This window comes from Etheostoma cragini, chromosome 23 (genome assembly GCF_013103735.1).
Source record: "Etheostoma cragini isolate CJK2018 chromosome 23, CSU_Ecrag_1.0, whole genome shotgun sequence".
Taxonomy (NCBI): Eukaryota; Metazoa; Chordata; class Actinopteri; order Perciformes; family Percidae; genus Etheostoma; species Etheostoma cragini.
In genome coordinates, this window is record NC_048429.1 from 7,459,036 (window position 1) to 7,531,124 (window position 72,089).

At 40.0% G+C, this 72,089-nt stretch overlaps 2 protein-coding genes and 1 long non-coding RNA gene across 3 annotated transcripts; 2 read left to right on the plus strand and 1 right to left on the minus strand.

The window, feature by feature from the left end:
• Nucleotides 1-8,536: 8,536 nt before the first annotated feature.
• Nucleotides 8,537-11,155, minus strand: LOC117938945 (troponin I, slow skeletal muscle-like). Its single transcript, XM_034863932.1, has 7 exons — nt 11,116-11,155; nt 10,405-10,446; nt 9,849-9,890; nt 9,469-9,600; nt 9,302-9,391; nt 9,018-9,200; nt 8,537-8,854 (listed from the first exon to the last, which is right to left on the minus strand). The coding sequence occupies exons 2-7, from the start codon at nt 10,423-10,425 to the stop codon at nt 8,759-8,761; spliced, it is 564 nt and encodes a 187-aa protein (XP_034719823.1). The 5' UTR covers nt 10,426-10,446; nt 11,116-11,155; the 3' UTR covers nt 8,537-8,758.
• A 5,629-nt stretch (nt 11,156-16,784) lies between these two features.
• Nucleotides 16,785-31,205, plus strand: st8sia1 (ST8 alpha-N-acetyl-neuraminide alpha-2,8-sialyltransferase 1). The gene is made up of 5 exons (XM_034863621.1): nt 16,785-17,668; nt 19,375-19,519; nt 24,390-24,499; nt 27,168-27,260; nt 28,460-31,205. Exons 1-5 carry the CDS (start codon nt 17,490-17,492, stop codon nt 28,923-28,925), a joined length of 993 nt encoding a protein of 330 aa, XP_034719512.1. The 5' UTR covers nt 16,785-17,489; the 3' UTR covers nt 28,926-31,205.
• A 356-nt stretch (nt 31,206-31,561) lies between these two features.
• On the plus strand, nt 31,562-32,963 carry LOC117938765. Its single transcript, XR_004655479.1, has 2 exons — nt 31,562-32,011; nt 32,458-32,963. It is a non-coding gene; the product is annotated as an uncharacterized LOC117938765 (long non-coding RNA).
• Nucleotides 32,964-72,089: the final 39,126 nt, after the last annotated feature.

The window sequence follows — 72,089 nt, forward strand, 5'->3', positions numbered from 1 at the left end:
AGATAGCAGTATCATTTTTTTGTAATTTGGACCAGGCTGCCTTTCCGTCTGTGCCTCGTTATCACTGACTTTACCAAACGGGAAATAAAAAACAAGTCAACCAGACAGATAGCATGCAAGCAGAGCAAGGAAATGAAATGGGTTTTAGGTTTGCAGAGGCAATCTCTCCTGATGCAGACTGAAGTGATAGCTCACTGAGAGAGTTCTTCTAGTTTGATGCTTCTCAGATTTGCACTTTTCTTCAGTTGTTGCACTGCAAAAGTGTAGGAATCTATAGGCCTGTACTCCTCATTGGCCTCTAGTGAATGATGTTGTTATGGGTAACATGGCTTTGTGTTTGTGTTTGACATAATGCTTTATACGCTGACAAGATGATCTAAAAGGAAAATCTCAAGTGTTTTTTCATGATCCATCTTTTTGAAATCCTAAGGGTACCTGCATTCAGCATGATTAAATTGGTGTTAATTTGGTGTCAAAGTCTAATGAAGCAAGGGACAGTCTGCCAAATTATCCCAAAACAGGAGTGGCATCAACAATATATTGTGATTTATGCTGTTTTTTTATGAGAAAAGAGAATAAGTGTAAATAGATTTTTTATATATAAAGTTTCATAAAGCATCTTTTAGATAACTCAGAGGAAATATTAACTACCTTATGACCTTGACACAGTGGAGTATTACGACCACAGTGTGTGCAGCCAGGTCCCTCCTTCCATATGGTTGCTTTACAAGCTACATGAAGTGAAAAATGGCGTGCGCACCAGACCAGCGACACATGGCTGGGAGGAGGCAAAAATGAGTTTTGCAGGGAGATTGTTAAATGGAACTGGTGCCAGAAGTGACTTTGGTGTTGGGTGACATCTGCAAGGTCCACCTTTTTTTCATTATGGACCTTCTGCTGGAAGAGGTGCAGCCCACCTTTAACAGCAATTACCTTACAGCGGTGTCTGAGGCCTGAGAGGGTCACACAGCCTTGATGTGAAACGACAAGGACGGGGCACAAAGTGTGATACGAATAATCAAGTTTGTCACCTCAGTTACCATGCATCTGCAGAGGAGAAAACTTCCTTCAAATCAGTCTAAAAGTCCACAGCTATGCTAGCAACTTTTTGAGGCTGTACTTAAGCACGGCATTGCCTTGAGCTAAATATTAATGTCAGTCTGCTGTAAGCCGGCTGATGGGAATGTTATTTTGCAGGTATATGGTCCCAAAATAAAGCATTGGACCAATAAAAATGTTGACCTGATGGTGGCGCTAGAGCAAAAGTCAACAAAGTCACATGCAGATATTCATTCATAAAAACCCAAGATGTCAACCTCCTAGTGGGGCTACAGCAAATGGCAGGGATACATCAAGGTACCCTGAATCTCTGTACAAAATGTCATCGCAATCAATCCAATAGTTTTTATTTATATTGTAGTCTGGACCAAAGTGGTCAGACTAAAAATAGACAAACTTCAGGTAAAAACTTTTCATTTCATCTCATGTTGAAATGCCTCACTCCCATAAAACAAAAGTTTCGAAGTTGGCTGGCGGTGTTAAAGTTTTGCCCCATCTTTGGATCCTCCCCCAGAACTTTTAATTTCAAATCTGTGTTATATCAATATAGGCTTACTCCCCTGAGTCCTGCTGTGTCTCGGGTTTGTTGCTCAGTTGAAAGTAGACCAGCTGTATTCTCTCATTATTCAGTGGCGTTTGCCGCATAGACTAACACACACAAACACACACACACACACACACACACACACACACACACACAAACACACCCAAAAAACCCAAAGCAACATTCTGAGAAACAGAAAGTTGCCTTTTGAAACAGTGTCTGAAAACAAACAAGGACTCCTGTGTTTGTTTTAAACAGCCATAGAACTTAGCGCCTACATGCATATTTGAAAAGTTTCCATTTGAAGTGATAGCTCTCATTCATTTTATCACGACGACATTTGGAGTGATTTTTCACTTCACATTTTCAGACCCCACAATAAACAATACTCCAGCTTTTTTTGGGTCAGCCTTTCTCATTAATATTGAAAAATGGCATGTTGCATGCACTCCACTTGACTCTGAATATGAAAGATTTTATGCCCTAAGATGACTCATTGGTTACGGACGTTTTATGTGTCACCACTATCCCTTTGGCAGTGAAAGTGTGTGAACAAAGCACACAACGAAAAAAGGAAAGATTTATCAAAATGAAGCCGTCATTGCCGTCTTTTGCTCATGAATGATGCCGAAGAAGTTAGGCAAGTTCAGGTAATAAAAAGCTGATGGGAGAGAGGAAAGTTAAAACCTGATTGGAAGGAATTTAACATTTTTCCAAGGACTTTGGAGCAGTCATGACATTAAGAGATGCGATAAGAGCAGACGACACGATAAAGCAATTAATGTCAGGTAGAGATTAATTACTTGAAACACTACACTTCATTAGTGAGACTTTGCAGTGATGCCAGTTCAGATGAGCAAGTCAGCAAGTCATTGACATCATGAGCATCTGGTAAAAACTTTAAATGATTCGGGCAAGTGGCAGCAAGAATTGTTTACGCAGCTTTTTCTATATAACATATGGGCTATTAATTCTAACATGAATTGAAGGTCATCTATTAATATTAACGAGCCAAGCTACTCTGTAAGGCTATTTTTGGGCTTAGCAATGCTCAATGTAAAGGTCAGCATACATTTATAAGTACAATGTCAGTGCTAGCATGTTGTTTATCAGGTATAACATTTACAATGTTCCCCATTCGTTTAAGGGGTTGACGTTGACATGCTAACATTTGCCAAGTAGTACTTAACCCACAGTGCAGCTGAGGCTGGTGGGAATGTCATTTGTTTTGCAAATATTGGTCATACATCAATTAGTATTGGACAAACTAAGATTTTGACCTGATGATGGTGGAAAGGTCAAAGGATCCTGAATGTCATGGCAATCCATCCAGTCAAGTCGTTTCACTCATAATCCAAAATGTCAACCTCTTGCTTGTGTTAAAGGAGATGTCATAAGTCATTAGGATTTATCCTCTGTGGCCCATGTGCCAAAATCTGTGCCAATCCTTTAAGTAGATGTTCAGATATTTCACTTGCTAATTGGAAGCTTGTACATGCTGGTGGAGCTAGATGTAAAGTTATTATAATATCCCTTGTTGTTTTTTGTACCAAATGTTAGGGCAATCCATCCAACTGCTGAACAGAAGATTTTTCACTCGCAATGAAAAATGTCAACCTTCTTCTGGTTCTCTATGTAAAGTTGGTCAAGTTAAATCAAAGTTAAATACACTGTCTGGGAAGTCTGTACCAATTTTTTTGGCAATCCATCCAGCAGTTGTCAAGCCATTTGACTCAAAACCACAAATGTTTACCTCCTAGTGGCGTTGGAGGGAACTTCACAGAATGACAACAACAGTTATTATGATAAATCATCAAGACACCATTAATATCTGTTTAAAATGTCAAGAATGTTCAAGATTTCTAATTTAGATTTAAATGTGTAATTCAAAAAGAGAGACAAACAGAGAAAAAAACGGAGAAGGTCCTACTGAATGTTTAAGATACTGCACACACATTTCATGAAGTGCACTGCTGTGGGGAATTCAGGTAAAAGTCATTATTCTTCATTGATTTTCCCTAGTATCTCTAGACCAAGGTGGAGATGGAGATAAAAAAAAGAAGCAGACGAGTAACAGAAGTGGTTTTAGCTGTAATGCAAGTGAGATGTAGGATGTGAAAACGGGGCTGAAACTAAAGATGTCCCTAATGTTGTGTACATTCAGTTTAGTCAACAGTGAGTTAAAACCACAAAAGCTTCTTTAGGATTTAGACAACAATCTGTGTGTGTAAACCTATACCTCTACGGTTACACTTTCCAACATCAACCATGGTGGTTAATTCCAACATCACTATTAATAATTTATTGAGACAGGCTGTTCACACAGTCTCTCCATGGAGACCTGAGGCAAAAACAATCAGCTGAACAAGTTTCTCTCTGTGTTTTGTCTATATATATATATATATATATATATATATATATATATATATATATATATATATATATATATATATACCCCATGTCGATGTGAAAATAGTTCTGACTATGCTATACCAAAGTGGATAAATTTTTTTCATAAATCCATAATGAGAAGAGAGCGAGGCCACTGGCACCTATTGTACATTAACATATACCATTAGAGGTGATGGCTGGAAAGTGTGGATGGTGTAATGCTGGGGTTAAGAGGCACATTGGCAGCTTAAAGTAGTTTATGTTGAGCTTTTCAAACGATGACAAAAAGGATATAACATTTTCTTGAGGGTCTTGATGGAGAATTTCGATGCTTAGTAGTAAGTAAGACATCTTGCTGTCTGCTATTTTTTTCAATTTTAATTCTCCGCGCTCAGTCTGCTGTCCAGCAAAAATACATTTTCTCAACGCATTTACCAAATGCATCCCAAGTTACATTCAGATGTATTCTATATTTCTACATATAACTTCAAAAACCATTATAATTTGGCTATTTATATATGAGGGATACATCACTGCCTAGTATAGATTCATTGATACAGAAAGCTCAGCTTGAACACAAAAAAAGGAAGCGAGTCTGACTTCAGTGTCAGTTCAAGTGAGGCTGAGTTAACCCTCAACATTTGGGTCAAATGGATTAGCTAAGAATAACAAATGTGTGTCTTCATCATTTTGTTTCCAGACATTTCCATCTTCTGCTTGGGAATGTTTCATTGAGGTTGAAAAGAGATTCACCTCTCATTCCGAATCCAATTAACACCTTTTGACTTGAGGGAAGCATATTGCAAATTGTGTGTGTGTGTGTGTGCGTGTGTGTGTGTGTGTGTGTGTGTGTGTGTGTGTGTGTGTCTGTAGGTCTTCATTTCTTTCAGTTTAAACCCTTGAATCCACCAGTCTAATGCTTTTATCAAAGCTTCTTTTCGGTGTCATTACCTCCAAATATAGACTAACATTTAGAAAAGAAAACGGGTTTTGCCTCAAGCTGCTTATTTGGCGCATCACGGAAGAAAGCTGTAAACACACACAGTAGCTAGGTGGTGCTAGGTGTGCACAAGTCCCAAAGTCACAGAGATGGCTTTGAACCAACAGAGGAATGTAAAAGTGGAGAAGAAAATGAATACATGCATCCCCAGCCTTCTTGAAAACAACGTGGTTGAAGCTCTCAAGAAAAAGATGAGAAAGGCAAATGACATGGATTGTTGTTGGCTATGCATAAGGAGAAATGTGCAACAATGTGCAAAAATATGATGTGAACTATGTGAATTTCATCCATATTCATTGGGATAAGTCATGGTGACAGCAGGCCCTTGTCAATCACCTCTACCTGACTGCACACCTGTTCTTCATTTCTTCATTAGCTCAAGTTTATATATACCTCCCCACTTCTTGTTTGCAAAGCATCCACATTGCTCAGAGTCAGTGCTCCAGACTGTTTAACATGAGTTATCTGAGTTTGTTAAGTTGCTATCTTTGACTGGCCTACCCTGTGCTTTTTGGTTGTTTGTCTGATTCTGTCTGCCTCCAAGTTGCTAACTATTGGCTAGTTAAAATGCCTTTATTTCAACCTGCTCTGCTTGAGTTTCTGCATGTGGCTTTTGCTGCCAAGTACCTGAACTGTGACAGGGGTTTGTTAATGACGGAACTTATTTTTGCAGCTGAAATTTACAAGAACATAATTTGTCAATTACAGGTTTAGTTTCACAATTGAAAACGATATCACTTCAGCAACATTGTTTTGATTTTCTTTTGGTTTGGGCCATAGAAACAGGAACAGCATACAAAAAAAAAAAAACTGCCTAAAAGATTTCTCACATTTTTTTTGTACCTTTGTGATTTTGGCTGAGGATCACTAATTCTGACTCTGGCACACTAAACTTGCTGAAGGACATGTTGACAAGACACATGACAACATGTCATTCAGCAGAGACTATGTTGTAGATATGCAAAGATTTATTGTAAGTAAGCATAAAATAAAATAAAATGTGCAGTCTTTGGGGATTGGACTCCATTGTTAAAAATATTTTAAAGGGGTAGAGAAGCCAGACATACCCCCCCCCCCTCCCCCGATGAAGCCTAGCATTGGTGATTTTGGAGAAGAAATCCGGAGACCGAAGTTTGCCTTGGTTGGTGACCAGAAGTGGAAGGGGGGGAGGCCTGAAGACAGCTGATATCAAGAGAGAAGACATTTAAAGCAGGATGTCGTGCCATGATTAGATCATGAATTTCAGGCCAATCTTGGTTGGTTTACTGAAAAGTGAACACCTCTTAACAGCTAAATAGTTTAGAGATAGTGGTAATTGAAGTCATTTAGAAGTCTTCCTGAAAGAATTTGCACTGAGCTCCATTAGCTGCTGCTCGAACTGAGCCTGGAGCTCCCAGTCACAGGGCGACCTGCCTAATCAGCAGGCCCACCCTCTGTTACTGTCAAACATATTCCAATATGGTCAACCCCCCGGTCCCTGCAGCAATAAATACGCTGCTTGGGTTGTATGTTGAAGATTAATGACATCCATCACACTTCATGATCAAGGCACACACACATATACATGCTGCAAACATTGTGATCTGCGTTGGTGTTTTCATCGCAGACTCGTTTTTCTTTTCCTTTGGGTTATTCCATGAGGGAAATGAACTGATGCTGCTTACAACCACAGTGGTGATTATTTATTGTCAGGCTCCACTTCTTCCATCCTACGACTTGTGAAAAATGATGGTGTCTAGTCATCTCCAAGACAGAAGAGTCACAGTTTAACATGAAGGATCAGAGTGACGGAGTTTTGTTAGGTTTAGTCGAGTCAATGTTTTTCAGCTCAAAATCATGAATTAGAGAAGAGGTAAAGCAACTTCCCGGATCTGTATATTGCTCTCAAACAGTTAGTTATGGACTTTCTTCCTACAAACATTTTCTGCTCATAGAATTAAGGTTTTTCTACTGGAAGATAAAGTGTGACACATAGTTCCTCAACATGTTCTACAAAACAAAAATCTATGCATGTATAACCTTTTGAATTGTTTGCTGATATGAACAACAATGGTTTGTCATGATTAAAGGAAAATAAGTTACCAGATGTAAGCTTTATTGTCTAGACAATTGCACATGCAAGCCAGAGAATGAGAATGTGACTTTTAAATCTGAAGACAAGTCGTTGAAGGTATTTCCTCAGCTCAACAAGCTCTTCAACTAAGTTTTTTAATATTTATGGGAGTAGATGGACTGTATTCCTCTGATTGTGGACTGCCACCAAGTGGTCCTGACAATAAAGCACAGTGTGTTGCATACCTTAAGCACATGAATGATACTGACTGTGTTGGTTTGAGTTTTGGCACATCGAGCCACACCTCAAAGTGTTTGTCTTCTCAAGTTTCGGGGAAGACTCCAGCATTGTGACCTTTCTGCATTTCACAGTCACCGCGTGGTGTTGACAGAAATGAACTCTGGATAGCACATCTGGAACATTTGTTCAACGTGAAGGTCGCTCTAATCAGTGCCTATTTAAAGATACTAAGTGTGCATCGAGACTTGGGTTCCTTTTCATTATCAGCTTGCTAAGCCTGAGTGCAAGAAGTTACTAAACACAAACACACACACATAAACACACACACATGCAGTGGAAGTTGATACAGGGACAAGCTAAGAAAGTGACTTTTCATCATCCGGATTTCATTACACATTGTAACTGGACTTCTGGCAAGCGTGAGAGATGTGTGTCAGCTGTCCACAACCAGACCATAAAAGCTGACAACACACCAACTGAAGCTATTGTTGGTGTTGCTGTCATATTTCAAATAACAATGGCTTGGCGACAGCCGGCAGTTGACCCATACAGACCGAAGAAGGACATGCATGCATGCAATGCGTAGGTGAACAACAGCAGTGGGTTTTGCTTTCCAAGGCTAGGTTTTGGAAATCTCCTGTTTGTTTCTTTCATCAAACTACTAAACTCAAAATATAACTTATCAAGAAGTACTGAAGAAGAAACAGACCTTGTTCTAGAATTATTTCTTTTTTTTCGTTATTTCTGAAATGATCTGAAGTCTAAAAAATGAGCACAACATACGGTAATTCTAATGATGGTTGAAACCATTATCAGATTGGAGACCATCTATCTGTGTTTGTTCAAAATATCTTAAAATACGGTAAAAGAAACAGTCTTCATAATTCTTTGTCCCTTGCAATTGTCTTTTCAATTTTAGTTTAAATGTTCTTTCCCTTTTTTATGTGTCCGCAGGATCTATTTAAGCATTATGATGTTGCGTTTAGGTAGGTAACACCTGTTTCACCCCCCTCCCTTTGAGATATCATTGTCCTTTTTTAATCCATCACGACTTTAGCTGCTTTCCATCCTCCTGCGTGCCACACATGAACTGCCGAGTGCCAGTAAAGTGAAAGATGATGAAGTTAAAGACTGAAACTTTATTTAAATCCATTTTAATTGCCTAAAGATGCCACAACAAAACTAAAATAAGAATTTGGTAATAAAAAATAAAACAAAAATAAAGGGAATTTACACATTCTACACTTTCTTTAAGTGCTTTGAGTCACTCCGCAGAAATTGGCCATCTAGCAAATGGAGGCACAGCTGATGTACTCGTGGTCATACATGCTTATGACTTTTATGCTTTATTCCTACAGCTTTCAAGTCACTTAGCCTTCACATAACTATTCCATATTTCTGTCAGGACACCTTCTTTTTCCCTGCTCTTATTGACCAGCTTCATCGTTTGCAGGATTCCTCACAGAGAGTCTCACTGTGCTCCGCCGGCTGTATCGAACATCTTCTTGCGGCCCTCCATGCCTGACATGGCCTCCACATTCTTACGCCAGTCTTCACTAGTGAGCACCTGGGGTTGAACAGAAATGAGCAATCAACATTGAAACACATCATCTCCCTAAGGCAGTTTTTTTTTTTAATATACTGTATATGTCTCCGTAAATGTATGGCCTACTGGGGGAAACCTCAGGCTAAATGTTCAGGAGTGTGGAAACCCAACCAACCAACAGTACCTTGTCCTGTTTGCCATCCTCCTTCTTCACGGATTTAAGGTTGGCTCTGAGGTCCATCGAGCCCTTGTGTTTGGAGCCCAGGAGAGCTCTCATCATCTCATCTGCCGACACCCTCACCTTCCTCAAGGCAGGCTTTTTGAACTTGCCTCCAAGGTCCTGTATCTTCAGCTTCAGCTCATGGATCTGAAAAATATGACAGAAAAAAATATAAGAAAGAATAAGAAACCAGCACTTAAAAGATCAAATGTGTGCTTAAGCATTAAATAAGGTGTTCAGAGACTTACATCTTTGTTGTGTTTGCCCACTTTGGATTCGCAGTCATATCTCTCCTCGTCCACAACATCAATTTGTGAATGAAGCTGCTTGCACATTTTCTGAGGGAAAATTGAGGGTTTTAAACATGTTACTTAAACATTCTCATACATTTTCTGCTGTAGTTCATGACACTCACTTGTAGTTCATCCAGTGATAATCCAGACAGTTGCAAAGGGGGCAACTTCTCTTCTAGATAGCGCACTTTTTCCTCTTCCCTTTCCTGCTTCTCTTTCTCCAAATCCTCACAGGCTCTTGTGAGGAGAAGCATCTGGTTTCACAAAAAACAAATACCAGTCAAAAGAAAATCTGGAGGAAAACATCTTTAGTCTGGTAATGTGAAAGTTACAGAGACCAAGTTGCTAAAGTGAACTTGCATCATTATATAGCAAAACGGGTATCTTGGTTGCACATAAATCACAACATCTTGTATAATATACAGCAGTGATTCCCAACCAAGGGTCCTACTGCTGTTGCCAGGTGATGTACGTCCAACAAAAACGGTATGTCATAACTCACCTTGAGAGAGAGCTTGCGAGAAGCTGTGATTTTTGACTTTGGCTGTAGAAAAAAAAGGTATTTGTCATTATTATTTCACAACAGAATAGACTATATTTCACTGATCATTAATCAAATAGTTAGGGAAATTGTTCAGGTTTGTAAAAAGGCACATATACCAGCAGAGTTTCTGAGGACTTTTATTTTGGAATCACTCACACTCAAATTCCTGCTTAGCTCCCCAGCAGTTGTGATAAACAACCTGGTCTCACGGCAGTATGTCAAATGTTCATATAATTTTGATTCATTAATTCATCAACAGTAACACGACAAAGTCCATTGTGTGTGATACAAATGGTAAAAATACGTATTGAAATACCTGTGAGCGTCAAACTTGACAACACCTAAGATAATGCTTTATTATTAGGACAAAGTCAAGGGGAAAGCTCTCTGAGATGCTGATAACAACCCCTGCCAGATAACCACTGCCAGATCTTTGCCATGTGCATCAGGACAATGTGTCCCCTAACTCTATGCATGGTGGATTAACAGTGTGGAATGTAGCTGGACAGCTCACCTTCTCCCCTTTGATATTCATGGCTACGGATCTGTCGGTCTCCTGAAACAACAAAAAAGGGACAAATGCGGGCAATAATGCTGGAGGCATTTAGATTCATATGAGAACATCAAAACAGTCTATTTTAATAGTGAATACAGAAGTTAATTACACAAATATCAAACGTGACAGTAGCATTTAGGGATAGGGAATTCATTTTCTCATCCCACTTCTTCTATAATCACAAAAACAAACAACACATGAGAGAAACAGAAGTGCGTAATAGCACAGTTTGGGGTTAATGTGGTGACCCAGTGAACCGCAACTTCATTTGAAGCATGGTCATGACAAGAGTATTTCCCTTCACAGTTTTCAGCATCTCAGTTGGGGTTATTTTTTTCAGTATGACTACTGACACCTCAACAGATTTGTTAAAAAAACAGACAGAGCCGTGACTGCAGAATTAACAAGTAGAAGATTTGGCAAATCAAAACTGTTCAGTAGGCTGACATACTTTTACAAACATCTAAGTAATTAATGCAAGGGTAATACACTTGAGAAACGAAAGCATTGCCACTGTACAACTGTTAAACCACTGGCCCCCTGTTTAAAATAACAGCTACAGTATGATACAGCGTCAGACTTTAATTAACGCAATACTGAAAGAAAAAATGACAATTTAGTGAAAGCCTTAAATACTTCAAACACAAGATAAAGCATTGGTTGTTTTACCTGTAAATGGGTGTCTGTAAAGATGTAGCTGGTCAAACAGTGGCTGCTGAAGACAATGAGCAGCTTTTTATGTCAGCAGCAGATATAACGTCTGGTCCCACAAATGTGCTGTCACAGGACCAAGCATGAAACATCACCTCCCCTGACACTGTGACAACACAAAGGGGGGGGGGGGGGGGGCATTACCTTAATGCTGTTGTCTAGGTATTGCCTCCTGTTGGATGAAATACTATTTTTGCCTTTTAGCTTTCAGTTCTTTGTGTAATTTCCTTTTGTTCTCTGGTGGTCCTGTTTCAGAATATAGAATAGAGTTAAAATAAATAATTAGGCCTATGTAAAGAAATCTCTTGCTACCCTTTACCTGGGTGGATATAATAACAGAGGCTTTTCCGGTGTAATACTGAAATCTGTGAGCCGTCAGAATGTTTGCTCTGTAGCGCCGTCTACCTGTGGTTAATTATTTTGGAACTTTGTTTGAAAAATTGGACCCGGACTGAGGCATTAATAAAAAGTACATAAAAATGGCATTCTTTTCAATGTGAGTCTCGTTTGCTGTTTAAGGTCATTTATGATCATCAGATGAAAAATTAAACAGTTTCAGAAACATTTAATGTTACGTTTAGTAACTTAAAAGAAAAGGTGTTTTTTTTCTTCATTTTTTGACAATAATTTGTGAATTTGAAGCTGGAGCGAGACGCTGGTTAGCTTAGCTTAGCATACAGTCTGGAAGCAGGGGGAAGCAACTAACCTTGTTCTGTCCATAGGAAAAACACATGAGTACAAAAACCAGGTGGAAAAACTTTAATTCATAAAAAGCAAGAAAGCCATCCTTATATTCTTTGTTTTTATGACAATTAAACAAACAGGATAAAACATGTTAATTAGTGATCTTTAGATAGATTTTGTTACCTGGATGTTTGCAATAGCTTTGTATTAATTTCACAAAAGTAAGAATGCTATCTTCTCATCTAACACTTGGCAAAAAAGCAAATAAAATATCAACTGTAATGCTGTAAAACTGTCATAGGCTGTTTTTAACTTTCAACACATAACATCAGATTTAAAGAAACCCTTCACTCAAATGAAGTTGTGTTCCTTTTCTGGCTGGTTGTGGGTATTTAGTCAAACATATCATCAAGTGCCAAGGTTAATTGCATGCATGTCGTGCATTTGTCAGCTATGTAGAGACTGTTAGCTCTTGTCACAACCACCATGATTAATCTGAGGGGCAACTGTGAGTGACATAATCAAGGTTAAATAACAGGAATCACCTCCCGTGACATTTGATCTATTTTAATCACATGTGTTGGATAAAAAACACTGGTTGGTGTAATTACGTAGCGTCCCAAAATAACAAGAGGTTGTTCCATCTTTGCCACATTGGCTCTGAGTTTATCTGAAGAAGAGGAGGCATGGGAGGTTTAAATATTTGCTATAGTGAAGATATATAAGTTGCCCCAAATGTCTCATTAGGTAAATGGAAAACCGAGATGAAAAAAACCTGAAATAAAACATGAGACACAGTTGTTTGTCTATCTCGATCGATTTTTATCACTCTTTATGTTACCCCACTGCGGAGGAAGGAGGATGGCAAACTGGACAAGGTACTGTTGGTTGGTTGATGTAAAAAAAAATCATGTATCATGTATGATGATACAGATGTAGCACTGTATATCAAATTAATTAATTCATTTGTTCATTAAAAGTCCTATGTTCTCTCTGAGGCCTCCTCACTTAAACTGACTTTGACTCCGTGTCCTGTTAAATGTGTGTTTCGTATTTACATCTACTGTCATCCTTTTTTTGGCCTGACTTCATCAAGATTTCAGGTCATGAGAGCTAATCTTGTCCTGAGCTCTGACACTTCTTGCAAATCACTCAACCCCTCAGCATCAAGTTTCTCTTCTTTCCACTGGCTTATACTGGAATTGAGCTGATTCAGGTGTTAAGGTGTTTTGGTATATTGAGCATTAGCTACATGGATAACTTTGGAAGAGTCCCTTGAAACACAAAAGAGTCCATGTTGAACCTTTGTTCTTAGTAAGTTGTGAGAGCTTCTGAGAGATTAGACACCACAGTGAAAAGGAAAGAGAAGATCTGTCTGCAGGAACAGAATGTTCAAACTTTCTTGTGTCTGAATCTAATTTATCTTCTATTGTTACCTTGAATATCTCATGCTTTATGTCATGTCACCCCTAATGTATTGTTGTGTGTGAAAAAAACTTATACAATGAATGCATAAGTGTGTGTATGTCTCTTGCCAATGTTCAAAAATATGCAATTACATTACATTTGAAAATATAGCAACAAGTGCCATTTTCATACATTTCTTTACATATATAGACATGATTCATAATGACTGCATAAATACTCATATTGGTAAATAATGTTATACATTTTCTTTAAATCAATTAAACAAATATTCCAAAATGTGTTTTCTTTTGTCTTTTATGTATCAGGCTTCAACATACAAATAGTGTACCAGTATTGTAAAGTACTGTATTGAATTTAATATCATCAAATTTAATAAATGCACAAAAACCAAGTCAAAGTTTATTTAATTTTTTCTTCATAAACACAAATTTCACCTCCTAAGAATGCCCTAAATGCCTCAACATTTGACGGTGTTAACACATTATTATGCTATGCCTTATCCACTAAGCCTCTGAACATTTTCAGTCTGAATTAATTTCCCTAGTTTACCAGAGGACACTAGCAGACATGTGATCTATTTGATTTATGCAATTAAATTTCCTAGTTATATTAGGGATACAGTGTCAAATATTATCCAGTGTTCTGCCTCTAACACTACAGACGGGGAACTGGAGCCTCGTGAGCAGTGAGAGCCAATAAAAGGAGGAAGACACGGGGGACAACAAATGTTCTATCTTTTTTTTTCCCCGTGATCCTCAGCAGGTGGGAGTACTATTTCTGGTGCAACCCAACTCCCTTCAGTCTCCACACAGACACATACACAAACAAAGAAAAACACAGGGAGGCTTTTGTATCAGGGAAGTGCTTGTAATGCACTTTCTGCTGCAGCATAAATAGGTAGGTGACAGTTCCAGTGTCGCCCCATGGTTTTCCTTATGTGGTCACAAATCCAAACAAGTTGAACTCATTTTGAACCTTTTGGAATAGAAAGAAAGAAACGGGAACATCCGCTAAAGCCACATTATTCTCTAAAGGAGGGTGTTAATGCGTAATCTTCAAGGATTTTAGTTCATTCTCACCTGCTCTTTGAAGCGTTATTTTGTTTTGTCAGTTGTCTGCCATGCAGTCCATGTAAACCTTTTGTCATGAGCCAGCCAGATCTGACATGAGGTGACTATTGACGTTGAGGTCTGTGGTATTATTTGTAACCATTGCGTGTTGTACATAACATGACCTAAACAATGATCAAGACTGTTATATAAGAGATACTGTGCACTCAACACACATGGTTTCAGGGACACAGACATTTCATATTTGTATACTTAGTAATGGTTATTCACATACAGTACCCAAATGCAGTTTTGAGGTGCTTTCCTGGAGTATTCACATGCTACTTCATACTTCTACTCCACTATAATTCTGTTAGAAATATTTCACTTCTACTATATTTACTTCACTACTACATTTATTTGAATACTTGAGTTGCTGGTTACATTAAGAACCAATCATTAGTTAATTAAATATGATGTATTTGTTGTTACAGATTAAACTATGAAACTGAATTCCAAATGGTTAAAATTAGCTTAATCTTCACCAGCTACAATAAAATGAAACACATTAATGCATCAGTAGTAATAATCTAATAATATAGTATCACACTGACATTTTTCACTACTTTAGGTACATTTTGCTAATTATACTTCAATGGTCAATTTTAATGCAGAATTTAAACTGTAGTATCACTAAGTTTACTTAAGGAAGAATGCACATACTGCATACTGCTTGTAATAAATAATCTTTTGTTTAGAATCAGAACAACGATATCTAACAAGATGCAAGCAGATATTGTATTTTTTTTCCGTCTTTCCATATCTCTGCATCCCTGTCTGTTTCCACACACTTTCTGGATCTTGTACAGACCTGCCCAGTGGCATCGTTGTTGGACACAGAGAACAGCTGACACATGACTTCAGCCAAATGGCCGGCCGCAACATCCCTCTGCCCGCAGGTCTAACCTTGCTCTGTCCTCGGAGATCCTCAACAGGGGACAGTGGATGCCCTGAGTAGCAAACATTTCTCACTTTGATCAGCTTTTAGGCCATATCCAGATGAAAAAGGGTAGGGCAGTGAGATGACTGTAGGATTGTTCTTGTTATTGTGTGATTGGTTGTAGGACTAAGTTAAATGTGTTTGTATGCTTTAAGATTTACATTTATGTTTTTAGTAGTGTGTATGCAAGTGTGATTTATTTATGTATTTATTATGAAGTGTATTCTGTGGGGTGTCACTTTTTAGGTATTTGAATACACTTTTAGCTTTCTACCTCTCTTGCACAAGCTTCTGTTTTTTTTACTGTGATGTATAAAAGAATATGCATGTAAAATTGTCTTTGTATTTAAGTGAATGACTTTTGTACATATCTTGTATTTGATAAGAGTTTTATTTCTTAATGTGCAAACACATTTTAAGAAGTGCAGCAATTCCTTTCTTCTATTTTTTAAGACATTTGTCCCTCTTAAACACATCAGAATCAGAACATGTCCGCAATGAATTAACATAGAACATACCAAGTCCTCATATCTGGAGAAAAAGCAGAGATGGCGGCCAAAATAAAAAGTATTTTTTTGTGGTACACAAAGCAACTGCAGTTAAGTCTGAATACTGACTTTGTCCACACAAGGGCAGCAGAGGTTTATTTAACACAGCACTGCAGCTGCCAGCGTGAAGGAAATAATAGAAAATGTAATATATCAGGTCAGAATATGAGTGTGCGGTTCTATATTGTAGAACAGAAAATGGTAGAATGTGCATTAAAAATAAGATCATAAATGACTTGGGATTGGAGTTAGGGTGTGGTACTGTGTCTGACGGCTGCAGCAACGTCTCAATCAATCCCTTTAACGCTCGTTTTCAGTCAGTGCGGTCAGCGTCCAGCAGGGGGCGGCAGAGCTTCACATCATAGATCACAGCGGGAAACCGTGTCAAACTATCTTTTTTAGGGCAGTGAAAAGAGACTTTAAAAATAATAGCCTACCCATGTCAGCAAGTGGTACCATTGCAGCTAATTGAAAGTGGGTTCCAAAGATTAAAAAGGGGAAAATATGATCCATACTGAAGAACCCTAACGAAGCCTCTTTCATTTGTGGGGCTGTGGTTTCTAAAAGGCTATAAATGGAGAAGCAGTGCCATGTTTAAAGCAGCACAGCGTCCCATTTTTCCATGTTTGCCAGTTTGTGAGACAAAGGGCCCCTGGGCACAGATAAGGGCCCCTCTAGTCTGGTAACACTTTGAGGTGACAAAACTCTGTTCTGCATGAGTCATGAAATGAAACATGACATTCAAATGATGTAGTTTGATTTAAAAAAACAACAACAACAAAAAAACCAAACAATTCAAGCAGCAACTCCACAACTTGCATTAATGTAGCCTACTCTAATACTTTAGCTGCTAGGCTACTTTATTTTCATCAGCTGGTGTGGATGCTAACATAGCTTTAGCCTAATTGAGGAAGAATAGATATAGCTTGTAGGTTCTGTGTATGCATGTATTTTGAAGGTCGACTTCCGTTTTCAGCCGTGCCATCTTCTGGCGAACTTGACGCGCCTCTAACAGCACAAGAAGGACTTTGTCTCGGCGGAGGGGGGTAGTTGACAGGCGAAAGAGGGTGATATATATAGGGAGACTGAATTGGACTGGGCCGGTTCATTTACACCGCAGACCTTGGAGCAGGACGCGGACAGGAGTCCCGAGGGGAGGACCGGAAGGAGGGAGAAAGAGTATCAACTTGGACTGAATCGGGGACCCTCGGAGACCTACGGGGGGACCCCCGGAGGATTGGGTTACAGAGGGGCACCACTGGGCGGGGAGTGGGCCCGCATGATTCCTCACAATCAGGCTGTTATGATGGTGGAGGTGATGCACCGAGAGCAGGGCAGAGGATTCCTACAGAGCCCGACACATTGCACCACACAACCCCTCAACCGAGTGTGACCTGCTGAAGGGTTAGACGCTTCTGCTTCTAATCTTAGCTTGTCCCAAACAACAGGGTTACGGTAACAGTGTAACCTGCAAGCTCCATTCATTCTCGGCCCCGTCTGCAGGATGAGACGGGGATTTGAATCTGGACGGAGACATTAGCTGTGAACCGAGGCTGCCTGTCTGCTGTTTCGATGTGCATGCACCGGTTGTTTTGAGCCGAGCAACAGACGAGAGGAGGAAAGATGTTGGTGCGATGCTACCGGGGAAAGCTGTCGGTGTGGGCCGCTCTGTGCGTGCTGGTGCTCTGCTGGTTTTACATTTTCCCCGGCTACAGACTCCCCCGCGATAAAGAAATAGCTGAGGAGGTTCTGAGGCAGGGGGAAGTATGGCAGAAGAACCAGACGGGCATTGATGAATACAGGTTAGTCTCAGATGTGTGTCCATTTGTTTAAAACGGTTTCCCAACGTGCGGCCCGCGGTCCCCAGATTTAATTCCCCTTTTTCGTCTTTTTTTATTTATTTATTTTACCCTGTCTCCACTACAGAGCGTTCTTGGGGTCCTATTTGGAAAGCAAATGTTATCATTAAGTGCCAGTGACCATCCTTTGTCTTCAGTTGGAATCCCTGAACATATGGACACAATGTCATTATGATGTGACTGTAATAAATACCCAAATGGAAAGTTAGTTCATATCATAAATCATAAAATCATGAATCATAAAATCCCACAATTTTTGAATATTTTTTTGTAGAATGTGTAATTCTACAAAACTCCACAGCTACAAAAAAAAAAAAAAAATTTTAGGTTTGAATCAAACTGTGCAAAGTCCTACAGAAATATTACAACTGCAAAACTTCGGGAGACACAAACATCATAAACACTCTTTATAACAGTAACGTGAGCCTACCACAGACACTGTGTGTCTTTTATTTAGACTAGACCAGATTTCCAAAGCAAACCAGGTCAACGGGGCATGTTAGTCACCTTGTGGCAGCCGTGTTTAAATCTCAGTCAGTTGAGAATATGTGCAGACAATTCTCTGAGGCGAAGGCGATAAGGAGACTGAGAGAAGGTGACACCTGCCAAACAGAGGACAGGGCCCACAGGGAGGATGGGATGCTCACTTGGGGCTGTAGCTTTAAAGCCATGGAGCTTTTTAAAGACCTCTTTTTGGTAAAGTTTTGGATTATTGGAATTTATTAGTTGAAAGAGTGAAAAAGATGCGGACAGTCCCCACTTTTGAACATCGATTTAATGAGCCTGTCATGGAATCTTGATATCCTTAAAACTCTATAACTAAAATAATGGGATCATTTCCTCTGACATGCAGCACTTGACCTTACACACTGGTTCTTTGTCTTGTCATATTAAAGGCTCTGACACACCAACCCGACGGCAGAGCGTCGGCAGAAAAGGCAGTCGGACTGCCAGTCTTCCCGAGTTTGTCAAAAAAAAGGGCCTCGGAACACACCGAAGCGATGCCGACGCGATTCTGACAGCAGTTGGTGCTAATCTGTTTTGTCGCCCAAAAAATGAAAACCGACAGCCGATTGGAAGAACGCGTCACGTGGGAATTTCAAAGCCAGACTGTCATGGCGGCTCCTTTGGAATACAATCTCATATTTTATGAAAATAGTTCACCAAAACGTGTTTCTGAAAACATTCAGAGCGAAAAATAGGCCATGCAGATGCTCAATCTCTCTTCATTTCAGATCGACAAAGGGCAGTTTAAAAGATTTTCATCAGATTTTGAGAGGCGTATGTCCCGCTCATCCCGCTCGTCGTTTCTGGGTTAGCACTCCGCCAATCAGATTGGTCATTGAGTCCGACTGCCCGCCTTCCGATTCAACATGTCAAATTGGCCCGAATGAAGGCCGCCGACTCCTCTGACAGACGACGGCACTGAACACACCAAACATACTCGAGTCACAGACCTCGCCAGAGTGTCCGACGGCCCGTAATCGAGTTGGTGTGTCAGGGCCTTTTTTTTGTCAAACAATTAAGCAATTATTGTAGCCTGTCTATTACCAGAATCCCAGATGTCCTGTTAAATCCAATTTGTGACAAAAGTGTCCAGAGATTGCCAGAGACCAGACTTCACTATTCTCCACATCCTCTCTGCACAGGAAGTTGCTGACAGAGTGCTGTGATCCGCAGAGGATGTTTGCAGTGACCAAGGAGAACTCACCGATGGGCAAGGTCCTGTGGTACGATGGCGAGTTTTACCACTCACACACCGTCAACAATGAGACTTACCCACTCTTTGTGCAGGTATGTTACATAATAACTACACATAGAAAAAAAGGTTGTTTTCCCCTCAGAGAGCCACAGACTTTCCAGAAGACACACTGAGACAATGAGACAGGCAACCGTGTTAGTCAAAAGACCAGATGAGGGAATGTGATTTTGCTCCCACTCAATGCAATACGACACTGCTGTGGGGGCTGTGGGCTTTAACGTGGGTCCTTGATGATCGATGGAGACGGGGAGACGGGCAGTGCAGGAGATAGACACTATTCAGTCAATACTAAGTCGTGTTTGCCAGTTAGAGCAGCGAGACAGTTATAGACGGTTAAAAGCAAGGATGAAAGTAAGATACTCCATCTTAGTCTTTCACTTTTACACTATTCACTAGGATGTGCACCTTTCACTTTTCGTTCTCATTTCTGTACGGGTAGGATGTGTTACAGTTGGAAAGGTGCAGACGAGGGCAAAGGTTCCTGCTTTGTGTTTATTGTTCAAGAGGATCTGTCCCAATGTGTTGTATTTCCACTTCGTCTAAGGGAGTTGTTTAAACCATGAGTTAAAGCTGGAGGAGGATGGGCCTCAAGTGTTTCACTCCCACGTCATTTCCTCTTTCTTTTCCATGTCGAGAATGTAGCATTGTGCAAACATGGACCTATGTATTTATGCCTGTGTGGATGTGTATCTGTATCCAGACAAGGGCTATTTTTTACATAGATTCATGATTGTGTGTGGGTGTGCACGTGGATGAGGGTGTTTGTGTCTGAAAAAAGGACTAAATGAGAATCTTTGGTGTAAGGGGTTAAACACCTCACTAATAATGAATATTGGATCCGTATTACTGATGCCACAGATTTGTGGTCTAATATCCTGGTTGGTAAATGCAATGAATGTGTGACCCTAATTTGCAGGCGTGAGCTGGGCCTGTTCATTCATGAGGGATGGGGGAGGTGAGAGCGAATAAATAAAGAAATGAGAGTATAAAGCGAGAGTGGCCGCGCTAAACCACAGTGTGGGTGTGGGTGTGGGTGTGGGTGCATGAACGTACTGCAATGGGTTTTAAATGGTATTATTAACAGATTTTTCCATTGTGCTTTATTGCTGATACGTGTTTATGCTGTAAAATCAGAATACATTCATTCATCCAGATTAGAGCTAATACAAGGTGTTAATTCATTGATTATTCAATTATGAAGATTAATATGCAACTATTTGGATCATTTTTCCAGCAATAATGCCAAATAAGTTCCACTTCCAGCTTTCTCAAATGTGAAGGTATTGTTCTTTTCTGTTTTATATGATTGTAAACTTAATATTTTTGGAATTTGGACTGATGGTTGGACAAAGCAAGCATTTTTAAGACATCTCCTGTTTTTCTGTTTTTATGACATTTTAGTGAAAACAGTGTTTAATTGATTAATAGGGAAAATAATCAACACATTCATTTGCCCATGAAAATGATCTTTAATTGTGGCCCTAATTCATATTACACACAACAAAACACTTGAAAACATTTTCATTGGAAAAGCTCAACAGCATTGTCTCTTCCCATAAGTAATCGTTTATTAATCCACATTATTAGGGTGCTGGTAGAATCTAGGAAACAGATATGTCAAATCCTCATTAAATGAATCCGAACGTATTTGTATGGCTCGACCCCGCTAGAGAAAAGCAGGATTGACGTATTAATCTGAATCCTAAAAAGTTATATTTTACTAGTTTTATGCAGGACATAAGTTTCCTTTCCTACATTCCTTGTCAACACACATGTCGAGTTATGTAAGCTACTCTTTTCACTGTGTTAAGTCACAACTCTGTGCCACTGGGATGTAGCTGGTTTTTAGTGTTTCAGACTCTAGTGCAGCACATTGCCCATGTAGAGGAAGTGGTAGAGGAACTGACAAGCACTAAGGTGTTGTTGCAATTATTATATGTGGCTAGAGCCCAAACAATATTAGGCATTTCCCGAACTATTGGTATCTGTATTTATAATGGGTGATTTAAAAAAAGAATATATATATATGTATTCATCAGAATCATTAATAATGACAAATAATTGATTCTGATAAATTAATATTTAAAAAATAGAATAAAAACGGATGATCAACCATGTTATGAAATTTGGCGTTGCATAGTTTGTCCATCAGAGGGCGCTCTCAAACGTCCCTGTTGGCAGCGCACACACTTTTTTGTTAATGTGTTTTTGTTCAAAGGACTTTAAGTTTTGTATCTTAAGTTTGTATTTTTATACATTTTATTTATCAGAACTTTATTATAATTTGGTGTTCCTTTGTTCTGTTGTGGCATTAAAACTAATTATCATTTTAGTATTTTAGTGAGAACTCATAAATAACTAATGTTAGGAAAATCTGTTTATGTCTTGTTATGCATTTCTGTATTAAAAAAAAAAAATATATATATATATATATATATATATATATGTATATATATCCGGTGATATGTCGGATTTTTACATAACCAGATAGTTGTATTGGCCTTAAAAGTCCTTTATCAGTCGGGCTCTAAATGTGGCCAGTTGTATGTGTGTATCCCAGAAGGAAGTAACTGGTAGTTAGGTGGGATGGACAAAGCACAAGCTCACACACACACACACGCCCTCTCTACCTTTTCAACTACCAGTGCTGTGATTGTAGGTTTAACCACAGACAGCCAGCCACACCATGCCAAGCTGGCAACAGCTACAGAATCTGGGCATCTGCCAGGGAATGTGCCAATTAGGGCTTTGACAGTTAATTGCTGGATAGTTCAATGGCTCAAACAAAGCTTCCATACATACACTTCAATGGACAATATGTTCCTGTGATCTCATATTTTATTTTCAGCCCCTTAAAAAGTTTGACAATTACACATAAAAATCTGTAAGTAAGTGTATTGTTGATCATAGGAGTGGGAATCACCAGAGGCCTCACGATAGGATTCCATCACGATACTCATGTGATATTCTTGCGATTTTAAACATATTGCAATATTCTGCGATATATTGCAATTTTTCCAACTTAAAATGTGTCCCAATTTCAAATCAATCAATTTGCTTTTCACAGATGTAAAAAAATAAACATTCTAAATGGAAGTTGATTTCCTGTTGCAGTGTATGTGAATGGCATCAACTGACAGGAAGTTAACAAGGGGCTAGGCTGTTGCCTAGCAATGGAATTCCATTGAAAGGGTCTATAGCACTTTACAGCAACCAGCAGGTATCCAAAGTGCTTCACATCAGAAAACAAGAATCATACAACATTTTTTATAACAAAAAGAATGAAACATAGAAAACAGTTGAATCTGAAACGGTTACATAGACATGAGGAGGAGATTGAAATTGTCACACCACTACTAGGTATTAAAAGCCATTATAAACAAATGGGTTTTGAGTTTGGACCTAGAAAGAGCTACGTCTGCAACAGTGTGAATATCAGGGGGTAAATTGTTCCAGGGTCTTGGGGCCGAAACTGCAAAAGACCAATCACCTCACCATCTATACCTGTAAAAACCTTATAAACTTATAAAACCAGTTGATTTGAAGACTGCAATGACCGGTTGTGCTTTTTTTCCCCCACCACTAGTTGTTCATCTACAAAGTGTATCTGCTCTTTTGCATGCACACAGAGGGTCGGCTTTGCTTTCACCATGAATGTGAAACTGAAAAACCAAACTAAATGTCAAAACAGTAGCTGGTTCCACCTCTCAAATGTGAGATTTGCTGCTTTTCTCTGTTTTATATCATGGCAACTTGAATATCTTTTAACTTTGGGCTGTTGGTCAGACTGTCAGAAAAACATTAATTATGATAGGTTGTTGTTTCAACAATTCCCGGCATGTTATGGACTAATACATATATAATAGCTGGAAATAGCTGGACCACGTGCTACTGTAATAAGTGTCCCCCTCTCAAATGATCAGTCCAACTTGCTGGTTCCCCTCCCCTCCTTGATGTGCTGTTAGCAGGGTATTGTCCTTTGACTCAACCCCCTGTCACGGTCTAAAAGAGACCTTGAGGCAAGGAGATGTGTGTGTACGTTTGTGTGTGTGTGTGTGTGTGTGTGTGTGTGTGTGTGTGTGTGTGTGTGTGTGTGTGTGTGTATATACTCAAGTGTGTGCTGGAGAATAATGAGCACATTTGTTTCCGCCATCTCGTGTAATCCATGCCTCTGACTTAAATGCAGCCAAGGCATAAACATTTTTGGCCTTTGCTTCATGAAGCGTTGTATTTCAGTGTAACTCCTATCCTAAACTATCCTATACAACAATATACATCAATTGAGGTCATGAGATGGCAGTGATTCCCACCCCAAGGGTTACTTGGTGGCTCAACTAATTACAGAAATACAAATTGATAAACAAGTACTAAACAGTACCTCATATTTAGTCAGCTCTAACATCTGAACACTACATCTTGCGAGTGAGTGTGTACAAACTAGTTGGCAAGCTAGTAAAGAAGTCATAACACTTAGCTAAACATGATGACTTTTTTTTCTGTAAGCTAAAAGTAATAAATAAAAGGTTCAAATATTTAGCCAAAAGAATAGGAACAGCAAGGATACGTAAGTTGTCTGTTTTTCATTAGAACATTTACTAAGTATAAATATAGACTTTGCTCTTGGTACATATACAGTCTAATTTTTAAATATGATCACTTTGACTCACTTCCTCAATTCATATCTCCACACTGGTTCGTCTGTCAGCACAAGACGCTGTAAAGGGACATTAGCAGGAGGCCAAGGTGCTGCGCATAGCTGAACACAGGGTGACCTTCATTTTGGGATATGAGTTGAGAGAAAATTAACATTTGTTTTTGTACATGTGTGGACGTGGCTTTGTGTGTTAATGTTGACATGCTTGTGTGTGTCCTAACAAAGCTGCATATTTCCTTTCCCCCCAGGGCAACCCTCTGCAGCTGCCCCTGAAGAAGTGTGCGGTGGTGGGCAACGGTGGCATTCTCCGACGCAGCAAATGTGGACAGGACATTGACCAGGCCGACTTCATCATGCGGTGAGACACAAGGCGCTCTGCGGGGCTGTCGATGCAGGCGTGTGTCTTGTATATGACTGCTTCACTGCTCCTCTAAATGTGAATTGCCCGTGCCCAAGAGAGTAGCCAAACACCCTCAGCTAAAAGTGAAAATGAGTGCTGGTGTCAACTGTAGGCAAGAGAAAGAAAGAGAGAGACAGAAAAAAATGGGTCATAGAGAGGACAAGAGAGAGAAAAAGAGGTTAGACGTGAGTCAGCGCCTAGTAAAACACTAAGATGAGGGAGGCGATGAGCAGAAATGCATTAAGCAGAATAAAACTGGTGGAGCAAAATTAAAGGAGAACACTCATTAAAACAAACTTGATGCTGGTTTAGGAACATGTTAGGTGACGGGGACTGTAAAGGAATCACACAAGGAGAATCATTTACATATTTTGAACATGACAAAAAGTTTTTTTTCTAAGTAATCAAAGAGATGCATTCATATTGGTTTTGTTTGAGGAAGAAACAACCTCAAAGGAAGCTATAATCCTCCTTTAAAATGTAACAACTACTCCACAGAGAGAGAGAGAACTAATGTGTAGTTAAATTTAGACCTTGAGCGGAGGGAAAAATGCATGACATTTAAACTTCAACTCAAACAGAAGGATACAGACAATATGCTGTCTGTTCTGTCATGAAGATTAGTTTTATTTTACAGCCGTCTCAGTCACATTCGATGACTCCCCTCCTTTTTCCAAAATTTCATCAGTGACCCACAAAAGCCTATTTTTCACTGTTTTTCTGAATTATCTGTGACTTGTTTTTATGCAAGTACGACAACTGACTCTTGTTTTGTTCCCAGTTTGGCAGGGGTGATATTGTTGCAAAAATCTCAAAGCATCTTAAAGACTTCAAATGTGTCACAAAATGTGAATTGAATTGAAAAAAAGAGACCCATCCGCCTTCAGCAACATATTGCACTTTCCACCTCTAGACCCTCTGCCTCCATTACCAAATTGGTACTTCAATCAGAGGAGTTGATGTGGTTGACCATGATTGCTACTAGCCTTCAAAAGAGCATGATAAGACTCTCCATAACTCTACCCAGTTTCCCAGCATCTGAGATATACTTTGGTACAAAGTATATGAAAGTGTATCCTCAAACGCACACTTGAATATGTATCCTGGGACTTTATTGGCAAACATTAACACCTAAAATTGCTTTGATGTACAGTTAGCAATCTGGATAAGCGAAAAATACATATTATCAATAAGTGCAACGCACTTTAAGCAATAAGTCCCGACCCATCTGGTAACACTGAATTCTAGATAGTCGAGTCATAGCGCATGCCAATTAACCGCTCGTTCAGCGTTTAATAAAACATACAAACCAACATAATTCTATTTTGGGGTCAAATATTTGATACGCTGAGTCTGAAATGGACCATTTCAATAAGATAATTTTACCAGCCAGTCAACATCACAGTAAGTTATGCCTGGGGGAGATAAGAAAATGTCTTGTCATCATATATACCAATTTCTGACCAACTGTGACACTTTTAGGCCCCATTTATACATTAATCGACAGTAGTGGTTCAGGCAACCAGATTTAACCCAAAAGCTAGCAGAATGGTTACTGAGATAGCTGAACCTAAACTAAAGCGGGAGCTTATCAATAGTTTTGAAGCAAACAGGGCGGAGGGAAGAAACATTACAGCAAGGACACATTGGCAATATTTAACATTCACAAAAAACAAAGAATCCTTTCCAGCTGTCCTTTATTTCCTCCATCTGCTGATCATAAACAGCTCTGATGTGATTAACCACATGCTGTAGGAGGCTTGCAGGAGGTAATTATTCCATAATTGTTGTAATTTACTTTACTAAACACATGATCTTGGACACGCGAAATGTAGGTTTGGACGGTAATGTCGTTGTCAATTTAAATTACCATTATTACTGAAGCTGAGACACTGTTTGTTGATGACAGAGAGAAACTTGTCTTATGTAAAATATGTTAATATGTTTAACTAGTCATCCCTGAAATAAGTACAAAGGGACATTGTCACTCCAGTTATTAAAGATCAAATATGGCAACTATGCTGCGAGCTTTGTTGTGCAACCCCTTCTCAGCCATGTCATTCCACTTTTAATATCTCTCCTGCTGTTGCTGCCTGTAGTATTGTCATTAGCTCCATTACTTCACAAGTAATTCATTATCTGACATGCTGTTTCCATTGCAAACACAAACACACAAAACCACGTTGGCAGGACATGTTGCTTCTCTGCTCGCTGTAATAAACAGATCTATTTATTAAAAGAATTATTATTAATTATTACTAAAACAAATCCTTTTGACTGTTTGTTCTGTAAGTTCCTAATTATATAAATCATTACCATGGGTGCGATTTTGTGTGTCCCGATGCATCACGATGCATCGCCTCCTCAATATTATTATATACTGCTACACATGGTTTTCATCAACAAATTCAAGCAGTCAGATGTCTATGAACTCCCCTTTTATCTGGTCTTAAAAAAGGCACATCCTGAATGTAGCGGAGTTTGAACACAACAGACAAAAGGCAAAAAAAAACAACGACTGGAAAATCAACAAGTCACATCAGTAGGCAATAATCGATGCAATGAATAATTTCAACAACCCTAGTGTGAACTGTTAAATATACTCTGTGTGTTTTGCTTGATTTAGGTGTAACCTTCCACCACTTTCAAAGGAATACGTGGGGGATGTGGGAACCAGAACACACCTGGTTACAGCCAACCCCAGCATCATAGAGAAAAGGTAAATATCAGAATGAATCCTGTTCTCATCAATGGAAGTTTGAGCATACTAGTGCAGGGTTTTTCCTGACTCAGACAAACCCTGCACCTGTTTTCATGACTCACAACTTGGTAGAGTTCTAGGCAAAGTCGCGACAAACCCTTCAAGCTAGCGTTAGCAAGCGGCTACCTACTGTAGACATTAGCTAGCGCTAGCTGATAATAGCGATTTCTAGTTGTTGACATACAGTATTTTGGGCTTCATTTAACAAACATAACCTGTAGTAGTACACAATAAAATGTGTCAATGTTTTGATTTCAATGTTTGAAATTACTTTACGTTTCTATTTTACATTTCTCTCCGTTAATCACCGGCGTCTGTAAAGCATGAGGGTTTTTCATTGTTGTCTATGTGTGTGTGACGTCAAAACTGTAACTGGGAGTACAACGACCTGCCCGTTCCAGGGCACTTTCACGAGTAGAAGGTTGTGAAAACATGGGTTGCGGGTTGCCTGGAACGGAGCATAAGCTTTGGTTTACATACAGTAAAGCCAATGAGTCTGTGTTACCTTATTTGAAAGATATCTATGCATTTTCCTGTTATTTCTGATAAGCTCTATTCCGCTTGAGTAAACAAAACCCCCAATTAACAAAACTGCTTAAGAGAAATAATTAGTATTTAAATACCACCGTTAAAATCAACAGGGTGTCCGACCCAGCCAGACTCTGGACGGTAAAACTAATATAAGCGCTCCTAATCAGGTTTATGCTCTGCTTTTCCACCGTTGTTTGGTAAATTGCTCTTAAACACAGTGGAGGAGGATTTACATTGATATTTTTCTCTCTCAATTCTTAGTATTTTTGAACAAACTTTCCTTTTGTGCTGGCTAAAACCTCTTTGGGGGCCGCCAAAAAAAATTCTATGCTGGAAAAACCCTGTTCTACCGTACATAGCTAATGGGTTATGTTGTGGAATCAGTGTGGTGATTTAAGGAGATGTACTGTGAGGTTGAGGGCAAGTGGCAGAATCACCCATAGTTCCCTGTAGTGTAACAACACAGGAAATCCATTTCTTGTTTTGTTTGTTTTCTTTTTCTTTTCTTTTTTGAGTAGGTAGGAAATGGAAAAGGGCGCACACAGCTCTACAGATAAGTCATCACTCATAAGTGACACAACTATAGAATAACTCCCATTCTTTCTCTTTATCACTCTGTCTTTCAGATTTCAGAACCTTCTGTGGTCGAGAAAAACGTTTGTGGATAGTATGAAGGTCTACGGCTCCAGCTACATCTACATGCCAGCGTTCTCTATGAAGCCTGGCACCGACCTGTCACTGCGGGCATATTACGCCCTGGCGGACACCTCCTCCAACCTCACCATGCTCTTTGCCAACCCTGAATTTCTGCGCACAGTGGGAAAATTCTGGAAAGCCCGCGCCGTGCACGCCAAACGCCTGTCCACAGGGCTCTTCCTGGTCAGCTTGGCCTTGGGGCTGTGTGAGGAAGTGACAGCCTACGGCTTCTGGCCGTTTTCCGTCGGCCTGGACGAGCAGCCAGTCAGCCATCATTACTACGACAACATCCTGCCCTATAAATGGTTCCATGCCATGCCTGAGGAGTTTGTCCAGCTCTGGCACCTGCACAAAAGTGGCACATTGCGCATTAGAGTGGGACGCTGTTCCCCTTAGGAAGGTGGGAGTTAGAGCTTCTTGATAAGTGAAGGGACAGCTGATGTGTAGTGGGCTACAGGAAGCAGATGAAAACATTTGGGGTGTTAAGTGGCAGTGGTTAAGTGGCAGGAAGTTGTTGTCATTACAAAAATGGGTGCAGATAGTTCCTTTGAGGTATTGCACCTGTGTCCGAACACACGGCTGCTGACCCACGCCTCCCTTAGCTTATCCCTAATTATAATGAGAACGTCCTCCACCCAGACCATCAGCATTGGGGACAGAATGCACACAGACGCATGCAGCCAAACACACACACACTCTCTCAAAACAATCTCCTCCACTTGTTTCTAAGATTGCGGGTGTGCGTGGCTTTGTGTTTGTAGAAAGCCTCAACTGTGACTAATAGGGTGAAAGTGGGTGGAGTTGGATGGGTGGGGGTTTTAGTTTTTTGTAAGTTGACTACTGTATCTGACTGAACTATGAGGCAGCTGGACCAAACCCCCCTCTGGGTCTTTGTCAAACAGAGAAAGAAGGGGGTGGAGGTCCAGGAGGAATAACAAAAGGCACTGAAACACTGGCAAAATGGTAGGAACAAGGGAGAGATAATGCTGTCCTGGTACCTAGTAACTTGAATAGGACTGAAATTTAATGGAGAAAAAAAGAAAGACTGGCAGGCGGGTAGACAGAGTGAAAGCTAGCTAGAATGTGTATGAAAGGATTTTTTTTCTCTGCTTTTCTTCAACTGAGTGCTTGATTGGCATTCTCCGGTGCCAAATTGAGCTCTGTTCAGAGCAGGACCTTTTAGAAAAGGAGTCTTAAGTACTATTTACCGCAGAATGTTTAGCCAAGTTGCATTTAAACCCTTCACTGGAAAGGGAAATTGAGTTGTGGTGTCCACGTATTGCTTTTGCAAAATGTGTTTTTCAGGAGTTAATGTGAATTATTTTGTAAAGGTTCATCAGTGGCCCTGTAGAGAAGGGAGAAAGTATTATCAACATTTGTAACCAGTAGGTACCTCACCTCGAAGTGGACGTTATTACCTGACTGTCAATTTGGTATGATCCACTAAAAAACAGGCTTCTTAGGTAAAAAAAACAAAAAGAATAAAAAAAAAGTTGTCTTTTGGTATGTGTAATTTACTTGCCAAGTGCCAAGCCAAGGGAACAGTGTTCTCTTTGATACCCACTCTCGCACTGTCCTTGTGCTCTCAAATGGCGAGAAACTGATATAAAGTGAAGTAGTGACAGAAAAAGACTTGTGGACTCAATGTCCCAAAATGGCATTTTAACAGCTGGCTTTTTTTTCCCCTTAAGATGCTGGACACGTGCGTCTGAGAACAGAAATAATTAAGCCTATGTGCTTTTATAATTGTGATTTGTTGTTTTTTAACATATTTTTGTGCACAAGGGGAAAAAACAACCTTGCTCATGTAGAAGCCAACACGACAGACACGACAGTTGTGTTTTTTTTGTACTTGCAGGTCTTGCTGATGAAAAAAACTTGATTTGAAATAATTTCTTTCTTTTAAAAATTGTTATTTAAAAGTGATAAATGTGACTGTGCCATATTGTCAATACCGCAACAAAAGGGTGACTCTGCATGGAAAGTGCATGGAGTGTACCCCAATCCTTGAAAACACTACTCCGTCTACTCAAGGTACCGAACATGTCAATAGTTAATGCTTTATGCTTTCATTTTACTCTGAAAACGGAATAAGGTCCAGTGCCTTTTGAGATGTATTAAGGCAACAAGGATCATTCAAACAAGGGATATTTGTAACGCTTACCATGCTCTTAAATGTGTTTTTGATTTTCTTCGATCTGCGGATCAACCGATATGTGATAGTGACCCCTGATATTGTGTAAAATTAAATCAAAGAGAGCTACATACTGCTGGACAAGTGAAACAGAATCTAATAATTTGCAGTCCAAATGCACACTTGGCTCTCCGAGACTTGTACACTCCTTTTTACTTATTGTGAAGTTTCTTATTTGCACCTTGTTTATTGGTTTTCTCCTGCCCAGTATTGTGAATGAGTGAGATGTGACAATGTATGACTTTTGAGTAAGCATGATGATTTTTAGATGTTCTTTTGGTACACAGATTATTTTTATCTCTTTCCATTACATTCGGATTTATGTTCTCATTCCATCCTATCTAAATGATAAAAGAAGCTGATATTTTATGTAATTATTGGTCTGTTTGTGTAATGACCAATTAGTTTTTAGATCTCTAAGCATTCTTTAAAAATATACTTTGTTCTGGTTAAAATAAACTGCAGTTGTTGCCAACAGAAAACATCTGAATCTTTGACACTGTGCTCTTCCTGCTACACAGCTTACATTTGCACATTGTGTGCAAGTTGTGATTCGATATTAAAATTTTTTTACATTACAATCACAGGTTTCATATCGAGTGGTTGGTAACAAGATGTGTTTTACAGTTACATAATCAAGTTTGTGTTTTTTTTATCCCATGTTGTCATTATCAAATTTCAGAAAATGTATTGGAATAGTTTGACATTTTGGAAAATACACATATTTGCTTTCTTCCTGACCGTTAGACGAGAAGATTGAAACCACTCTCATGTAAGTTCAAATATCAAGCTAGCTTGTTAGCTTAGTAGAAAATGATCACATTGTATCTGTTGTACAATTAAAGCAAGATGACCCCAGACAGTTACTAACCCAAAATGTTTTTCATGTTGGCTCCAAGGACAACAATCTATTTTTTATTTATTTATTCATTCACTGATTATATTCCGGGCGGAGAATCTGCCTACAGTGAAACTACCGAGCTCGTAGCCTCACTGGGAGCCTCGATCGATCCTTAGCAAAACCGTGAATAAGTTCAGAACTTATAAACAGAGATAGCTGTATTCTTCTGTTTTCCTGTCATTAAGCTAACTGGCCTCTTGCTTATCCTTCATATTTAGCATACAGATAGGAAAATAATATACCATTTCTTTGACACTGACAGCTTTAACATGAAGTCTGAAAAACAAAAAAGTGGAACAGAACAGAACAAATAGAGAATGGCCCGTACACAATGTCAGTATTGTGCATTTGAGCGAGCAACTAGTTAAGAGTCCAGTCATGTAAAAGGTTAAACTGGGTAAACCCGCCCACCCAGTCTGCAATTTGATTTCTCCCTGTAGCCCGGTCTGGAAACCTTCACGTTTAATTCTCCTGCTTCAGTTCACAATTTTTGCAGGAACCAATCACGAACCGGCTCATCTGCCTGGCGCGCTTCTGGCTGGTTTAACAAGATGACGATGGAGAAGCAACCAAGCAGCTTCTTGTTTACAATCAACACAGTGGCCACCAAACACCACCGAAGCGCAGAAACCAGTTGATGACGCTGTTGCCTCTACGTCACCCAGGTCATTGGTCTGATTGGTTGAAGGACTAACCAATTGCGTACAGAGTCGTTTGAACTATGCCCGTTTGTCCCACCTCTTGTGCAGAGACAATACAGAGCAGACTCCCCAGATCAATGCTCAATCTCAAAACTATTGAGCTTGGCTTGGTCTGGTAATGGCCATGAAAAGGTCACATTTTGGATTCCCGTACCAGCTATATTATCTGCTGCAGTGTCCTTAAAGGAACACATTGACTTATTGGGACTTTAGCTTATTTATTATATACCCCAGAATTAGATATTCCATACATGCTCTTCGTAACTCTGTCTGACGCACCCACCGCTAGCCTAGCCCAGCACGGATCCTGGTGATAACCGGCTCTATCTAGCCTATTGCTCCCAATAACTGACAAAATAACATATACATACTGGGACTATTCTCAGAAGGCAAAGAACTGCTACTTCTGCTACTTGGACGGAGTGATTTGCTCGCAGTAACTGAGAAGCCCTGTGGTGAGAGCAGAGAGTTTGCCTGGAGTTCGCTCAGAGTTGGAGTAATAATCACTCAGCCGAAGTTGCAGTACTTTGTCCTCTGAGAATAGTTCCCACTGTGTATACGGTTAGAAGACGGCTGTGTCTCATGTGACCTTGTTATTTGTACACGCTGTGACTATACAAATAACAACATGTAAATAGGAATATGTTGCTGTTATTTTGTCACTTATCGGGAGCAGTAAAGGTTAGATGGAGGCAGTTACCTCCAGGATCTGAGCTGAGCTAGTCTAGGCGCCAGACAGAGTTATAACATGAGAAGGGTATGTACAGATTTATCTAACTGAGGGGAGTACGGTGAATAAGCTAAAGTACCGATACATTGGCGTGTTCCTATAAGCAAGAAGCTGATTTCCTACTTGATTATTAATGTGAAACCTGCTACTGTGTTTTTGCCAAACTCTTATTTCTGTAGCCTTGTTTCACGATGATAATATCTTCTCCTGTTTGGTGGGAAAACAGCAAGTTCAAGCTGATGTCTTAGTGCAGGTTTAACACAGCAGAGTCGCAGATGTAGACCTGTAAACGTTGGGAGCCAAGTGTTTCTGTCAAGTCTTCACCTCCACAATGTGAGGATATGCTGTGTCACAAACGACAACCTTCATATAAAGTGGGTCAAATAGTAACTGCAAACACTTTATGGCATTTTGTTTTAATCTGGTGAAACTGCTGACGGTTTAGGGAGAAAAACAAGTCAACAAGTTAAAGCTGCTATGTGAAGGATGTGAGGCGATTATATCTTTTAAATTATTCGGATGTAGTTTTTGTCAGTGAAGAATAAGACAACCCAGGTGAATAATGGTGCAGTCCATGTGTTGTTTTCAGCCCATTTGGTCTACTTGGGTCCACTCGGTAGAGAGAGGGGACGGGGGTCAGCGGTGTACAGTGCTATCTTGCGGGTGAGAAAATCCTAATTATTTAATCCTACACATAGTGGCTTTAGAAAACTTTCATTAAATCCCATAGTTGTAGATAAGGAATATTTTAGTTTTCTGATTAATAATTGACACAATTTTAGTTGTGGTGATAAAGTTAATTAGGTTTAATAAAAAAATACAAATAATCATTTGTAAAGACTGATTGACTTATTTTTTATCAATAGTGGACCAGAGAGCTGAACTTTCTTACATATTTAAATAGTTGATGTTATGCAAAGCTTGATCATTTTAAACAATATTTGTAAGTGTGTTTTATTTTCCTTGACTGACTGAATTTGTTACATAAAAAAACTTCTTGAAGGCATTGCTGTTTGCGCCATACTGAACTCCTCTGCTCATTCGTGACATCTGAAGTGAACAACCCTGCCTGAGCATGGATAAAAATAAATCCGAACGGCCGTGTAAAATGGATTCAGCCAATTGTATGTGCAACATGGATTTACAGTAACTGTGAAGGATGATATCCATGGGTGAGGGGAACACCGGAACCCAATAAAAGAATGGAAAGAAAAACTGCTTTCAGCTCCGTGGTTTCCTATCACATGGAGTTGGAATGTTAGATGTTTCACGTACTTATCGTTGCGCTTATCTTTAGGTGATAAGTCTTTTTTAACAGCCAACTATCAATGTGAAAAAGAAGACTGAAGTGAGACAGTTGTGCTGAAAATTGAGAAAGACCTTTTTTGTCATGAGTAAATGTTTATGGGGAATAAAAAGAAAAACACTTCTAGGTTGTTTTTTTTGGCCTTTTCATGTGGGCCCTTCCCTTTGTGTGGGAATACTGGAATCATGCTGTCCACATAGTTTGTTTAGTGGTTATGAATATTTTTGCTCCCAGGGAATGAAATCAGTGAAACCCTCTGCTTGCCACAACCCTGTCTGCATGGCCTGTTTTTTTGGGGTCATTCATTTTTAAAGATGTGTCAGCAGAAGCTACACAGCTGTCTCCCAGGCGCCTGTTCCCCGCGGTACCGTTCAGCTACATGCAGCTGTTTTTTATTATCAAGGTTTGTCCATTGGTGTAATGAGATAGCTAAGAGGATGGAGCATGTTAAGGATGATAGAGATTTAATTATGTGTGTGTAATTTAATTGTTTGTGTGTGTGTGTGTGTGGGGTGGGCTGCTGCATGCAATAAGTCCTGTATTAAAAAGGGACAGTTCAACCTTTAGGGAATGGTCATTTATTTTCTTTGATTAGACAAGTGCAAGTCTTGAACAGACTGTATGCAGTTTGACAGTGTGGTGAAAGGTCAGATTGAGTGAGAACTTGTGTGTAGGCATGCCATAAATCCAGATTGAAATATAGACTCAAAGAAATCAGTGAATATTGGATGGATTGCACAAAACTTTGTATAGACATTAATGTTGATTAATGACAACCAGCAGGCTGACCATTTTGCTTTTTAGTTAGGTTTTTACAAAACTATTTAATGACATTTCATACAGACATTCATGTTCCTGTGCTAGCATTCTAACACACTACACTGAGAGGATTGACATGGTAATTGTTACCTCTTTAATATCATATATATACTGGTGTGTTAGCATTTCTGACATGGGACATTGTGTGTATGGCCGAAAGGTATAATACCTGTAGACCTGTAGCAAAAAGACACATGGATTTACACATACTTTTTAAACTTTAAACAAAATCTTTAGAACTGACAACATGGGAGCTTTATGGATTTTTTCCAACAATAGCTATGTGTAATTTTCTGTATGGTTATTTCTCGCTTATTTTTATATGCTCGGCAAGAAGCGTGGCGGTCTGAGGGCAGACGTGCCTCATTTTTTCTCCACTTGCCAAGTCTATGTCCTATGTCTATTTCTGGCACTACAGCAGCCTACCCATAGAAAGTAGCAAATGTTAAAACTTGAGTGGGATTAAGAAACTCTCTGCCTCCCTCACATGAAGGTTGTCTCTGCACTATTAAAGCTTATAATACCAACTCTGAACACGGATGAGTGTTTTTGCCTTTTCACAGTAAACAGTTCAGCCCAGCAATCTACCAATGCACATCCCATGAAGCTGAACATAAGGTTGTGTGTGTACTGTGATGCTTACTTAATAAGCTTGAAGGACATGGTGCTTAGGTTCAATTACACTAAAATGGAAAAATCGCCATTTCTGTTTCAACATTGTGAATCTCTTGGTTCATTCTTATCTCAGATGTGGTATAGAAAATATAACTCCAGTCTAGAGAAGACTCATGATTTGCTGTGAGTGGCGACTGGGCAGTGAATCAACTGTAAATACTATTTTGAATGGCCAGATCACCTCTTTTACATCCATAATGAAAGAGTGTCTGGCTATGTGTTTATTTACTTATCGTGTCATCACTGGTACTCTCAGTTGGTGATTCTGCTTGTCTTGAGATCCGTCTAGCATGCAGGATTCATTAAGGCTTTCATGAGCAAGTACAATGATGCATGCACTCAACGCGTAATAGAATTCAAGCTTTACATTATGTAGTGAATATAAGGTATCTTGTTACCTTTGTACTAATGGATTTTTGTATTTTAGCACCAATGTCACAACTTAATTCTAATTAATGTTTTGATTTGTCTTTGAAAATATTTATATATATATATATATATATATATATATATATATATATATATATATATATATATATATATATATATATATATATATATATATATATATTAGAGTAAATGTGCAAGTTTTCTACAGACACGCTGGTGACTCTGTAAGGCTGTACTCTGTGCTCAGTGCCAACAGGCTGACAGTGACAATGATAACATGATGTCTAGCTGTTTGGATAATGTTCATCATGTTTATTATTGTTAGCATACAAAGATTTGCTTATTGTCAATAAACACAAAGTACATGCTGAGCTTAAATGACATTAGTTTTGCAGGTATTTAGTACTAAACTACTGTAAAGAGTTTATCTGATCATGGTGCTTAAGGAAAAGTGGGGGCCATGAATGTCTGGGAAATAAATTTCCCGGCAATCCATCAAGTGGTTGGTAAGAGTTTTGGCAGTGCCATCTCTAGAGTCTCGTCACTGAAAGGACCAAGAATCATATTAGTTCATTAAAAGATAGAAGAAATAAAGATGCATGCTCAAAAGTGCACTAATAAAGTAAATGTTATTTGATACTTTGCACCATCACCAAATCAGTACATTATGTTGCCTATTATGAACTTGGGTTTTTAGTGCCACGATCAAATGTGCAGCGGTGCTATCAAGTATCAGCAGCTCAGCACAGGTTGAAGGACGTCTCTGGAATTGATCAATAGCGTAATTCCACTTTATGGTTGCCACTCATTTGGTGCTGGATGATCTTGTGTTTCAGGCACACATAGACACACATCCTCCATTTCTAAATCCAAGTGCCCATTTGACCATTAAAACAATGAGGTTTGGAAGTCAGCCCATGGATTTCCCCTAAATTCCCCTTCTCCACTTCCTTCTAATCCACTCCAATCTCCAAACAGCCAGACAAAATCCCACCATCCAGCAGTTCACCTCTCTCCCCTACTGTACTGGTACAAGTGGTGTGTCTCTAACATGTGTTACTTTAACTAACCAAGGTTATCAGTATGTGAATGTGGTACATGTGACACATTCGGTGACATGATTAGCAGATGCATGACCAGGAAAAGGTGTGTATGCATAACATTCATAGTATTTATGCCATTGAGCAATATCTTAGCTTAGGGTCGGACTGATGTGACATGATGGGGGAGTGGTTGTGGTCTGATAATAGTTGATTCACAAGTTTGTGAGATGAATGCGGTCTTGGATAAAGTTGCTTCCAGCTGAAGGTCAGTCACAAAGGTCTGGCCTCAAGTGAACGGCTGTAGAGCAAACGTTGCGAAACGAAAACACTACATGGAAGACAAAGACCGAAAGATTTTCTATTTCCCCCCACTACAAACATTTGTACATACACCTTTTAAAATCTGAACTGCAACAACAAAGGAAGAGTGGGGCTGGCAAGGACACGGACGGAAATGAGCCAATCAAGCACCCGAGGGGCTCCCAAGGCAGTTGTCGTCTTCTGAACGCAAACTATCAGAGTCTGAGGTGAGTCAGTAACACCACCCAAACCCCTCCAGAAGTAGGAAAAGTGTTGGATTTGCCCAGGCTAGTTAGTCTCACACTCATTTGAACCCAACAAGTAGGGAAAATACATTTTTGTTACTGTCTATAGGCTATATTAATCAAACAAGTAGTCATCCAAGTTCATACACATAGATGCACTACTGTATACATCCATTGTATATATTTTACTGTATTCATGTAAACACGTGGGCATGCTGACAAAGGTTTCCTCCCCCATCGTCCTTCCCGTCTCTTAAAGCGATATTTACAAAAGATGAGATGGTTGGCAAAGGGAAAATAAATGAAAGCAGTGCTTCTAATGTGCCACCTCAATTTATGTAAATTCATCCCCATACCCGGTGTGGTAGAGCGCGTTGTGGAGGACGGAACAAAACCAGCAAAGCACCCAGTGTAAAATTGGGTAAGGTCTGCCTTGAGGCTTCCAGCAAACAAGCATCTACACAACATGTTTCATTAGGTTCCTACTGAAGGGTGTGTGTCTAAGATACATTTAACAGTAGCATAGCAACAAAGCTGATGGCTGATTGCTCAACACAACTGACACAAATGCACTTGCCTTATTTTGCTCCATTGTCTGTTGTACAGTCAGTAGCATGAGGAGTAATGGAAGGAATCAAATAAATGGTTCCTTTTTAATGGGTTTTCTGTCAATCCATATTTCATGCTCTATCTTCTATATTTAATTTTCTCTGTTGATAAGCAGCAGTACTCTCGCCCCCTTCACATGCAAGCACATGTACTGTCACACACATGCACAGTGGACATGCTTGAGCTCTCTGGCATCCTGTGAATGCACAGGGGAGGCAGAGTTGGAGACAAGAACCCAAGGAGAGGCCATTGGGACATGCAAACGCACACATGTTTCCCCACTGGTTCCCAGTGTCAGCTCTCATTACATCCAGCAGCCGGCCCACTGGGCCAATTAGGGTGCAGGGCTGCTCTCCTAAAAGCTGTGGGATTGGCCCGTCAATAGCAAACCCCTCCCTAGTGTTGGCAATATGGAGGAAATAATAAGGGGGACTTGGGGAGTTCAGGAATGTTTCAATTAGTGAGTGAAGGGAGTTAAAGGCACTGAAACGTGTTTTTAGAGCTACTCGTGTTAGGTTCATCCACTCTCTACTATGCTCATATTGTGAATGTTTACCTTCATGCAGGCATGAAGTGGACTGGGAGGAGAAGCAGGCTAGCCTTGTTCCAGAAGAGGGAGGATGAAAGGCTTTTTAAAGAGCTCTCTGTTTTTAACCAAATCCTATTCAAAGGGATGTGTACTGTAAAAATGAGAGTGTGGAAAGAAAATGTAATATGAAATGTTTGACAAATACTGACAAACATATACATATGTATATATGGGTTCATCACAAAGTTGAGATAGACAAACCATGGGAGACTAGCTTTGGTGTCTTGTATTTATCACTAGAGGTCACAGGCTAATGTCTTTTGTGTCTTCACATGACAAATGAGAGCTTTTTTGGTAAAACAAAATGTCGATTCTGCTCCAAAAATGTGAATAGAGAGAAAGAAGCTATCATCTGTCGTTCTCGGCCGTCTAGCTCTGCCCCGTCTAGGCATGCCATTTTTCACTCGATCCAATCCATAATGTATCACATAGCCAACAGGGAGGAGCGCAAACATCCTCTGGGATGATTTCCAAAGAATGGAGGGTAATTTGAAGAAGGCTTGAGTGGTGCATTTGAATTGACTGCTAGGCGAGGAAATTTAGTGGCTGCAGTACAATTTTGGCCACTTGGAAAAAGGAGCTGATTTAGCAGATTGTGATTCTGGGATAATAATTCAAACCAAGAGGGGGCTAATAAGGGAACCTGTGCATGCAGCAAACACACGATTGAACCAGTTAAAGCTGATATTATCAATATTTTTAATGTTACCAATGTATCACATGTCTGTGTGTAATGGGAAAATGATTGCTCACAGTGACAAACCCACAAATCAACATTACTAGAATCTCAGCTTTACGAAGCATTTTAGCATCTAGGGCCTATACGAAGCCTAGTCATCATGTAGACAGATACACAACTCCAAATGAATGCTAATGTTGCTCCATATCTGCTAAATATGTACAGTAAATGAGCAACTGTTTCTAAACTTTTCATAGCAACTTAAAAAGTGATATCAATGTTAGCCTATTGATCAGCAAGCTGTCATTGTGAAATCCACACCTCCTCTATTGGTGTGATCTTTAATAGTCACTGAAGGATATAATCATAATCACATCTGGCGCAAGTTAACTTCACAACTGCTCCGTGGTTTAACATGTTCATTCATGACAATGTTAACAGCATGCGTCAAAGTTTCCTAAAAAAGTCAACCAACACTTTCTATAGCTATTTCTTTCTATTCCTTGTTGATATATTGTTTCCGTCTCAATCCAGCGTAGAGACAGCAGGCAAAAGAGGGACATATTCAAACAAGGTCAGAAGCAGAGTGAGGAGTTGGAGAAGAAAGTGGCATCTTTGAGATTGTCTCTGGCCCAATCAAGTGGCCTGCTTTATCTGGACCAATGAAACCCCCATCCGGCTATACCAGGGCTTACTGTATCTGAGTAAACTTCCTGGCTCTGCGCCAGCTGTGGGCAGAGCCTGGACATGGGGAATGAGAATTACTTATTCATATGAGGTACTGCATGACCCTCCTTAGGGCCAACAGGAAAAAAAATCAATATGGTTAAAAGCATTGGTAATTGGAAAGAAGATGACAAAATGCAGCTGCTGACATACAAATCCAGCCAACCGTCTGAGATCTTTACTGGCAAATCAATGAGAAGCACTCCAAAGGGCTTTTCAGACTAAAGGCGGTAACAGCATGGCTGCACTCTGGAACCCATTGTTTCCAACGGCTTGCGCCAGGACGGTATCAAGCTGCATCGAGCAAGGCGTGGCTGCAGAGTGCGGCATGTGCAGTTTAAGCAGTGTTTGGTCTGAAAGGCCTTGAGAATTGGCTACATGCTGTCTATCATTCACACAGGCAGGTTAGCTTTCATTCAGGTGTAGAAGCTAAGCTGCCCCAAGGGTTTTAAAATGTAAACTGTAAGCGATGTCACGCATGTCAGGAAAAGAGACTTCAGTACAGTATTAGGGTACCACCAAGGTCTATATAAAAGCATCCAAAAAGCACCATGTCATGGGACCTTTAACCCAGTTAATGACCAGTACTTGCAGTGAAACAAAAACTACATTGAATGTATTGTGGTTGTTTTTTAGGCTACAACATTTTTTTTTTACAAATATCTCTTCACTGTCCGCTGGCTGCCTGTCCACTGAACAAACTGTAAAAAAACGCGATCTCTGTGGACAGCCCAATCTCCACAAATGCCATCAAAAACCAACCTGCAGCACAAACCATGACAAACAGTGTTTCAGCCAAAACCAACAACAAGGAGTTGGTTGAGCCATCACCGCATCAGCATTCGCACATAGGCTACTTCCACAGTGCACGTTCATGACTCAACCAACTTTATTTTGTCGGCCATAGGCTGGAAATGTTTTCTGCGGTTTGTGGAGCCTGGGCTGTCTACAGACGTCGCGTTTTTTTTTTTACAGTGCGTTCAGTGGACAAGCAGCTAGCGAATAGTGAGGAGATGTTTGCTGTATGTGACAACAAATTTTGTAATGGAATAAGATAAGATAAAGATAAAGAAGGAGCATCTTCTTAGCACCCTGACAATCCTTAATATTCTCTCAAACTATTGAGGAAGACTTAAACCTTCAGTTTTCTTTGGAGAGGGACACTAGTGCTTTAATCTGGTAAAGGTAACAGGCTAAGTAAGTTTTGAGCTTCTTAAACATCACAACCGACTACCTTGCTACCCTGCAGAGACCGAAGCCCCATAATATAACCATGAATGACCCTCTTTGGAAGTGTGTATGTGTTTATAGACCTGGGTGCACATACTATACATAAACAGCTTTTGGTTGATTGATCTACTAGCGCCATCTTTTATCACTCCTATTTGAACACCGAGCCTTTTTCCTCCCCTTCTTTAATTTAATGGTGTTGATGCTATCACGCGTATTGACAGGGATATTTTGACACCCACACCTGCAGCTGTGACTCATAATGTTGAAGCTAGAAGGCATGTGTGCAGTTTGGAGAATATTGAAAAGTGGGTGGAAAGACGAGTAGATGGGAGAGCTGTGTCTGACTGTGCTGAAGAGCTTTGTTCATAATTTATTTGTTTTTCTCTCTCTCTCTCTCTCTCTCTTTCTCCCTGCCCCCTTCTCATTTCTTGTCATCCTCTGTGGGAGGAGCGATGGAAATAAGGGCATGTGTTCATGTGTATGCATTTGTGTGTGCATGTGCGGAGGTTTGTGGTCTTGTGAACGCGAGCCAGGTCTGTTCCAGGATATTTATAGCTCTCATTAGACACATCCTGCTAGAGCCAGGGTCACAGCAGAGTGAGGTGAACACTGCAGAGAGACTGCATTTGTCTTACACCAGCAAAACACCCTCATACACACACACACCCACACACCCACACACATACACACAGGGAGGCTCCTGATTGAGTATTATACAGAAAATAATGTACAATAGGACACTTTTACCCAGAATTCATTCTAGCAAAATCAGAAGATCCCTCAAACCCCATATTTTAGGATAATGTTGGCATGTTAGCAGATGCAAACACAAACGCACTGATCATCTCTTCAATCTCACTTGTTAATACAGATCCAAATTGCATTTGGTGCAGCAGGTGGCCAGTGGGCGTCGGTTGTGGGGGAGCATGCCAGGGGCACAAAGAAACATGGTGGAGTGAATGGAACAAAACTGCGTTGTACACTCACACACACACACACACACACACACACACACACACACACACACACACACACACAAACACACACACATGCACACAACAATGTGTGAGGTGGTAATGTAAATCACACACAAATGCTGCTGATGATGTCCCTCTGTTTCTACACTGAAGGATGCAAGGATGAAGATATTTGCATGTACTTACTATTTAGTTGGCAACAGGTACAGCCATTTGTCATTGGATACATGTTGGTTCTGGCACAAATGTAAAATAAACACATAGAAAATTAATAAATCAGAGAAGACAAGATTAATGTGACAACTACTTTTTCTCCTTCTTTAAAAGTCTTTAAAATGCCCATCAAAGTTCCTAAAACCCAAGATGATGTCCTCATATTGCTGTTTTTTCTCCAATAAACAATCCAAACATTTACAATATTTGATTTACCATTTCATAAAACAAATGAAAGGAGCAAAAGCTCACAATTGTGAAGCTGAAACAATGTAATGTTTTGCTGATAAAATGACAAACAGTTGGAACATTACCAAAATAGTTGCAAATATTACACAGTGGATTTAATCGATTACAAATTTATATAAAATGATAAATCCATGATTTGTAAAAAAGATTTATTCTCATCAAAAACAAGCCATTGCTTTGAGGATATAATGTACAGTAAGGCTTAATGGTGCTTTGAGGTAAATGCTATAACATTAGCATGCTAATATATTCACAGTGATAGTGATTGAATATGCTGATGCTTAGATGCATTTAGCACTTTTCATATTTGCAGGATTTTAGTAAAACATGATAGCACGCTAATATTTGCTTTTACGCGCCCAACCCAAAGTACAGCTGAGGCTGATCATGGGTGTTTGGTCCCAAACCGAAGTCTCAGACAGATTTTAATTTTGATCTGATGATGATGCTAAATGGGATCACTTAAGTTATTACAAATAATCCAAAAATGTGTAGAAATGTTAGGGGATTTCCAAGTAAGACAAGTAACACTGAATGACACATTGCTGCTCTGTTTCAGGTGACTCTGTGTTATGTCACCACCATCGTAGGCCGTCCAAATGTTCCAGTCGTCTCTGTGGCCTGTTCAAACTGGTCTCCTGGTTAATAACTAAATGTTGGGGTTGATTCCAACCAGATACTGCCCTGGAATTGAACTTGTTGTTATTATTGTCCATCTGACCTTCATCTGCAATGCCCTTTATGATTTGTCTATTTATAAGCTGTGGCAGTAAAGCTTGTTTAAATTATTCTATTGCCTAATGCACAAACACACAGATAAAGACAAGCCATCTATCTCTCTCTGTCACTGTTTAATTCCATTAGAAAGCTGGAAAGGAAAACTCACCACAAATCATTCAGTCAGTTGCCATTACCAGTGATGAAAAATGCTGCTCTCAACCTTTTAATAGGCTAGCATATCCTATAAATCATTAACTTTGATATTCAGATGACCTGCCTAATCAGTAGATAAACAGGACAGCTGTACCTGAGACGAAAAACAAAGGGAGATTTGAATAGGCACAATGGAGGCTTTCGAACCGATAGAAAGAAACCAAATTCACAAAATAAATCTGTTAGTAAATGAGAAACTGTATATGTATTTATACTGTATATATCGTATAGGAATTGCATTTTAGTGTGTGGGACTTTGCATCAAGTAAGTTGTACAATGTTTAGTTGAATTTAGGGCGTGAACAGCGGCATACCTTAGACACACAGATGCACACACATCACAACAAATGATTGAATTGGGTGATTGAAAAAGCTGGCGGTGGTGTGTGTGTGTGTGTGTGTGTGTGTGTGTGTGTGTGTGTGTGTGCATGATGTGCTTTTAGGGTGCGCAGCCGAGCGTTTTCTCCCTCTCTTCCAGCTTGTCTGTCCTTTCCTCTCTCTTTCTCCATCTCCACAGAGCCACTGCACTGCGGAGGAAACTTGAACTGTGCCCAGCGCCCGTGAATATCACTCACACACAGCTCTGTCCTAGCCCTGCACAGAAATCAGCCCATGCAAACTCACACACACCAAGAGATCTACATGCATCCTACAAACACAGCAAACACAGCACCCTATCTAACTTCCCCTTAACGATGCACACCAGAAAGAGGAAGATTTGTTATAGGTGTCTTCGAAATTGCTTCTTTAAAAAACAGATCTATAGACAATATTAATGTCGTGTTCTTACATCACCTGGCTTATTTCCAAATGGATAAAAGCAAACTGGTTTGCTTTGTCCAATGTATATACTTTAAGACAGGTTGCTGTGGCATATGCTCATCTGCTCATTTATTTTCCTGCAGATTAAGAAATTGAAATTGATTTCAAAAGGTCCATTCAAAGTAAACCTAGCCATGTCAACTTGAATATGTCTGTGTTGTGTTCACAGCTTATTTATTCTGCTCAGGCCAAAAATCAGTTGTGCAGGTTTAAATGTATATTTCTTGACATGATGCATATTCCAACGTAACGTATTTAATAAAGTGAACCCTAATCAAGTATTTAACTGAACATCTTACTGGCTGAAAATACTGACAACAGGATACATTGCACAGAGGACAGTAGGTCACAAATCTTTGTCCGATGTGCTCTCTGATTAATGAATCCCACCGGGGCAATAAACCCATTGTTATGTTCAGCAGATAGACAGCACCTGCTGGAATAAGAGTAGAACTCTTAAACTGGCACTGACGGATATTTGTGTTAACAATGATCAAATTACTCAACCCCACTGACAAGTAACACCTAACACATGCAGATTCTAGCTGGTTTCTGTCACGACTTTACGGCTGAGTGTCACAGCTTTCTGCCCCACCCATCCCATATAAAACTAATTTCAGCAAACAGGCTTAGAGATGCCAAGTGTAAACTAACTGTCCACAACAAAATGGTAACGTAACAAAGTAAACCAGTGGCCAGTGAAGATGCATTGTGGGAGTTTTGTGGACCAAGCCAAAGCTATAAGATCAGTAAGTCTGCAAGTTAAGTCACAATCCGACCATTCACCATAACAACTTGATATGCAGACAGGATAAAGTACTTTGTGAGATTATTGCTAAATGAAGTGATTTTCTTTCCCACGTGGTAAAAAATGCATCTTGAAGTAAAACTTTATCACAATCATCTTGTCAAGAGTCATTGTATTAGGTATGATTTAAAATATAGTTGTCATGAAAGGCGTTTTGAAAGCCACTGCTTCAACCTCAAGCTTTGTAATTCATTTCATGAACGGCTAAACCACTTTATGAAGGCAGATTAAAATCTCATCACAACTCCATCTCTCAGTACAGCACTGCTGATCCACGCAACAGACCACACCGACAACATCAGCACTAATCTCTCTGGTATGAATGTTTAACACAAGATCCAGAGAAATTGCAGCGGTCATTACCATACAGTAAGTCTCTGTGAAATTGAAGATGTTTATGAAGAGCAAGTTTCCTTGGATAATACATTTCGTTTTATTTATTTATATAGCAACTTTCTTAACAATGTTACAAACTGCTTTATAGAAGAAAACTCAATCATCAAAACAGGGCTTTACATCAAATTCTACCCCTATTCCTAGCTGCTGGCTCAATATTATGTGACACCCAAAATTTCCATTAAAGAGCTGGATGTATCCTTCAGCATGTTTTGAAATTCTTATGCAACACTGTTTGGATTGCTGTGAAATCTGCAGCAAAGAATCTTAAAAGACGAGATCAGGAGCAGAGAAGAACCCAAAAGCAGGTGAAGTGGAAGTAGGGCAAAAAGTAGAACTTTTTTTTCTTTTTACCAGAAAGATGTTTTTTACTCAAAGAAGAAATATTTAAGTATGTTTTTATTTTATTTTGATTCACAACACGACAAAGTAGCTGAACTACACATTGCAGTTTGAGGTCAGAGGGTGTGACACTTAGGAAGAAAGGCAATTCCTTTGCCGGCTCACTGATCCTTTGTAAATTCCTGTGGGAGAAATTTATCTTTTGGCCGTTTCCCTTCCAATAAGCACATGGGCGGCTTTAGAACAACAATGTTTAGCATCCTGCTCAAGACATCAGCAGTCAAACATTCATTCAGGAAACAAAAACAAACTTCAAGCTAGCAAGCTACACGGTAGAAATGGCAAGCTTTTAAGAGAATTTGGATTGTGCAATAAGGCAAGCTAGGCTTGGTTCTCACTGGCAAGTGTTGAAAAGATTCACAAAGTGTATTTTTACAGCATTTTCAGTCTAAGTGGAATGTTTACGGAACTGATTAGTGGTGATTGCTGTGGACGAAATACGCTGGCAAAAGCAAATTACATTTAACCATGTATCCAGCTAATGTATACATTACTGTATTGTAGGAACAGTTAATTTAATGTTTCATGTGACATTTCTTTTGGAGGGGTGCAAATGTTCCACCAACACCAATTCCTTCACAAGACTAATTTTGCAGAGCCACCTCCACTGTGTCACTGAGCATAGCGCAGCTCAAGAAAATATGGATCGGTGTAAAAGAAAATGCAAACAACCCAAAGTGTTTTGGAATGTATGTGTGGTGTAGCCAGACCTTACTCCACTTAGCTGTGGAGATAGGTCAGGGCAATGCAAGACTATTATTCTCTAAACCGCGTCCCCGATGAGATATGGTCGAATCACAGCCTTAACAACCATAACAAGGCACGGCAGGTGCTTTTCTTCAAAGGCTGAATGTTTTTTTATCACATTTTTCAGATAAAAAGAGCTTTAGCATTGGAAATAGCTTCCACTAGCTTGCTACAGCTGATAAAATCGTTCTGCTATTCTAAATAGTATTCAATCAAAACAGTTTAGAGGGTGTAAAATAACACTAAAATCAATGCAAGCATCCCATTACAATCATCCATGTAACACACACACAACCACACACACACACACACACAGATATGACTAAGGATATTTTTTCAAAGACACTCAGAGCCTTTAAGAGACCATTGATTGAAACAGATGTCCACAAGAGTATTTGATATGTACACAATGATCACACTGTCATCTACATGCTGCTCTCTGGTGGTGCATACAAATGTCTGCTCAGTGTATGCTAAATGCAGTTCATGTTGGAGTCTGCCATCTAGTGGAAAACGCATTTCTTTGAAGACTCAAGTCAAGTATTGACAAATCTTAATATTCCTTTTATGGCCTACACTTACAGTGTTTTGGGATGCATCCTCAATCACATCACTGTAATATTCGTGTGAGATGTAGATAATGTGTTATTTTGTATCCTAATGGCATTATTTTAAATTTCATTGCAATATTTTAGTGTATTGTATTTCCACAATATGACTGGTGTGGAGGGATTGTGGGTATTACATTTTTGAGTTTTTTTTCTGTATAATATGAAATGGCTGACTTGGTACTGCTACACAAATATACTTGTTGGCATAGACATACTTGGTTTGTTACACAGTAAAGTGTTACTGATTAGTAAAAATAAATAAATAAAGAAACCATCCTTTTAGTGAATAAATAGCTTCTCTCTAGCAGGAGTGCAAGATGACTGTGCGAATCATTTGAATTGACCAGTGCACTTATCAAACCACTTATCAATGTACTGGCCATTAGAGGATGAAAAGCTATTCACTCCATTTGCACAGAAGGGGACTGAAGTGTTAAACAGTGACATGTCTCTTCTGACTGTTTAGTTAGAGGACTGTGGGGTAGAGCATTTGATGATAAAGTTGCAGAATTAAGGGGGAGGAAAAAGCAAAAAAAGACAATCTGAAAATAAAATAACAATGATTTCTGTTTATACTGTATGATTATGCAACCGAGTTTGGATATCTGATTTAGGCACTGGTGAAGAGAAAATGGAAAATGTATGCACTAAATGTGTCAAATATAAAACAAATACCTATATAAACAAAAGGAACACAAATAAACCCTGATCCAGTGAACATGTCAAAATAAATGTTTACAGTAATTGTATGTTGTATTGTATTGATTACTTGAGTTTGTTGGCTTGTTTCTATATTTTTTTGTATTTATTCATGTCATTTCTTATTTTATATTGACTTACTTATTTGATATTGACCATGTTGGGTATAAACGGCAACATGCTGTAGAAGTATGGAGATGAGACGCAAAGTGTTCAAAATAAGTTTCTAAGAAATGAAATAAAATGCATACAAACGTTTATTTTGCTTAGTTTTTATTTCGAAATGTTCTTTTTATACAGGCCTTCTATTTTTTTCACAACTGAATTTTTCCAAATCACTATTTTTCCACAAGGTTGTCACAGACAAACAGGGCCCAGTTATGTGACTAGCTTTTGTTTAAAGCTAACGGTTGTGCAATAAAAATTGGCTTTAAAAATAAGACATTTAGAGTTACATTTTCGGATATACAATTTCATGATTATATTGTGTATTGTGTCTGCTTTTTATTCACGTGAGTTTTGAGTATCAGTACGGGTGTCGCATGTCTCATTCCACACCAGTAGGTGGAAGCACTGCCTTGCAGCCCTACTGTTAGTTTCCGAACGTAAAGGATTGTGGGTGTTTTTTTCCTCAATAAAAGGCAACGTGGGCCCTTCGTTGTAGCGTAATCTTGACTAAAAGGACCTAAGAGGTAGACGTGTAGTTTGAGCTCCCATTGTTTAGAAAATCAGTATTGTAGTTTGCAGCTTTTTGATATTTAAAGAGGATAATTTATTACGGAAGGCTATCCCTGCCAGTTTTTACTTTGTTGAAACTCCGGGAAGACAGTTAACTTCATCTCCGAGAGAAGAAACCGCCAAGTCACTCAGCCGAACTCGATAGTTTTTCTCAACGGTTATTTTTGGGTCGGTGATGTGTCTGGAAGCCATGAAGACCAGGTCGAAACACAGTAAAACCGACTGCCTGCCCAAAGCCATGAAGCCCGGGTCGAGGTTGAGGTTGAAACTATTCCGTGTCTACACAGAGGGGGACGAGGCCCTTAAGCATTGTCGAGCCAGCGCGGTGAGGGCGACCATCCGGAAATACCTCCATCGGGAACAGAGGCGGACACAGCTGGCTAGACTGCACAAAGTCCTGGGAGACATCGGAAAGAGGGAGAAAAGACAGTTGGCGCTCAAGGCGAAAGAGAAAAAACAGGCCTTGTATGAGAAGAGTCCCGCTGCGGCCTGTATGCACCGTCAACCATCGGGAGCAATGGCGCCGGAAAACACCACGCAGTACCTTATGGGTAATGTGTACGAAGACATGAAGGCCAACATCCAGAGAGCTCCCGTGTCACATGAAACTTCTAACGTTGCACATCTGTATAATGAATCTCTTCTACCTAGTGTGCATGCAGCAGTGGAGTCTGACTATGACAGCTGCCTTGCCTTTCAACAGAGGGACTTTGAGGAAGCGTTTGACCTGTTTTGGTAACCGGATTGAACTGGTCTAAGGTTACGTGACATTATGCGATTGGTCGTTTCCCTCCAGCGACTTTTCGAAAAAGACAAATGAAAGGTGTGCAATGACTTTGTAAATTCTTTCTATAAGAATGTGATCTATGCATCTTGTGACTTTGCTCCTTTTTATAAGCACATGTTGTATGATTGCTTTGTCGCATGATTCATGGTTGGGCTTTATTTGTCTCACAGCGGCGCACTAGACGGTGCCCGCCCAGTAGGGAGCGCTCCTGAGCCCTGCGTGGCGCCGTCCAGAGGAACGAATCGAACGCACCTCCGCTCTCGCCTGGCCACGGTTTGTGAAATCCAGGTAAACCCGGGCAGGTATTGTGTTGCACTGCATTGTCATTGATGGCGACAGTACATTGTGATGCGATGTTGGGGGGCCGAAAGTGCTTTCCAGTTACTGTTGTCTGAGCGTTTTCCAGGTCGCCCCTGCCCGGACACATGGCTCTGCTGTGAGAGGAGCAGGAGACCAAGGAGTCATCACGTGACTGGCATAAGGTGACATTTAATGCCCTTTGGTTAACCCTGACTTTCTGCAAGAAATCCACTTATGTCATGTGTGGTACTCTGACGAAAACTTGTTCCAGACAAAATTAGTGTGTAATTGTATATAAACAAATTATAAGTGATTTAGTGTTTTATAAAGGATAAACTGTTGAATAAATCTGCAATTACAAAATACTGACTACTTGTTCTTTTTTTTCTGTATCTGAATTGAAGGTCTTTAAGCAACAAAAACAGTGGTACATATTAAACCTCATTGAATAAATAACAAAGGTCATTTATTTGGTATTTCAACCAGGATTAGGTTCTCCGTCGCTACGACGGTTTTCGTGAATTTGCTTTTAGAAAGGCCATATCTCGAATCAACGCACATCCGGTGAGTAAAAATACGGGGGTTGGATGGCTGCATCGCTTTGTTTGTAAGGCAATTACAAGTCGGAATCAGCTTTATTTGCCAGTTATGACAAAGACAAGGAATTTCTTTGGAACATCGCTGCTCACAATGCGCTTCCTCAAAAAACTATAAACTTAAACAAGAGTCCGTTGACTTAACGTAAACCCCGACTTTATAAGTCGCCTTATTAAATTGTGCATAAATTACAAAGTGTACGTGCTCCGTATATTTTCGGTTTTCCACCTCCTATGTGTAGCAGCATACAGCCGCTTCCTTTAAACGTGGGGCTCTGTCCGCCAGAAATTAAGATCTATCATATTGGCAGAGCAGTAATGCAATGCTATTGTAACGACTCTTCCAAATTGAAGAACATGGATGGGATAGTTATATTTTGAATATATACGAAGTATTTAACATTAGCAATGTTGCTAAAACACATAACACATTTTACTAGGTTCAGTAATTATATAGAGTGTAATTGTCTCATGCACTAAAGGTGGCTATAGCTCAGTCCGTAGGGAGTTGGGTTGCTAACCGGAGCGTATGGAGCAAAAAGTACGGAGTGTGGCTGGAGAGATGCTACTTCACCTCCTGGGCACTTCCAGGTGCTTCTAAGCAATGCACCGACCCCCCCCCCCCCCCCCCCCCCCCCCCCCCCCCACCGCTCAGGGCTCTGGTTCAGCTTGCAGCCCACTCACTCTGACATCTCTCCATTAATGCATGTATAGATCTCTAGTATGTGTCTAGTTAAGGGCTATGTGTGATAACTAACATTATGTGGACACCGAGTGAAAATTGTATTTCCCCATTGGAATAAACAGATTAAAATTAAATTAAGAGGTTACTTCAACAATTGCAGAAGAGGGAGAGTAAACAATGCCCAGGCCACATGTGTGCTGATTTAGATGAAATTTGAAAAGTTGAAAGCTAACCTAAGAGCCTTATTTGAATACATTTAAGTAAAGAATGGAAGAAAGATCTCCCATACCTCCAATGTGTCACCACAAAAATCTGGAGGAAAAACCTTGGCCTTTGGGTTGGCATGCCAGTTTTGATTAAGCCAATAGTTATTTAACATGTAAAAACATATTTTCAAATAGAATGAAACATGCAAGGATGATCAGCTTATAAATACAGTTTTTATTACAGTGATCAAACCACTTTAAACTGCTCAAATTGTATAAAGGACCGTACCATGGTATACTTGATTATTTTGCAGTTATCCTCTTAAGCATTTACAATTTATTACATGGAGTTTAGGGACATCTTAATCTTCCAGCATATGCAGTCTATGGGCTGGGCCTTAAAAGAAAACAACATGCAGCTCTAAATTTCCTACAGAATAACAGACGGGCTATGCGGCCTACTGTGTGCCCCTGGGCATTCCTTATTTATAGTTAGTCAATAGATCTGCCAGATGGATACCATCAGTAGCAGTACAGCAGACAACTACTGACAAAATGTAAATGGACTTGCAAGTCCCTAGGACACTGCAACCCCTAAAACAAAATGGTCTTCAAAAAGATCAGCTGAAGCTCTCCTATGGTGGTGTTGATCTGTGCTGCAATCATATTTAAACCCACCACATGGTGGGAGTAGTGTCCAACAAATTGAATAGCTCACGAAGAGCTGATGCCAGAGGGAGGAGTGTTGATTATTTCTTGTCCTCTTTTGAGTCATGTTGCATTGCATTTGTTTTTTTCAAGGGGTAAACGGATGAACTTATCAGGTGAAGTCTTGTGGCAGCATGCTGGCAGTGTCAACACTTTACTAGTATAAACCTTTAATAGTTTAAAGACAATTGTTGTTTACATTGTTTGATTTACTTTATGGACTTGGCTAATTTGTATCTGATATGAGGGGTTTTAATGGAGAAACTGTAGTGGTGTCTGTGAGGAGCTCTGAAAACTGCACACAGAAAGTCCCATGTCTTTTTAAGGGAGAAAAACTTTGCAGTGCAGATAAGGTCTTTTTCAATCTCGGCCTGTCTGATTCCGAGGCTGATAGCTCTGAGAAGTGAAGCATTGGCGTCACCTTCTCTTATTGCTACTGGGCTCAGGTCCTGTTTGCTCCCTGGATTCAGCATCGGTAGATCTGAAAAGCTCACCATGTGGTCCAACTGCCAAGTGTGATGTCAGCAATTACACCTGAAGGTGCACTGTGGGTGGGGGGATAGCCTTGGACAGGGCTGCTGCTGTGATTAATGGATACTCCTGTATACAGTGACATTTTAGTGTCCATCAGGTCATTTAAAACAATCATTTCTTCTCTCTGAATCTTCTCTGCAGTCTTTGTTGTATGTGGGTTACACTGTTCTTTACAGTTAACTAGACATTCCTGTAAAGGAACTGACAGGTACCTTTGTGTAAATGTCCCTGGAAGGACATACTAGTATAGGGACATTTGAGTGTTTAATGGGTACGACTCCAATTAATCTAGTATAGCCCAGAGAGTATTTAGTGCAGATCCAAAATTAAAAAGCGAGCATACATATATGTTCTTGAGTTTTAATGGAGCTATAACTTTTCATAACATAACAGCATAACAATGTTATCTGAAATAACTGCCTCAGAGCTATTTTCAGCTATGTTTTTGTACTGAAGTGCGTTTTTCCTTGCAAGATTGGCCTGCAAGATAAAGCATGAGTCTCTACATTAGGTTGACAAAAAATGTGTGTGTGTGTGAATATATATATATGTATATATATTCAGACAGCATGACAATATAACATGATATTTAGGATATCCCTTAAAAGTAAATGCCGTTTTGTGTTGCAGACTTTGTTTGGGAATCCCTGCCAGTTACATCCCACGCTGATCTCCCTCTCAAGGGGCCAAGTTAAAAGGAAACCATTTTTATTTTATTTCCAGACAGTCACTTTCAGCAGTTGTCTGTCCCCACCTCAGTAGAGATACCCACTCCTGTGAGGAAGTTTGGGAACTTGGCTCCACACAAAGAGAGAGGGCGACCAGCCAAGAGCTGGGATTTTGCTCTGATGGGACTTTTGGACACAGCCGCTCCTTTTAATTGGAGCTGTTAAAAGACTCCGGTGTGTGAGTGAATGTGTTTGTGTTGGTGTGAGTTTGAGCCCTTACTTAGAGTGTGAAAACACATCAAGGATAAATGTCAGGCTACAGTATGTGTGAAGGGAATTAAGGGGTAATCTTCATCCTCGAGTCCTTCTATACACCCCACATGAAGGGTAAAAATACTGAGCTGGCAACCACCGATGACTATCTGTGCTGTGCTGACATGTGTTTTGGTGTGAACTTCAGGACGCACCCTGGAGAAATCAGATTACAAGAGTTCACATGAATCACAACAGAGGAAGCAGCAGCGGTTTAAACTCTCACAAGAAGGAATTCTGGCTTGAGATCCTTTGTTGAGAGAAGTGGCTAAAGTATAAATACTGTAGCACTTTTCCACTCATGGCTGGAACCTCAAAGAGATTCCTAACTGGGAAATGGAGAAGGGGTGTGATGTAGGTGAGTAGTTGGTATGCTGAATGATTAGCATTAAGAGCATATCCTTGTCATGTAAATGCTGAAAATGGGCGTTGATAGATTTAAATATCTTTGGCTTTGGAAAAGCCTTCAATGTGATCTGAAGACTAATAGGACTACCTATGGATTTAACTGTTGTTTAACAACTGAAATCCCTTTAAAGGATTTCTCCAATGGAAATCAAATTTCCCACTGTTTGAAGATGTTTCTGTACAGTAGGTGGCAGCAGAGAGATTATCACAGCAGCCATCTTGTGGTCAACAGACAGATCTGAATGATGAGTGTCTGAATCTCTGGTTGATTTCTCATCATCTGGTCCTCCCACCATTTTAACACAGTTTAGTCTGATAGATTTCATTTAACTGCACTAACAAAAAATGCTAGAATAATGGAAATCAATACATATTTTTCGCAAGGGTAAAGGTCAGGCCCTGTTGCCACATAAAAGAAACATTTTGATAGTTATTGACTTTGTAAATGTAGCATGATTCTGGTTGATAACACACATCAAATTGTTTAAAATATTTAGCACATAGATGATGAATTTCTAGACATCCTGTCTTGTAAAGGGACTGCATTTGCCATTGACTGTAGCTCAGCTATTTAAAAATGGCGGGGTTGTGTGGGATGTCCCGTGCCACGCTAGTGACACGCTAGTAACTCCCTGACCAGTCAGGGGTCTTTAGTGCTTTTACTCCACTGTCTGCCATCGGCTCAGCTGGCCTGGAACCTCGACCAATGTGGTCCCAAAAAACAGTTCCACAACTTTTGCTAATGGAAAACCCCAAAAGAGCGAGTCACGTTGAGTAGAGCTGTGCTGTACAATGCAGAAGATATGCAACTGTTACATCTCTACTGTGTCTAGGGTTGGAGGATGCAACCAATTTAAATAAGCAACATTAGGTGGCCATGTTTAGATTGTATACATTCCAGTTGTCCTTCCTGTTTAAAAGTCCTAGCATACTGTAGCATGTGCTTCAGGATCCTTTCTAACAGGAGGTATGTTTTTGTTTTACTTTTATTTGTCAAGGTTATGTGTTAGGTGCTTGCCACTGAGCTGCTCTAGCGTAGCAGTTGGGGGTTAAAAGTCTTGCTGAAAAGCACCTCAGTGGTGGAATGGAAGAAGGGGACAGTGTTGCTCTTGTCTTGGGATCAAACCCCTGGGGTCACAAGCATGTTTCTCAAAGCTGTAAGCAACACAATAAATTGGTGACTTATTCACCAATTTATTATGTTGATGTTTCCAGTTTCCTACCTCCGTCTTCATTTGTTTATGAAGGTTATTAATACACTGTAAGACAGTGTGCTGCTCCAATAACCACTTTAGCCATCCATTAGAGGTTTGGATGGTGACCCAAATAGAAAAAAGCTAGCCGTGCCCAGCCCAGGGTGAGCGTTTCATGTCAACCACACACATCAACGCTCAGACAAGCACACACTTGCACATAAATAAAAATAGGGCAAGGAGAAGAGGGCATTGATGGTACCCTGGCTGCCCTTTGGGAATTAACTCCTCTGCTATACAGCTCATTAGTCAAAACAGTCCAAGGCGAGGAACTGAGGGATGTTGGTGCCACATCTATTTACGTCCTCATCTCCCCACTTTGCTTCACTCCTTTGCAGAGAGCTGGGGGGACATTAATGGCCTTTGACCCAGCAGTTACAGGGAAATAGGCAGGTAAGTGTGTGTGTGTGTGTGCGTGTGTGAGACACTGGACACTGTGTCCAGGGGAGAAATTTGCAGCATGTGGTGACAGTCCTCTGAGGCTATTGTGTCAAGGACATGAACACTTGGTATATTCAAAGTGAGAGAGAAGACCTGATTTGGTCATACAACACACACTCCAGAGTGTGCAAACATTACAAGCAGGCTCTTTTAATTTGCCTCCTTTTCAGTGCTTCTTTGTGGGTGTTTTAGTAAATATCAAGTTGCTCTATAGACAGGGAGTTGAGTGCTAGAATAACTAAACAGGAGAAAAGTGCTGACAGGAGTCATGCTGTTGCTCTGCTCTAACATTTAAACCATGTATGTTTAACTACTGCATGACAGTTCAACTTACAAACACACGCAGCATATTTCCTAGATTCAAGCAATCCTGTGTTAATCTGTGAGCACAGCACAAATGGCAAGTGTGACTCATCCATTCTAACACCCACACACACGCACACACTGGGCTGTCAATCTTGCCCGATACTTGTACAGTACGACTGCATTGTAGCCCGAGTGCCGGATTCTTGTGTCAGACCTCGATTCGTACACAGGTCAGCGGGGGGTCAGAGGTGCAGGCTGTCGGTCGTGGCTGCTGATTAAGGGGTGAAGGTGAGGTCGGAAGAGTGGCCACATAACTCAAGGTTTAAGTTAGTTATTGTCAGACGCACAACAACAATGTTTTCAAACCACACAGCCTTTTAAAACCCTGTCTCGTAAATTTTTTCGGCTTCCCATTTCTGACATAAAAAAAGAATGTAGTATAGGTTAACTGTGACTTTCATTAACCTTTGTTGGCACACAATAAAATGTAACAAACACAACAGGTGTCTGGCATGACTTATGTGCTCTGTAACTGAAATAAAAAAGACAGTAAAGTACAGTAGTTTGCAGAGACAGAAAATATAAAAATCTAGTGTAGAGCTAATATTACAATGTAAAATACTAATTTAAGGATACTGATAAAAATACAATGTGTTGCAGCTAAGCTTATTTGTCTGTAAGAAAAAAATCAAGGATCATTTTGTGCATTGGGACAGTCATATTTCTCAGTGCCTTTTTAACCAGGGTTGGTTTGGTCGGTGCAGCTTGAGGAAAAAGTGAACAGGAGATCGGTGACAGCGCTCTTTGTCCCTGTCACTGCAGAGACAGGGACAACTGTGTCATTGTCAGATATTGTCGAGGGCAGCAGAGTGTAAACAACAGATGTTTGAGTTAGTACCTGAACGGCATGTCAAGTCCAACCATTCAACGTTCAGCTCAGCAGTCTCTGTCTGAGGAGCCGTGTCTGAAATAACATCTGCTTCTCAGTGGGCTCAGGTGTTTTTTCATCTTACAATTTTATGGTTTAATGTATGGATTATGGTGTGTTTGATCTCTGAGCTCTTTTAACCTTCACTATGACATGTAATAAGTCAGAAATACCTTCTAATACCATGTTCAATAAAGACAACCTCTGTCTCTATGGCACTAATATTCTTTATAGAAGAATTATACAGATTTTCCAGTGGGCTTCAAATTACACATCTATAGAGGTCAGCAGTTACAGATTGGTAACAATCCTTCAAGAGAAACATCTTATTCCCACCTACTTGCAGAACACGGCACCCTCATTGTGCTGTAAGGTCCTAATAGTCCATATGTGACATAAGATGACTATTTGTAAACTTATAATACGGATGATAAAGTTCATATACATTTGAACATTTTAATTTTAACACAATATATTAAAATTACACCCATTAACATTTGTTCCTCCCAGAGAGCAAGGCAAAGGCACACAGGTACAGATTAATTTGTTCACATCACTAAAAGTAAATATTGAATTGTACAAATGGTCAACTGCAAATTCTCCAATTAGCAATTAGTTATGGGATTTCTGCCTATACATAATAAAAGATTATATGTTTTGACACATGTTGCACGGTTTAATCCTAACTTAATTAAAGCCTCAGTAGCTGTCACTTAAATGAATGTGTTTTCCCAGTGAATGAATTATCTTGGGGGTTTGGCCTAAAAGCTAAACAGACTAGCATTTTCCAGAGATCACTGGCGTTTGATGAAAACACTTGTTTTTGGAGGCCTTTGAGCAGATTCCACCTGCCAGCGGCCACTTTGTTCTGACTTTGCTGTGTGGCTTGATCAAAATGAGGTGTAATAAACTGGAGTCAATACAGAGCTGTGAGTTTTGGCAGCAGCTAAATAAGATGGAGGGGGATCGATATGATGACAGAGCCGAGGACAATGTGAGCCTGCCCCGCACCCCCACCCCCACCCCATCGCCTGCTGCTGGACACGCTGCCTGTCAGCTATTTGTTACCCAATGCACACAGCAGAGAGGTGCGATTATAGAGACAAACACACACACACGTCTGCAGAGCTCACTTTTGTTTCAAAGCACGTGCATGGGGTACATGAAATGTCCCTGCATAAACATCAAATTATGCTTTATGTATGTGGATGGTAAAAGCCACTCACAGTCATGTCATATGATCATGAGCAACAATAAATGTCCATATTATCCAAAACAGATCACACAGCACACACGTGTGGAAGAAGATGAGGACAAAAGCCATGGAATCACTCATGCTTACTCTGCCTCGTCGGGTGCCAGGAATAACAGAAGAAGAGATTGATTTTTGCTAAATTCTCTGAAGGATGACTCACATTGTAGGATGATATCTGAGAAAAAAATGGAAAAGTGACCGAACAGCAGCAGACAAACAATCCTCCTGCACCATTGTGGATAAAGTCGGACCTTTGTGGGCCCTAACTGCAGATTTGAAGCCATTAACTGAGAAAAGGTTAATTAATTCGTGCTTTGTCTATCAGACAGCAGGCCTGCAGCTGTTTATGAGACAGCACACATCCTACCCCCTCTGGTATGCTCGCCCTTGGTGCCGCTCCAGTCACAAACTGTCCACATTCCCTCTCAATGGCTGGATCTAAATTTGTTCCGTTCTATCCTGAGTCCATGCGGTTCTGTCTGTTAGCTCTCCCAGAAGAAATATGTCAACTTGTCGCTCTGGATGTGAATCAACGTCTTAAATGCCTCCACACAGTCTGGATACACAGTGCAAATGCAAATTGTCAGTCTGCTCAGGTAGAACAATCATATTGAAGAACAACACACAGATAGACAGCTCAGGGACAACAGTACAGGAAATACAGTAAAGTACACAAAACATACACATTGTACTGTACACGCTATATTTCTTCAGGCAGCATGGCAGTGTCTGACTGGATGTGAAGAAAAAAAGAGAAGGAAACCATTTCAACACTAGAAACATTTGCAGTTCCACCAACATATGCATCCATCCAGGAAGATAGAACACAGAAGAACAGATAAACAATTATAGGAAAACAGATAGAATATAGAGAGCATAGAAATAGATGAAGAAAACTGTGGCCCAATGCATAACAGAGCATAATGTATTTTAAGAGGGAGTGGTGGAGGAAGGGCTTTTTGTAGGTAGATCAGGTGTCACTGATTGGACACGAGGAGTTGGTTGATTGGCAGCTTCCTGAAACAAAGAACAAAAGGCAGATACACAGAACACTGTAAGTCATGACACCAAACATGTTGGCTAAACTCTGATTCCTTTTTTTGGTTTTACATTGTTTCAAATAAAAAGGACCGCACAGGAGGAGCAATGGAGGTGAGTGAACTGGGGGACGGATGGGTGTGTAAGGCTGGTGAAAGGGAGGCTGTAGTTGTCAGAGAGGGAAGAGATGGTGGGTCAAGGAAGCTGAGACAAACAGGACAGGAGGGTTTAACAAGGTTATTTTGTATACTTAATGCTAGTTTTTCATAATTTAATACATTGTTTGTTTGACCTTTAATGGACCGCAAACAAATTTAGCGGATATTGTGTAATGAGGCCCATGAACCACATTATCTGTGCAGGCCGTCACACTAAACTTGCCTCCAGGTAATGACACAACTGTGTTTTTTTTAAAGCGACGGACCTAGGAAGCCTTTTATGTCTCTGTCTGGTGCTGTGCTGCCCTCTCGTTCACATGTGTGATTGCTTTGATTTGGCCAGTAATTACTTTTCTCACAGCCAGTTGTTGAAGTATGGAGTCACTAGAGAATACCCTGGAAACATTTCAACTGGTTTAAAATCACGATTCCCTACACTTTCCATTAGATGAAGGTGTAAAGTAATGATTGTTTAAGATTTTCCGCGTGTCATGTAATTTGTGGTGATTTAACACATTAAATGGTGAAAATTCACAGCTCGTGCAATAAAGTCATGACATTTTGTGGCTGGCTTCAGTACTTACTTTTGTACTTTATGACCTGGCGTGCTGCCCGTTGTAATCAGGAGCAGGTTTTTTGGCTTGAGGGCAGGTTGAGTTATGTTGAGTAGATTTCAGCTGTTTACATCTTGTGTTTCCTCAGCCACTTGGTCCGATTAGGATCAGACATCTTATAAGGTTCATTGTTTAGTCCACACTGTGAGCACTGGAATGTCATGTAAGTGACAGATTGCCGATTTACTCAACTTATACACCCCTCACGTTCAACACCGTGAAGCTTTAATCAACGTGATGACAGTAAACAGATCCACAATTTGATGTTTGGGTTTAATTTACAATTTATGTGGCTCATTAAGCCAAGATTAAAGGGTTTTTTCCCCGTTTCTGCTAGAATACATTGTTCATTTCTGGTAATGCTCAGCACTGCAGCACTCTATCTTCTCTCTCACATTCCACCAGTCTGTTTCCCTTGACAACCAGATCTACTGTTCATAATTATGCAAATGATATGGATCTCTGGGCTAAATAGATGATCATAAACAACCAACCTCTTCAACTATCCCTGTGTTTGTTGATCTAAAGTGGCTATGATTACTGTTGGAGGTGGAGGCGTGAGTTTAATTGAATGCCACAACTTCTTTTTCCACATTTACAAAAGGTCAGTTTTTAAATGAGCACAATTGTACGTGCGGGTATTCTTTTTCAAATGTTAGTATCCCACTTATCAAGAAATGGACAGAATTGCAAAGAGATTGCCATTTTGGTATTTTTTCCTTCACACAGAAGACTTCTGTAGATCTATTTCTGTAGCGTCTACGGTCAATTAAGTGATTTCTGGTCTGTCAGTGCTAATACTTTACATCAACCAACCACCCAAACCGTTTCTTTTTCCACCCCTGCTTCCATTTCCAGGCAGAACAAACAGTCCTTTCTTTCCTTCCATTTTTCCCTCATTCGTCCATCAGTGTAATTGCCCTCTTTCCAGGAATAGAAAGGAGCTGCCACAGTCCTGTCAAGGAGCCGGTGGTTAAAGCGTCCTTCAGGAGACCATTCAAACGCGCTGGAGTTTAGGTTGTTTCGGAGCAGTTTGTGAAGTTGCTCACACCTCTGTTGTGTCACCACTGTTACTTTTTCAAGACTTGAACTTGACACGAGTAGCTTTTGGATTTGTGAATCAGCAGCATTCATGTCAAAGTAATAAAATGTGATTATGGGATTTGTTGCATGTGCTTGTAAAGAACAACAAATATGTCCTTTAGCTGTTTGGGAGTCCTTGTTCTTGCAGAGCAAACAAACAAATTCTAGATGTACCTTTTTTAAAGATAATAACATTTTGTATGTAGATGGTGAAACTTTAATGTAATATGTTCATGAAGTCTGTCCTTAATGAGTCTGTGGTTTGGAATGGGTGTTCCAAACATATTCACACAATTACAGAAGCCTGTATGATATCTCCAAACATTTTAGCACTCATTATATTGACCTGCCCCACCTGGCAGTGCAAGTAGGTACTGGGCAAGTTCAGCTCAATCCCAGTGTGGTATTAAGGTGGGAGAATAAGTGGCTGGTTTACCCTCTCTGTCACACAGACAGCTGTGAGTCACTCTAATTACGTACAGCAATCTCTTTCATCTCTCCCAGTTTTTATTCTGAAATGTAGTCACTTTAATTTATCATCTAAAAGCATTTTTAAGCTGCAGCAAGGACTAGCTCGCTAGCCAGTAGAAACAGCCTTGAAAAAGTTTTCTGCTGCTCTGGATGCTTTGACCTCATTCATTGCCTGTACACAACCATTGCCTGTCTTTTACTCTTGTCTGTCATGTCAGTCATCCGTCCCATGTTTTTCAAAAGATGGACAAAATTAGGGAGATGTGTGTTTCTTGTCGAAGAGTCCTAGCTGTCTAGAGTTACATGATACCACTCTTCTAATTTTGGTAAATATTAAACGACAGCAGGGATACAGTTAGCAGAGCTTAGCATCGTGACTGGTAACTGTAGGAAAGAGACTGGCTCTGGTCCAAGATTGAGAAATCCGCCCATACCATGTTTATATCATCAGTGTAACATGAATTAGAACAGGCTGCGCTGAGAAATGTTATGTTTAAATTGTCTTTTAAAATTTACAAGCAATATGATTTTAATACATGGCTTTACATGCATTGTCTAAATGCCAGGTTACTACAAACCCTAGGAACAGTTTGTGGGAATGTTTTGAAAACACACACACATACACATACACACAAACACACCAATGTAAGTGGGAATTTACTACAAAATGTCTAATTTACAGTTCCTCGTAATGGGGTAGTCACACATTTCCTCTAAGACTGTACGCTGCTGACAACATTTTTACTGGCTTGCTCTGTATTTCTTTTTTAATGTTTGTTTTCTTCATTTATTTAGTCTATTGCCAATCTTTAGTACCAACACACTGCACTGGAAGCAGAACAGTTGTTCTTACAGCACAAAACCATTTTAGCACTAAGTGACGTAGAAATAGTGGATGGATAGAATGGTCACGATGTGGCCCCAGTCAGAGTCAATCTGTACCGTTCGTACGAATTGCCTTGGTTTGGCATTTACCTGCAATGTCCTTGTTAAATGTGACTGTACAGCATGTGTGTTTGGAGGGCAGGGGGTAGAAGGCCTAATTTGGAGATCACACACGTTGCATAAGCCTGTGTTTATGAAGCCGTCAACCTCTCCCTCTTTGTAAATTGTCTCATCTCTGCCATTAGCCAATGTTGTGAGTCTGCCTTCCCGCCGGGCTTGTTGCTAAAATACTAATAATACCCGTGCACGGCAATTACAAAACAGACTCAAACCCAGAAACTTCTCTCTCTCTCTCTCTCTCTCTCAACCTAACCCAAGAGGAGGGATAACATCCCTGGTACTTCGCCTGATTTAAACTGACGAATGGACATCACTTCGGGTTATATTAATATGAGGTATTATATTAATTACAATCTATCACCAATCTCCAGTTAAAATCTAATTAAAAGTATTTAGTTCAAGAGGGTCTAGGGAACCAGACGGAGAGAAAAAAAAGGGGGAAAGACTTGGAGGTGAAAGCATGTGAGTTAAGCTGTGGTTGTTGGTTGGCCCACCAATTTGGTCCAGACTAAGATATCTCAGCATCTGTAGTCTTGCATTGCCAGACCTATCTCCACAGCGCTGTGGAGTAAGGTCTTGCTACACCACAGCTATATTCTAGGCTAGGAGGGAAAAAAACACTCTTGGTTGTTTGCATTTCTTTAAAGAGCCCCTACTGTTCAAAAGGACCACCTGACGACACAATTCTTAAAACTAAAGTCGCTGACATTTTTGTTTCTGGTTGCAGCATAGCAACCCATAAGACTGCCACACCACACGCGAGAGAAGATTGGCAAAACAATCTAGTACAATATGCCTGGTACATGCTGTGCATTTGGCCATAGTAACATTCCTATGGGAAACACAGGGCTACAGTTTTAGTCCATTCCAAAGGAGAAAGTTCTTCCTCCAACTTCGAGCCACCGAGACATTTGCTGGTAACTGTTTGGTCAGCCAGCCAACTTAAGCTAACTTAATGCTGCGTTCCAGACACAGTAAGTTACGACTTCAAGTCACGACTCATGACTTGTTAGCGTTCCAGGCAAAGTAACCACAAACCCTTCTAGCTAGCAGCTACGTATTGTTGACGTTACAGCAGCAGCTACAGCTAGCTGATAATAGTGATTTCTAAATGTAAGTGTAAATGTGCTGTATTTATATAGCGCTTTTCCAGTCTTAACAACTGCTCAAAGCGCTTTTACATCTACAGGGAACATTCACCATTCACACACATTCATACACTGTGGCAGGGGCTGCCGTACAAGGTGCCACCTGCTCATCAGATAAACATTCACACACATTCACACTCCGATGCGCAGCACCGGGGGCAACTCGGGGTTCAGTGTCTTGCCCAAGGACACTTCGACCATGACTGCAGGGGCGGGGATCGAACCACCAACCTTCCGATTGGCAGGCAACCGCTCTACCACTGAGCCACAGCCGCCCCTTTTCTAGTCTAGTAATTTCTAGTCAGCAACATATTTTGGGCTTCATTTAATAAACATAACCTGTAGTAGAATACACAATCGTATGTGTAGGCCATTGTAGTTATTACAATGTGTGGAATTACTTTACGTTGCCTATTAATCCTATTTCTCACGGCCTCGGTGCAGCATCAACAGGGGATGCCATTTGTGTGTGATGTAAAAACTGTAACTGGGAGTACAACTATCTTAGCTTACCCAAGTAAGTTATGGGTTTGACTGCCGTTCCAGGGCACTTTCACAGATAGGTTGTGAAAACACGAGTTACAGGTTGCCTGGAACGCAGCATTATCTTTGTAGAGATAGTATTTCCCGAACTAAATAAATTTTGCACATACAGTACAAATACCAAACCGCTTAGCTATCTCAACCTTGTTATAACTAAGATATCTGCTGAGAAATCTTTTCTATCTGTAGATTTAGCTGCCACATGTCCGCGAAATTCACATGAAGCAGCTATTTTTAGCATAGCGCTGAGTCATCGGCACAGCTGATCTGGTTCCAATAAACAATAGTTGTTTAACCCACTAAATCACAAAATGTTTCAGTGAACTTCTGTGTGTTCCCTTATTTCCTGATTCATTTTCTTGAATACAGTTGTTTCAAAAACTTTGTTGATTCAACTCTGTAATGTTAACCCGCTGTTAGCCCCTCAACCCTCCTAAGGACAAAAGACGCACCAGCTAGTTCAAGCGATGTTTGACATCACTCCTTCTCAAAAAGTGATATTATGAAATTTCATTCATTTATATTACTCTGCTTTTGTTAATTTGTAAAATGTATGTCCGCTTCAGGGCTAAATTATCTCTTTAAACATTTCTCTGGAAACATGTTGGGCATCACTATGCAGAAAGCTGAGTTTGTTCTGTACATTTGGATATGAAAGACATGGGGATCAGGTCATCTGCAAAAACCCTTAAAAGGAGAATTCAAGAAGATGCTTGCTAGCTACTAGCATGATAAATCTAGACCTAAATAACACTGTTGATGTCCTGTAATTACATACATACTGTATAAACATTCTCTTCTTCTGGTGCCATATCTTGGTGTCGTTCACCCATCCTGCAACAGCGTATTGATAGACATCCGCACTCTTGAAAACCTGTAACTATCGCCGGTGTATGGGGATGGATTACATAATGTTACAAGGTAAATGTCAGTGTCGCGGAAAGTGAGTAGGGACAGCCGCTTTGCAGATTTTAAGTGACAAAATATGGTTGGAGGTAATAAATATGAATCATAACCAATATCCAATCTCTCTCATTGCATTTAGAGGCGCTGTATCTAAATACTTGCTTTTCTGTAGCCTAGCTCTATGTAGCTCTATTGCGGTTTCAGACACAAATGTGGCGGCGAGCATGCCGAAAGTGGCGTCTTTGGTACCCATGAACAATGATTTTCAGAGTCAAATTTGTACTCCTTGGGTCTACTAGAATAGGTTTACATGCTTTTGATGTTCAAAAAACAAATGTTTCTCATACGGCCCATTGCTGCAGCTCCTCTACCTGAAACACTCTAGCCATTTTCAAAATAGCTTAACTACATAGGCTACTACAGACATATGCAGTCCTACTTTCCATTTTCAGCATATAGCTTACTAGATCAGAGGTTGTCTTTGTTGTATTGTTTGTGAAGGGATTTTGACACACAGATAGCACCAGGTCAGGCTTATCCTGGCAATGTACTTGGTTGCTCACGGCTGCTACATCTACTACACAGATTAGCACAGAATTGGTATATACATTCATGTCCTGCTCTGGATGAATTGTAATAACTTTGGTGATCTCTGAACTTTTCAGCAAAAACCTGAAACAAATTTTTGCAAAATGTTCCTATCAGCTGTACTTAATAGTGCATTACGGGATGAACTGAGGCAGATGGTTAATACCTTGTATTGTTGAGAGGAAAGCATTTAGCATTTTTGGTAGCTTAGACCCACACACACACACACACGCACACAGACACAGAGAAAGGCACATTACGTGTGACAAAGGTCCTCTGGAATGAGACTGAGGACGTCACAGCCATATGATAGGTGCCTTTAGCCAGCCCAGCCACCCACACAGGGCTTTTTTATATTTATTTTTTTAAATTAGCTGTAGAGACACAAAAAAATGTAGTTTGATATGGCTAGGGTTGGTGGCTGACTTAATTTATGCTGATTAATCGGTACAGCTCATGAAGACATTCCTCCTAGTGCTCACTGTGTTCTGCTTTGCAAAAAAGCAGGATGTTAACAGCACATATATTCAATTTTTAGGTATTTGTGTTTAATTTGTCATACTGTTAATGTTGGCATAAATAGACACTCAGCCAGTCCGTGTTTTGAGCCAGGTTGTTTTGTGTGTGAGAGAGAGGGAAAAACAGCCTGTTGCCAGGTAGAGCTCTGTAGGGATTTGTTTTTGAGTGTGTGCATGTATGTGTGTATTTTGGAGAAATTACTATGGGAGGCTGTGTATGTACCTTGCGTGTCAAATCATTTTGTTGACTGTGTGCAAAATCAGTGACATGTCTTTTTCTCTGCCTGGCTCTGCAAAAGCCCAGAGGCGGTCGCCATGGTCCACATGGTGGCGCTATGAATCAACATCAAATCACTTTTTAATGTCCCTGACACTTGCTCCTGTTCTCACCTGATTCTCTCCCACTTCTCTTTCCATCACCATCTCTTATGTCCTCTTGTGCCTCTCTGTTTTCTCTCTTCTGTTGACAGAGGCTGAATGTCTCACCATCTGCCTTGCCATGTTGCTGTGTTGGGAGTCTCCGAGGGGGAACGTTTTATCAATGCTGTTCCTGGCATAGATTGAGGCCTGGCCTAGCTCGGCTGCACTTGCACTCAGCAGGCGCATACATAAAAAAAAAAAACTCAATGTACATATATGAGAGTATGAGTTGATACAGGGTGTTTTCTGCCAAACCGATGGAGGGAAGTGGATGCGGGTGGAGAGAAAAAACGAAACGAGAGTGAGAGTTGGTTAATTCTGTCTGAGCTGGAAGCCTCAGCCCCCAGTCAGAACAAGGGGGCTTGTCTCTTCTAGTTCCAGAGAGTGCAGTGAAATGCCCTGTGGAAGAGAGAGGGAGAGAGAGAGAGAAGTTGGCTCTGATTAACTCTGCATTGCAAACGCATACACACACACACACAGCCTACACACAGGGTTATTTTTAGCTGCTGTCGCACTGTTCGCCCAACCCCTGTTTCCCTCTCCCCACCTCCTCTCAACAGTGAAGAGAAGGACAGCGAATTGTCAGGATTTTTTGGGGGCAAGTATCTTCTTTCACTGTTTTTTTTCCCCCCGTTGTCAAATCATCACAGGAACTAGGTGTTAGAAAGAGACAGCAAGGGCGAAAATCAATCTTCCCTTCTTACATCTACCCTTCTCGTGGTCTCATTTTCTCCCTTATGTATTGACTCTGACACACAAAGAATATTGAATGTGTCTTACAAAGCGCCTCTCATTGTTGTAAACATGGCTATTGAACAGTGACCATTAATGTCCTAGTATAATCAATCACAGATCTGCTTTCCCACAGGACAGCCATCAGATCTATAATGTAGCCATCACTCTCTGGGAGGTTCTTATGTTAGTTCAACAGATTTTTGAGCTCAGTTTTTATTCTTTTAATATTCACACATAATGTCTGCATCTTTTCACCTTGCACAGTATTGATCGGCTAATGCAGTTAAATGAGGTCATTTCTGTGCTGGTCATACCCTCACTTTCATGTTACATAATGTAGATTGTTGGTAAGAATTGCATCTTGACGTGTCTCTGTGATCAATGTGTTTTTCTGCTCCGATTGAGTTATGCAGCGACTTTATTGACTAGTTAACCTTACGTCTTTCTTGTCACGTGATCAGGCACATGTTCATGTAGGGATAAGTTTATGTAGAGCCGGGGACAGCTTCCCCCGGGGGCACAAAGTCGTCCCTTCTGGTAGACTTGTATAAACCATTTACTATAGTCACACTGCAGTGTGTGCACTGAAATATACTGCCAATCCCTCCTACTGCATGCCTGCTTTAAAACACAAGCTAACCTCTCTTTGTGAGAACAAAATACATAAACAGAGCAATAATGATGTTAACCTTTTTTAGTTGTGCAAATTATACACAAGAAATGAAATAGTGTTTTTCAATGTGGTTAGAAGATTGAAGAATTATAACCAAGGCATATAATAGACAGTTAATAATGTGAGAGGAATTAAATCCTCATAATTATGAAAAATGAAAAAGAAATTAAGTAGTGTGTGTGTGCCAGCAATTTATTATTTAATTTAATTATCTTAACATTCTCTTTTATTTATGATTTATCTTGAACACTGAAAAACGTTGCAAAACGTACATCTAGCTAGTTAGAATGTGCGCCATAGCTGCTCACGTTTGGATATTTTCAGCCAATGTAACCACCGTGTAAGGTAAGTCGGGCCTTAAACACCCATGTAAGCAGTAACTGTAAATGATAACGTCAACAGTAGCAAGGTGAATGTTAGCTTACTTTGTTTTCTAACGCTAGCAGATTCCAGGAACCAGCAACCAAGGAGAAAGGTTGAGCTGCAGGCTCTCAGCTGAGGCATTTGTGTGCGATTTTTCTCCCCAAATTGCTATGTTACATGGCGTAGTTTTTCATGATGTTCACCTATTAAACAGTTTATGCTTAAGGATTTAGAAAATGTGTTTTCTTAGAAGCCTAATTTATGGAAACCTCATGCTCTCTCCTCATAATAATGGAAATGCTCATTTATATAATGCATTTCATCAGGAAATGCGTGTATATACATGACATAGAATGGTTATGGCCCTCTAAATGATTTTGGTTTATATAACTTATATTAATCTATTACATGCAAAAAAAACAGGTACCAGTAGCAGGGCAGAGACAAGAGGATAGAGGCAAAAGGCTTTCAGGTGAGGGCTGCTGGGTTTCAATTTTAGTGCTTTTAAGTGTGCTATATTTAAACTGATATGTTTTTAACATCTTCCTATGGAACACCACTTTTGTTTTTTGTTTTTAAAGTAGCTCTTATCACATGAGTGCCACTTTACCTGCAGAGCTGCATTACGCTGTAAAATGTGTGTTGCAGGCTGTAATGTTTCAAAAAATTATAGTTTTCTGAGTTCACCTGTTTAAATAGAAGTAACTTCAAATGCATGCCAATTTTGAAGAAATCTCCTCTAGGCGTTTCACCTTAGGGGACATTTTGACATAATCAATGTGCTTGACAAGCTCACGAATTCGGCAATAGTTTGAGAAGAGCAGCGGTGGCTTAAATTGTGCAGTGGTAGTAGTTCCAGTCACAGGACTAAATGTACGTAGTTTAGATGCTGACATGTAATGTGGGGACCTGTTGTCTGCCTGACTATGTGTCTGTTTTACTTTTGGCATGGCTCCATTTGTTTTTCTAATAGACTGTTATAAGTTTTTTTTCCCCAGCATGGGAGTCTGGTCTTTATTATTTGACTCATTTGCTTGCTATAAGCTTTAGGTAGTTTCTTGACAACTTATTAAACTGCAGACATATGCTCATGTTGTCAATAACGTTCAACAGTCTGGATCACTTTGCGTTTACTGACAGTACATTACGTACTGTGTACATCACATGCTGTGTTCCCAAGCTGTGTAAAAACATGCATGTACACTCATGTTGCATAAAGCACTCTCTTTAGCTCACATTTGTCTTATTTATTTATGAGTACTGCGGTCAAAATTATTTACGTAATCATTTTCAAGAACAAAATACTTTCTATTCTAATAGAACATTTTAGATAATGACTTTGAATAGACTTTAAATAGGCAGTGGTTGTTGTGAAGTGCCAGAATCTGAGCAGTGAATACAAAGAACATACATATCTCACCAACTCAAGTTTAATGAATAATTGAAATTAAAAACCATGATTGCAGTTATGTATAACAGACACGTAACTTTCCCAATTTGCAAACTAGGTCCTTTCACACCCAACCTTGGTTCAGTTAAAATGTGTTCTGGTGCTTTTTCCCAGTTGTTTGGTTGGTTTTGTTTGTTTTGGCTGGTGCAAAAGCTTCCAATCAAGCTCTTCATATTGTTAGAGTAAAGAAGATGTTTTTTCATCCTGTTTCTATCTTTTTCGTCTTTATAATTGCAGTCTTGACTAATAAAGCTCATAGTTGTTTCTTTACCAGAGAGCGTGAACATACATCTGCAGTAAGCAGACTGCTGCCAGTCACCAGAATTTGATTTACCCACATAGATTTTTAATGTAATGAAACAGGATGAAAGTTGCCAATGACAACGCGAACCGGACCAGATCTATGTTTTATATCATTTTTTTTCACTGTTGAATCAATATCTTGTTTCTCTCACTTTGACATTCTCTACACTCCCCACCTCTATTTATCACAATCTAGATGTTCTGCAGGAAATATTGATGGCGCGGCATGAAAATGATTGGAACTCGTCATTTCCTTTCATAGGTCATTAGTGCAGCCGTAGACAGGAGGGAATTTTGTAAGACAATACAACATCACCCCAATCATTTTGTTACCATTTAACATATAAATCAAAACCTTTTAGAGTTTGTTTTTTTTACAAGTTGTAAGCTCTTGATATCATGGTGCTCAACCAGCGTGGGAGTGACACTGATAGATCAGTGTGATTTAAAGATTAAGTAAAAGACTGTATTTGAGAGGAAGAGTGTGGCCTGCAAACACTCAGTTATCCGTTATTTCCCAAAACACCCTCGCAGTCATTTGGCGGTAAGCAAGTTTGCTGCTACTTTGATGCTGTCAGCAACAGCTCAGGATTTATGTCAACACTTATGCCACACACTGCCATAATTCCTTCAGAGGTCATTATTATCACCACATAAATCAACGTTTTGATCTAAAATAATCTAAAGTTGAAAGTGTTGATCTGTGTTGAGAACAAACACCCTTTGGAAACATTACAACAGTAAATTATTGTGAGCACAGGTGAAATCTTCTGTAAATGTTTTTTTTATTTATTTTTATTCATTGAGCCTGACTGGTGTGATTAAACCAAAATAAGAGTCTCCATTTAATCCAAATTAAAGGATACATTTGGATCTTTAAGGATTCCAGTTACACTATATGTTCTAGCGATTGGTTACTGTAACCCTTCCTCAGTTCCATTTCTTAACATTAGACATCTGGTCTAGTATTCTAACCTCCACACCACAGGAAGAATATAACTGGAACATACTTTCAGAGGCTGTTGGTAAGAAGCTAGTTTTACTGTTTGGTGTATATCGCCCACCTATCAACACACACACACACATACCAACATCCTTAGGGAGTCAGTTCTAAGTTTGGGTGCTGCTAAGTCTTGCCAGGAAACCCTATACCCCTCATTGTCCCTGCGACGTGAGCACTTCACTTCACATGTGACATTTAAAGAAAGATGGTGCTACAAGAGGCTGGCCGATATCTGTGTAGATACCAGAGATCTTGTTTTGTGCGTCAATGCTCCCATGTTGTATTTAGAGGGATGTGTGGCTTTATGCATGGATATACAAAGGGTTGACTACATGTACGTTCATGACTGTATTTACGGAGTTTGAAGCTAAACATGCAGCAAGGTGTAAGGTGTTTGATGCGGCAGGGTGCAGGAAGAG

What these genes read in the sequence shown, in the direction of transcription:
- LOC117938945 (XM_034863932.1), bottom strand. Translation starts at nt 10,425, where the DNA reads ATGAATATCAAAGGGGAGAAG. An exon ending in TGAATATCAAAGGGGAGAAG is followed by an intron (nt 9,891 to 10,404) that starts GTGAGCTGTCCA and finishes TTTTTTCTACAG; the next exon opens with CCAAAGTCAAAAATCACAGC. An exon ending in TATCACTGGATGAACTACAA is followed by an intron (nt 9,392 to 9,468) that starts GTGAGTGTCATG and finishes ATTTTCCCTCAG; the next exon opens with AAAATGTGCAAGCAGCTTCA.
- st8sia1 (XM_034863621.1), top strand. Translation starts at nt 17,490, where the DNA reads ATGTTGGTGCGATGCTACCGGGGAAAGCTGTCGGTGTGGGCCGCTCTG. An exon ending in CTTACCCACTCTTTGTGCAG is followed by an intron (nt 19,520 to 24,389) that starts GTATGTTACATA and finishes CTTTCCCCCCAG; the next exon opens with GGCAACCCTCTGCAGCTGCC. An exon ending in CCCAGCATCATAGAGAAAAG is followed by an intron (nt 27,261 to 28,459) that starts GTAAATATCAGA and finishes TCTGTCTTTCAG; the next exon opens with ATTTCAGAACCTTCTGTGGT.